Genomic DNA, 65783 nt, shown 5'->3' on the forward strand with positions numbered 1-65783 from the left:
AGCATAATTTTCCCTGAAAGTAGCTCCACACCTCCTTGCTAGAATCTGGAGAGCTCTGACATTTAAAGCATTTAAAGAGGCATTAATAACTTAAAAAGTGCTCATTAAAAAGCGTATTAAAAAACACTGTTTACATCCTATAACGTGAGCTTCAGCACCGAGCTTCAGCTCCAACACTCCTGGTCCCGGCTGCTACACTATTTTGAGTCTATATAGATAATGGTGGAAAAAACAATTTATCTGGGCAAATTATGCCCCGTGTCACCCTGTGTCAAACTGCTAAAACCTGGATTTCGGAACGCTGTGGGAGAACGAAGGTGTGCTATTCATAAGGTCAAAGGTAAGTACATTTTATAATGTTTTACTACGACAAAGGTCCATTTTACACCGGAGTTCTCCTTTAAAAATGGGGGCCATTTGGGAAGGCCATTTGTGTAACAGTAAATAACATGTACAAACCCATTAAAGAGCCCATGCCCACCTGAAACCCATGTGAGCCTCACATGAACACGACAGATAATCCCAATTAGATATTTTCCCCAAGGTGTTACCACACACAGAGGCTGACCAATGCAGAACACTAAGTTTATCCATTCATCTCACCCAGAAAATATGATAGGTTCAACTTCTAAAGAGGGGAATGTTTATATAAATATATATTTTCAGATGCAGGAAAAGGGCCATCTGCATCAGGAAGGATCCCACCCACCCAGCACACGCACTTTTTGTCCCGTTCCCCTCAGGGCTGAGGCTGCGGAGCATCAAGTGCAAAACAACCAGACTGAGAAACAGCTTCATTCCAGAAGCTGTAAGGTTCTTAAACTCCACCTAACAACACACTGCACTGACATACAAGGACAATTACTGTTTACAAACACTGTCACTTTAAACCGCACTGACACACTTTATCTTTTACTGCTCTTAATTCTATTATCATGATGCTTCATGTTGCTGCTACCTGTCTACGCTCCCTATTTATTTTTATTTTTTTGTGTATTTATCTTTATCTATTTTGTTCTATACTGTTTTTTTATTGTATTATTTTATTTTGTTATTTTATTTTATGTATGTATGACAATAAAGTCTCCATGAATCCTTGAATATAGAAAGAATTAGGAATACAACAATTTTCCCTTTATGTGCCTCAATGAAAAACAGGAGTACAATTTCCAAGGGCTGCAAAGCATACCTGTTAGAAGATGGACTATCGATAAGTGCATTGCTGCAATGCTGCACGACCTGACGTTGGTTGTACAAGAGCTCCAGCTGGTGGTGTGATTGAGGAACACAGCACACTTCAGCACCATTACTCACCAGAACTCACCAGAACTCTCCAACTGCTCATTATCACCATCAGCTCCTTACTGCTGCTCCTGTAAGTTATTGCTTCCCAAGGAAAAAGAGTTCCACAGGAGCAGCTGTTGTGCAGGTAAGCTGTATTTCTAGCGTTTATTTATTAAGACTGGTAGTTACATTTGTTAAAACAACAATACATATGTAGCTAGTTGCACATTTTCACAGTATAAAGTGTTGGTTATTTGTTAGTTAGGTTAATTGTGTGCTAACTCTTAGCTTAGCTAATGATAATGCTAACTAGCTAGCTAAGTGTTAGCAAACAATTAACAGCAGAGAAAAGCTTATTTAGAGGAGTAATGTGTGTAATTTACTTTTATTTAATTATTAGTATTGTTATTTTAAATATTTACACAATTTAGTTAAGTAATACGTTGGGCTTATTCCATTTCATTTAACTAGCTTATTGACTGGCAATGATTTTCTCACTAAAAGCAGTTTGCTTACTACAATAATTTATCAGTGTGTTTATTAAGTACGGACAAAATTCTCAATATACTCTGAAATATGTATACATATTTAACACAATGACAAATTTATTACAGTATGATTAAATAATGTCACATTGCACAGCTCTCTCTCTCTTAGTTTCTCTGATTTTGCTATTTATAGGTTGGAGTAAAATGAACATTGTTGTTTTAGTCTATAAACTACAGACAACATTTCTCCCAAATTATAAATATAAATATTGTCATTTTGAAAATTTATTTGCTAAAATAAAAAAGACCTCAAATAATGCAAAGAAAACAAGTTAATATTTATACAGTTTCATAAGTTCAGAAATCAATATTTGGTGGAATAACCCTGGTTTTTAATCAATTTATATGCATATTGGCATGTTCTCCTCCACCAGTCTTACACACTGCTTTTGGAAAATGTTATGCCCCTCCTGGTACAAAAATTAAAGCAGTTCAGCTTGGTTTGATGGCCTCTTGATTATATTATATATATATTCCTCTTGAAATAATAATATGCACGTCTAATTTTAATGGTTTAACAGGTGATATTAAAACATGTATTCACTATATCCACAGGAAAATGTTTTTTTTTTTTTTACTAGTAACCACTAAAATCAGCTCCTGTTATAGATGAAATATTTATGGGCATCTATTTTTACCCTATAGCACCTGAGTCTGAATGGGATTAAGACAGAGGCAGGGAATAAGTGTGAATAACAGAGGAAATTTATTTGAAATGTTGATATGTGTACATCCAATAATTCACCACCAGGGTTCAGTATTTGTCTAAGAATAGTTGTTTCAGACTGTGGTTCACAATTCTTGTTTTTCTTCCAAATCAGAAAACATTAATTTTCTGTTTTTCCTGGGATACACTAAAATGGGAATATCCATATACTTAATATGTGTAATATGCATATCTGCAGATTCTGATACACAGATATTACTAAACTATAGAAACTATGAATATAAATTAGGTATAGACTAGAGTTGCACGGTGTACCGAAGGTTCGATTCTTTTTCGATACTACGTCATCACAAACGATTCGGTTCTTTAGCGTTCGATGCTTTCGATACTGTATATAGCCCAGTCACTAGCTTCAAATGAGTCAAATTAGTAGGCGCGATTTGATTCAGTTCATAAGAAAACTGATTCACACCGCAGCAGTCGGTGTGGCAGGATTCAGATAAACTTAGTGTTCTGAACAAATGAATCGATTCACGCGCAAGCCAGCAGAGCAGCAGCGAGTGTAGAATGGCGACGGCTAAAATAACAGATGTCTCTCGTCCGCGACTTGTGGACAAAACGGGCGCGAGGAGTGAAGTGTGGGAAAATAGTCTGAGATGTAGGCATCTGTTTTTTATTTATATTTTTATTTTTAAATAAAATAACGAAAATAACGAAAACTGAAAGTGAAACTAAACTACTTTATTTATTAGCGCTGTTTTCACTCCCGCAGTTGTACAGCGGGGGCTGTTGTGCCGATTCTGTCCGCGAAGCGGGAGTCGGATTCAGTAGCGGATTCGGCACAAGCGCGGCGGCACCTCGTGGCGGTGTTAGTTGTAAGCGCTCGCGCTAGCCGCAAAATACGACAGAAAACACTGAGGGAGCTGCAGACTTATGTGTGGGACTAGAATATGAGCACGAGGAGATAAAAGAGAACCTTTACCTGTGAGTAGCTCACATCAGAACACGCAAATCTCTCTCTCTCTCACTCTCGCTGTGTCTCTTTCTCTCTTTCTCTCTCTCTCTCTCTCTCTCTCTCTCTCTCTCTCTCTCTCTGTGTCTCTCTCTGTCTCTTTCTCTCGCACGTGAACGCCTCCGCGTTTGACCTGCAGCACTGTGTTTAGCTGTTCTTAAAAATCATTTTAATTAAATAATAGTTCTATGCTTCTATGTTACAGTGTTATTTAACATAATTCTGATCATATTTCGCTCATTCATTTATCAGACAAGCACCCTGATCTCTACAAAGAGCTGAGAAGTCGACAGGTTAGTGGAGTTAGTCAAGATACACTCTGTCTGTAGCTTTACTAAGATTTACTAGCGAGTAGTAGTAAATCACATTAACACGGAGAGGAGTGTGCAGGAGTTTTGTTTTGGACCCGTGGTTTTCTCTATTTCTCCATTATCCCATTGGCTGTGAAACATGAACTCAAGATGTTCACGTTTTCGCGTTTCCATCGCAAATCTGTGGTCAGGCACGTAGCCTGCTTGATCGTTACACTGAACATGGGCTTATTAAAAATGGTAAACGGTTGATTAATAAAACGGAGCAGTGAGTGTTAAAATGAACATAACATTGTAATGTTCTTCTGTCTCTTTATTTTCCTTATTCAGAACTTAACTTCTGCCCGCCCGTCAGGTTCACATAGTCAGGCTACCATTACCTCTGGTTTTAGTTTTAGTTTTTAGGAAGTGGAAGTAGATAATTATGTTATAGTTAAGGTTATAATTAAAATGTTTCATTTTAGAATAAAAACATTTGCACCGATTGTTCAGTGTTCAATCCAGTTCAGTCAAAAATAAACATTTTATGTTCAGATATTTTTATTGTTTTTTTTTTTCTTCCAAGTATCGTTTTGGTATCGAGAATCGTGATACTACAGTTGGTATCGGTATCGAAGTCAAAATTTTGGTATCGTGACAACCCTAGTATAGACAGCCATCTAGGTCAGAACTACAGAAAAATGTAAAAAAGTCTTTTTTTTGTGCATCATATTTTTATTTAATTATCTGTAAAAGTCTAGGTCCACATATCTGTAAATTACTGACCAATGCCATTACATGGACTCACCTTCTAATTCGTTGTTTTTCTTATTCAATTTGTTTTCTATATTGTAGATTAATATTAAAGACATTGAAGACTCTTCTTTAATACAAGGCATTCTCACAGGGCACCCAGGAAAACTCAAGCTGCATGAAACTGCTCTTTTTCTAACTTCAGCTTTCTATCCCACCAATAAAAATGTACTTTTTCAGTACAGGTTTCGGTTAAGTGGGGCATTTAGACAACCTTTGTCGTCTAAACAATTGAGTCATCCACTCAAGCAAACCACAGCCATGGCTTAAAAATAGTACAATCAGCAAACTACGCTCCAAACTCCGAGCTTCTGAAAATGGCAAAAAACGAAACCATTCAGACCTAAAGAACTGCTCCTTGGACTGCAATTGTACATCATTATATGTACATCATTATTTGTAGATATAAAGTCACGTTGGGTAAAAGCTCTGCTAAATGCAATGTGATGTTATATAATGAAATGAAATGTAATGAAGACACTGAGATTAAAATACCAGGAGTGTGCAGATCTGTCCTCAAAGATACATTTTGTGCTTGGAAGACTCTAAAGTACAAAACATATTCTGGATGTTTAACACTTAATGCTTACTAAATAAGTTAGCGTGTGTTTCTATATAATTTTAATATAGTGTTTAATATTAGATTTACTGTGTACAAAATCATGAAAAGAAAGAAAACATCTGGAACACCTGGAATAGTTTTCTTAGTGTCTTGAAGGAGTTCCTGTAGGTGCTGAACAGTAGTTGCTGCTTTTCTTTAATGCAGTGAAGCTCCAGCTACTCCCAAATCACCTCATATTGTGGAGGACTAATACTTTTTTACTGTTTACTACATATTAACACTCCATGTGTGTGCCTTAATTGTTTGTATGTCTTTAATATTAATCTACAATGTAGAAAATAAGATATAAACAAAAACACTGTATTAGAGGGTGTGTCCAAACTTTTGCCTGGTACTGTATCTCAACAGAACACAGGCCATGATAGAGGCATTGTTCTCCCTGTTTTTGCATTCTCTCCATTGTTGCACCAGGAGTGGCATAAAGTTATCCAAAAGCAGTGTGTAAGATTGGTGGAGGAGAACATGCCAAGATGCATGAAAACTGTGATTAAAAACCAGGGTTATTACACCAAATATTGATTTCTGAACTCTTAAAACTTTATGAATAGGAACTTGTTTTCTTTGCATTATTTGAGGTCTGAAAGCTCTGCATCTTTTTTGTTTCTCATTTTCTGCAAATAAATGCTCTAAATGACAATATTTTTTATTTGGAATTTGGGAGAAATGTTGTCTGTAGTTTATAGAATAAAACAACAATGTTCATTTTAATCAAATGTATACCTATAAATAGCACAATCAAAGAAACTGATTAAGAAATTTAAGTGGTCTCTTAATTTTTTCCTGCGCTGTAAGTAAAGAATTTATCACTAGAGCTCATACGTGGAAGTATCCGCTGTAGCAGTTTAACTGTAGTTGCATAGAAGGATCTAGAGATGGCGCCATTGCTCTCTTGTGCTGTTTTTCTATGTGACTTTTAACATGGTATGTTACTCCTTTAATTAAGCCTTAGTGCTTTACCCCATCCTGACCAAATCCAATTAGTTAATTTAATAAATTGGGTGAGATATGCAAACACAGCGGCTGGGCAACTAATTACACATATAGATATACATATAGATACATAGATACATAGATACATACACATGTAAATAAATATTTACAACTCTTGTACATTCATTAATGCACATCCATATGCATACTGTATATATGGACAAAGTATTGGGACTAGGGGTGGGTGATATGGCCCTAAAATAATATCACAATATTACATGGCATTTTTGCGATAATGATACTGTTGGCGATATGAAAAAACACTGAATTAAAAGACTATTTGAAGAATATGCTACTGCAGCAAAATGAAAATTATTAGTTTCATACATATTGCACACCCCTAACTGAAATACTAAAAAAATACTAGAATTTTATCAGATTTGTAACAGAAGTCAATGATCCAGAATATCATGATACTAATAATGCACTCCAAATATCTCCATATATCCAGGATTCAAGTAAAAAAGATAATAATAAATGATACTGGACAGATATAATCTGTCTCTCATAGATATTTAATGGGAAATAAGAAGAGTGTGAATTTTTCTCTTGCTAAAAACAGCAAAAAAAGTAGTACCCTGATGTGATAATTAGGGGTGGGTGATATGTCACGATATTTCAGGGTATAATATCATTCACATATTAAAAAATGTTGGCTATATTATTGTGTCTCGAAGGAAAGCGCAGCAACTTGTTTCCGATACATCAGCTCACAGACGCTTTGTTCTGATTGACATCACCCTAGGAGTGATGAGGGGAAAGAGCGCCATCTACTGTACCCACCCAGAGAGAGCAAGACCAGTTGTGCTCTCTCAGGGCTCCAGCAGCTGATGGCAAGCTACATGACCAGGATTCGAACCAAACATGTCCTGATCATAGTGGAAGCGCTTTAGACCGGATGAATGGAACTTAAAGTAACCCATGTAAAAAGGATGAAAATGAAAATGTGTATTTATGACAATACACATTAAACATACATTTTCTGTATTTCCATCAAATTTATTTTCAAATTAAATGTTGTGTTCATAAAAAATATATATGTGTTTGCATTAAATACTTTTTTAAAATGCAATTTAGTGTAGTTTTATTTCCAGTAGCATTAAGGTGTACACAGTATGTGCATCAATACACAAAGTAGCACATTTAGAGTTTACCTCAAGTGTATTAAAAATGATGTTTAAAAAACACATACTTAAATCTACTTAAGTTTGCAGAAGCTATATGAAAAAAGCACTTAAAAGCACAAACTAATGCTTTTATGTTGTATTTAATTATAGCTTAATTACAACTGAAATATACTTACGTTTATACTTATGTATATAAGTTGTTCCCAAATAGTACATTTAGTATTTTTCCATGTTAAGAAATATGCATAAATGCACTTTTCTTTCACAAGGGAAAGACTTCTTACATTGACTTCAGTTGAAAGATGAGAAGTTTTTTTTTTGTTGTAAAATAGTAATTTGAAGATATGAAGTGCTGAAATGCATTGTTATGCATGCATCAGAGCAGTATTAAAAGTGTGCATGCATGCACATGGCTGTATGAGAGTGTGTATGTGTGTGTGTGTGCAGTGAAGGTGTAGTAATATTAGCACGGCTCTGGCGTGTCCTTGCTGGATTTGTAATAAGCGTGCTGCATGTATTATTCAGCGCCGGATTGGACAGGTTTCACTCTACTCTGCTGTCTCTCCTGCCGGCCGGCCCCTGGGGACCGGGAGCCTAAATTGCTATTTCTGCTTGATATATTCCCTCAGCTCGGCCCTTAGAACGGCCAGAGAGAGAGAGAGAATGGGGTGCTGGGTAAGGTCAGTGTGTAGCGGTCACTGTGCAGCAGAGTCAGAGGTGCACTGGTGTTTATGGATTTATGCATTTATTCTAATACTGTAATACAACAATGTCACCTCTCCTCCACTGCACTTATATTAAATAACAAAAGGCTGGTATGATGAAATTAACACTGTTTCACCTGGAGGATTTATTGATGGGTCCTAATTACGGATTACACTTTGATTTTCACAAAACACTTTTTTAAAAAATTACAAAAATACACTATACACTGCAAGAAAAAAAAAAGATTATTACATACAATATAATATGGCACACCCCTAAGTGAGATATAAAAAATACAAGATTTTGTCTCATTTTTATGATTTGTAACAGAAGTGAGTGATCTAGAATGTCATGATTATAATACACTCCAAATATCTCCATATATCCAGGATTAAAGTAAAATAAATGATACTGGACAGATATAATCTGCACGATATTTTAGGGTATAACATCTTTCCCAATATTGAAAAAGTTTGATGATATTATCGTGAACGATACGATATGGCACACCCCTTTTTCACACAATAATACACTGTGATTCTTCATCTTAAGTTCCTGTGTTCTCATATATGGACATTATATTTCTGCTTCTCTGCTCCATGATCTTCAATTGTATTAATTGTTTACCATTTGGCCTCATACAGAGACACTTTCCATACCATCTAGTGGCCATATGAAAACATTACACTTCCAATCACAATTGACTGAAAACAAGCTAGCTGGAATCCCAGTCAAAAGTTTTTACAGCCAGTCCAGACAGAAACATGGGTAATTTTTTTTTTATCAAAGTTTATGTTTGAAACCAGTTTATTTACTTACTGTAGGAAGGTACAAGTTATTTTTTGGACTAATTAGGTCATTTTGATCCCAAATGGCATAGATAGGTTTTAAATAATAAAATAAACTACTGTGCCCGTATGAGGAAGACAAAGACAAAGTTTAGTTTTTATTCTTGTTAGGAATAATCCCAAATAGCTAGGAGAAATAAAATATGCAGACCAAGCACTGATCTCAGGAGGTTAATGGAAATAAGTATAAATGCATGCATTCAGCCAATAAATGTAATTAAATTCAATCAAATTCAATTGAATTAAATTTTTTATGGTGCTTTTTACAACAAAAGTAGTCACAAAACAGCTTTACAGAGTAAAAACATGTACACACCTCTTATGATCATTATGATCAGTAGAATTAGAAAACAATAGAAATTGTTCTCTAAAAATAGTTAAAAATATATAATAAGTTAAAATAATTCATATTTTAATTCATCATTCATATTCTTATCTGCTGGTCAGGGTGGTGGGAAGCACAAGGTGGACAGGATTCCTGATCTTTGCAGGGTACGTTCAAATAATTTAAATTTATGTATGTATATATATATACATTTGAAATATCACAAAAATAGTATACATTTGCAAAAAAAGAATATCTCAGATTTTTTGACATAACGTCAGCAGTTGCAGGAGTTGTTCAAGTTCCACCAGAAGCTCATTGGATTTACTTTAATGAAGGACTGATTAAAAACTAGAAATTTGTTTTGGTCCATTAGTTGTACAAATTTAAAGAAAAATGGAGATACAAGACCATATATATGGCCCTTGTAGTAAAAGAAAAAAGAAAGAAAAAAAAGATAACTGATCCTTTTTAAGTAAACGGGTTTTAGCTGGATAGCCTTTAGTAGTTTCATTGGCCTCCCTCCAGATGCGGTTTCATAGCCTGAGCTGTGAGCTAATTACACCTTTGTTGCTAATGTTTCTGCTAATAAACCTTGTAACTGAGGTCAGTAGTTTAGCCGGGGCCTTTTTTCAGCATTTATTTGGCCTGTTAATGGCAGGCTATCAGATTCCTATCTCTCTTTCCTGTGGTTGGCCCTCTCGCTGGCCCGCTCAGCGCCGTAGCCTGGAGGAGAACAGGGCTGAGGTGAGCATCTGGAGGAAGCCCTGCTGAATGGGGCCCTTTATGCCTCAGCCTGCGCTTCAGCGAGCTCGAGCCGAGCGGGGGTGAGGGCCCAACTCCGTCCTTCTTCACTCCCTACTCTTCTCTTCCCTCCTCACACTCTTCCTGCACTGTCATCTCCTCCTGTACTCCTCTTCTCACCTTTCACTCATCTATTTCTCTGAAAGACTGAACCAGAGTCTGACCAGGTTCAGGTGTTTGTTATATTGTTTTATTTAGTTACATTTGGTCCGGTTAGTTTTGGTTTTACCTTCATCTTTTAAGTGAGCAGATTAAAGAACTACTTTTCTACACCTGGTGATCATCGCCTGTGGGTGGAGTCTCCCTATTTAAGGGTTTAGTCTTGAGGTCTAGTAATTTCTATTCATGCAAAACCAGCTTCCTATATGTTTAAATGTTGTTAAAAAGGGGGAAAGACTAGAATACTCTAAACTGAGGATCTAATTATTATTTGAACAACATATGTTACATCACTGATAAAATCTGACAAACATCTTATGAACAGTTTGTAGCATTTGGCTCAAAAATGTGCAAATAACACTTGTTATTTTTGTTATGGCTACTGCGCCTGTGCAGATCTCCATAGCAGGCACAAGCAGCAAGCTGACTTTTTTTTTTTTTTTTTAAACACTAAATACCATAACTTACGGGCAATAAGACGATTATTATTCACACACTTTGAACACTGTGGCTTTTATAACACACACAACAGCAACTTATGGACAGGTGAGGCCTGTATATGTACAAATTCTTTTTTCTAGTTGGTGCGGCTTACAATCAGGTGCGCTCAATAGCTCAGAAATTGCAGTAATAATTTATTAATTTCAAGAATACTGCTGAAACAAAATAAAATAAAATTTTACTTTATGTAAGTATAGAACAAAAAGTAGAAACAAAAAAAGTAACTTAAAGTAACTTAATAATAATAATGTAACAATTGAAATAATGTATTGTACGAATAAAATAATTACCACAATACTAAAGTGCAGAATATTTGGTGCATGCATATAAACTGCAAACATAAACCATTATACAAAATAAAGCTTAAAAATGCTTCACTAAAATGCTAATAATAGACTGTACTGTGTATGCTATGACATGGCACACTCCTAGATGAGATGTCCTCTGGCATCATGATCTATATGTAAAGATGTTCGCATTAATAAAAATGTAAATCAATTAATTAAATTAATTTGATTAACATTATAGCCCTAATTCAGAAGCATAAACTGCTAGCATAAACCATTATACAAAAAAAAATCTTAAAGTTTTGTTGTGAATAATTGGCTGTTGCTGTTATCACAATATTGAATTTTGGTTAAAATCAAGATAATATTGTATCAAAATATACTGTGTATGATATGACACGGCACACTCCTAGATGGGATGTCCTCTGGCATGTTCTATATAATTTTAGCACTAATAAAACAGTAATTCAGTTAATTTAATTAATTTGATTAACTTTCAAGACCTAATTCTGACCAAACAGAATCCAAGTCCACAGGTCTGTCTCACATAAGGCAGGTGAGAAAGCTCTCTCTCTTTCTCTCTCTCTCTCTCTCTCTCTGTCTCTCTTTCTTTCTCTTCCTTTTTACTCTCTATCTTGAGTTCTGTCCTTTTGTTCCTCTGGATAAAAAACACACACACACACACGAGTCGGGGATCGGGCAGCAGGTTGTATAAATGAAATGGAGAAGGGCCAGGGTCTGAATCGAGCGGGCAGATTTATAGACGACTATAGAGGCCCGGTGGTCCTCCAGCGTGTATAGGAGACTATATATATAAAACCGGCTGGGCTGTGCTGTTACAAGATCATAAACTACTAACAAAGCTCTCCAAAACAAAAAGCCATCTACTGCATGAGCATTGCATTGGGCAGGAGGCGGGGTACAGGGGGGACGCAGGGGGGTAGGGGGGTATATATGTCCTTATGTGGATATACATCAGCTGAACTATTGTCACAGGTTGGACGGATCTCTGAGATGAGTAGAGTCACAAGGTCCAACCCCATTGTGAAATGCTGGTGCATCTCAAGGTCACATCCTCAGGGATAAATGAAACAGAGATGGAGGGAGCGAGTGAGAGAGTGAGTGAAAGGACGAGAGTGATAGGCACTCTTGTGAAAGCAGCCCTGTCGTATTCATTCCTTATCGTTATTAGTGTTGCAGCTCTCACAACTTGTTTTCTCTCCTTATGTTCTCTATAAAACATGCAGCCAGGGCAGCTGTGTGCTGGCAAGAGCCTAACAATAAGAGATTTTGGGCTGAAACTGAATGAAATAAAACATTTATGAGTTTGTAGGTTATCTTTTTTTTAACAAAAGCACAAAAAGAAATGTTACTATCCTAGTCCTGTACAGCTCATAAGCTTTTTAGCTTGACAACAGTGTGTTTCTTACCATCCTTAAAGGCAATTGTTCAGGACGAATTCTGTAGTCTTTTAGCTTATAAAATATCACAATTTTAGGGGTTACAAATAAATATACAGCTCTGTAAAAAATAACAGACAATTTCTTTGATTTTTTCCTTTGAAAACCTCTGGAATATAATCAAGAAAAAGATAGATGATCACAAGTCATCAGACCAAGCTGAACTGCTTGAATTTTTGCACCAGGAGTGAGTAGCATAAAGTTATCCAAAAGCAGTGTGTAAGACTGGTGGAGAAGAACATGCCAAAATGCATGAAAACTGTGATTAAAAACCAGGATTATTCCACCAAATATTGATTTCTGAACTTTGAATATGAACTTGTTTTGTTTGCATTATTTGAGGTCTGAAAGCCCTGCATCTTTTTTGTTATTTCAGTCATTTCTGATTTTCTACAAATTAATGCTCTAAATGAAAATATTTTAATTTGAAATTTAGGAGAAATGTTGTCACTAGTTTACAGAATAAAACAACAATGTTACTTTTACTCAAACATGTACCTATACATAGCAAAATGAGAGAAACTGATTAAGAAACTGAAGTGGTTTCTTAATTTTTTTCAGAGCTGTATTGCTCTATACCCGGGGTATTTAATTAGAATTCAGTACGACCAGTTAGAGAAAATTTCATCAGTCCAAGGTCCGGATCTCCGTCATTTTTAACTTATGATTCAGATAATAAAATGCCTCTCTGATTTTGTGTACGTTCCTCCTCTGTATCTCTCTCGCGCTCGGCGTGTCTTTAGTTTCCCCCTGTTCTCGTTTTTCTGCCAGTTCTCGGGCTCCCTGTCTCCTTATAAAGGCATTTTTTCCCGGACGCGTCCCAATTCACTAGCTGGGGCAACGGTCTGCACATATCTGATTGGCAGAGGAGAGCGTTTGGTGATCTTACAGCACACTTGATTGGCCTGCGTGAGGTTACTGCGCCGCAAGGCAGATAAACCATAAAGTCAAGAAAAGTTCCACCGCTTTAAATGAATACTGTCAGAATTAAATCCTTCTCTGTAGTTTATGGGTTTGGGTCCGGATTGGACAAGGTCTGGGTCCGGACCCGGACCGTGGTCCACCTATTAGTGACCCCTGCTCTATACTGTAATAATGTTATCAATTTGAGGTTAATTTGGAATAGTCATAATTTTAAAAAAGTATCACAAGTTGTCGATATTTAGGTATGTTCTGTGCAAAAGTGTTAAAAGTATTAACATTCATTACTCAAGCTTTTTACTCAAGCTAAAGAGGAAAATTACTGGTTTCAAAACTACTTAAAGTATAAGAGTAAAAGTAATGTACAGAGAAAAAAAGAAAGGCCATTAAGGACAAAAGCTTAAATGTGCAGGTGTGATGGATCACAGTATAAAGCAATAGGTTGTCGGAATGATATATTTTTATACTTCTCTATATCCCATCACAATCAGATTCACTCTGGATGGAGAGATTTATCTGGATAGGGGTTTTATTTTTGAACAATGAGAAGCCGGAATGAAAATTAGCTGAAATGAAATAAAAGTAACAAGGCTATTTTTTTTAAATGTAAGGATTAGAAACAAATATATAAAAAATATAATTACTGAAGTAAAGTATAAATAACCAACATTTCTACTAATATAAGGTAATGAAGTATCTGTACTCTGTTATTTGACACCTCTGCATCTGTGTGAGTGTAATTTGGAGAGGTTACTTCCTGTGTGGAGCTCTCCTAAAAGGGGTTACTTCCTGTGTGTGGTTTGAGCCTGTAGAGAGTGAGGGGCGGACCCTCGCGCCCCCTCCCAAGCTGAAATCCTGTTAACCCGTGACCTATCACTTGACCCAGTGAAGTGTTGCGGTGGATAAGAATCAAGAGTGAAACAATAAAACACTAAGTGGAGAAATCGAAGGTGGGCGAGTCTCGGAGGGGGAAAGTAACTCTCCTTTTTTCCGGATTCTCCTTTAAAGCCTCTCGGCTCTGTAGAAAAGAGGATTTTTAAAAGCGTATAGCTGCGTTTCTTTAGGATCTGGGAGAAGGACACTGACGGTATACTGGAAAGACTGGGAGCTTCTGTTTCTCTGAGCTTCCTTTTCTTTCTCTTCTTCAGTGACTGACGTCTGATTGGGTGATGACAGAGTTTTGATGGCATTAGTGAAGGTCTGTTCCACCAAGGACAGCAGGCCTCTTTAGCTGTCAGTGCTGTGATGGCTTGCTAGACACTTTCTCCTTCACCCTCCTCTACCTCTGATCGTCACTCCTCTTATCACCTGCCTGATGTTTCTGAGTGCTGTAGCCGTGCAGCTGTGGTGTGTGTGTGGTTCTAGAGAGATGTACAGTTTTTGGTGTTGTGAAGGTGTATGTAAAGTGGATATCAGTAAAATCCACTGTTTCACTTAAAATGGATTTTATATATGTTTTATTTTATATTTAGTAACAATGTAGTCAGTTAAGTTCAACATTTTGTGGCTTATCATTTAATATTTTACTTTTTTGTGCCTACATTGTAAATGAATAATGAAGTCATCCAGACTAGAAAGAAACATATAAGGAATCATGCAGTAAACTTTTAGGTGCTCTCATCTGGGGAGCTGTTAGCTTGCAGTTTCTGAGGCTGGTAACTCTAATGAACTTATCCTGTGCAACAGAGGTAACTCTTGGTCTTTCTTTCCTGGGGCGGTCCTGATGAGGGCAAGTTTCATCATAATAATAAGTTGGAGACCTGTCACTGAACTGAGATTCTTCAAGTTGAGCATTCCATGGCTTTTACAAGGATGTCTAAAATTATAACACTTGCTAAAAAAGTCAACAAACAAAGGTTACAATTCAGATCATAGATCATATGCTGTATCTCTTTTAGTTTCTTTTAAATGCTTAAAAATACAGTCACGATCAAAAGTTTGGACATGTCTTAAATTCAGTGTCTTTTAATTATCTTAAATTGTCCCAAATCTTCTTTATTAAACTATGAAGAAAAACATTATGAAATTATTTAGTAAATAAAAATTTCATTAAAATTACATTTTCTGATTGATAGAGAATTACTTTTTGGATGAGTTTTGGATTTGGGAATGGTGCAGCCTAACCTTACTGACATATTTATTTTTGATACTGAATGCATTCAAATCCTCAAAGCAATGCTGTGTCTAAAATCTTGTAGAAAGTCCTCTGTAAACAGTAGAAACAGATACTCCAACAAAAATAGAATAGAATCTTTTTAATACCTACTTAAATTCAGAATTAAGAATTGATGAGCGTGTTTGGGTAGAGCATTGGCAAGAACTTGGCAAAACATTATGTACTAGTTCTATATTTTAATTAATTAGAATATCAATGAGAAGTTACTTCATTTCAGTAATTCAGTTTAAAATGTGAAACCCATATATTATATAGAAATATTACACACGGAATTTATTTTAAGCGTTTATTCCTTTTATTGTTTACCAAAATAATTGGTACTTTTGGCAGTGTGGGCAGTGTGCCAAGTCCTGCTGGAAAATGAAATCCGCATCTCCATAAATGTTGTCAATAGCAGAGGGAAGCATGAAGTGCTGTAAGATTTTGCGGGAAAACAAAACTGCACTGACTTTAGACTTGATAATAAAACACAGTGGATCAACACCAACAGATGACATGTCTCTCCAAACCATCACTGATCATCAGTAAATTTTACATTTCATTTGTAAATCAAGGGACCAGAGTCTGGAGGAAGAGTGGAGAGACACACAGTCCAAACTGCTTGAGGTCTAGTGTGAAGTTTCCACCAATCAGTGATGGTTTGGAGAGACATGCCATCTGCTGGTGTTGATCCACTGTGTTATAACAAGTCCAAAGTCAGTGCAGTTTACTTTGCATCCAATCAGAAAAGTAAAACTTCTGAAACCAATCTTTGCATCTAAAGTAATACACAAATACTGTGTTTTTAAACTTGATACACTATTGCAAAACAAAATATTGCGATACTTCGACATAACAATATTATCTGAAACCGCTATAGCAGGTGTCCCAATACTTTTTCCTCCGCGGCGTACGGAAACGAGCAGACGCGTCTGAGTGGCCAGCGCATATGCACCACATAGTGATTTGATTTCCAAGGCCAGGAATGGCAGATTAGGCATAAATCCCCCCAAGTAGATAATCCACTCATCTCTGGGTCTCATGCATTGAGGAGCTCTCATAATTGCGGTGGCGTGCCGGTGAGCGGGCCGGGGAGCTCGGCTTACGGGCCTGCGGAGAAAAGGCAGCTCTGCTGGAATAATGACAATCGGGCCAGAGTATTAAACGCACCAGTGACCTGGGCTTTTCCCCTGTGCGCCTCGTCCCATTGTGCCGCGCTGATTGATGTTGACTGGGGTCACCTAAGCCTGAGCGCAGAGGCACTGTGTGCTGCGCACGGGCCTAAACGTTTACATACATTCCTTTTACACACACATGCACGAGCACACGCATAAATACACCGGGCCACAGGGGCACGACCGCGGCCAGTGCGCACACATACGCTTAAGATACGCTTAACGCCACTCGACACTTACATGCTTGCATGTGCATTTTCACTACAAGTATTGGGTCAGTATCCATAAAGAACGCTGAGTCACGTCAGAGGGGAAAAGATCCTATCATTTTAATGGAAAGCTGCCTCACTATATGGTGAACATTTCAGTTTGGACCTTAAATACAATGTTTTTTCGTTATTTAAAAATGTTGTGCATTGCCAATTATTAGAAAAGTCATCAAAACTATGAAAAAAAAAAACATATGAAATTATTAAGTAAAAAAAAGTGTTAAACAAACACAGAATATGTTGCACATCTTGGCTGGATTTTCTCAGTCAGCTTTATGAGGTAAAGTCACCTGGAATTCAGGCTTTCAGTTAACAGTTGTGCTGAACTCATCAAGAGTTAATTACTTGAATTTCTTGTCTCTTAATGTGTTTGAGAGCATCAGTTGTAAAGTTGTGAAAAGGTAGAGTTACAGGTATACAGTAAATAGCTCTATTTGAGTAATGTTCGAATCCATATTAATGCACAAACTACTCAATTAAGTAAAAAAACAAATCTTTAAAAAAATTAAGGGCAGTCAGTTTGAAAAAGTATCCTCAAGTGCAGTTACAGAGAACATCATAACGTTTATGATGAAACTGGCTCTCATCAGGACCGCCCCATGTATGAATTTCACCAGATGGGATTTTAAGAGCAGTAAAGCTGCTGAAGTACAGCATTATACAGAAGTTTCGGTTTAGTTCTCCAGCACCAGGGCTGGAGCAGTATTAGCATTAGCTGCTAAGCGTGCTAAGGGCTAGCTCTGTTGCCGTTCAGAGGTGAGTATTATTGGCCTGTAGCCTGTTGCTAACCCCGGCTAGAGCAGCATTAGTATTAGCCGCTAAGCGCCCTGAGCGCTAGCTCTTTTGATATAGTAGCTGTATGTGCACTAGTGGTGGAGGATATGGCTCCAAAGGGGTATTTGTATATGTATAACTGCAGCAAAATAAATGTTGATGTAAATAATATAAAATAATGTAATTAAACAAAAATAAACATGAAATAATAAAAAATATACCACAGTACTAAAGTGCAGAATATTTAGTGCATGCATATAACCACAAAAATAAACAATTAGAAACAGGTATACAAACAATACCATTATTTAATGTTCATAGCAAAAAAACATACTAAGTATGCTACTTTTGAGACAGAATACTATTATTACTATCACAGATATTACTATCACAATATGCATTTTTGGTAACACTTTCTATAAATTTCATCTTTATAAGATTCATATAAATATAAACATTAAACGCATAACATTATAATGCATTCGTAAGGCATTATAAACATGATTATGCACATGTATATCGCAGAATGCATTATGACTAAAAAAGCTTCCAACTTATAAAAACCCCCTCAATAATACTTTTTGTATTTTAATCATTTTGAAACTCTTATGAATTATACTTGTCTTGTATATAATATTAGTTATAATCACCGATAATGTATTATAACAGGTCTTTGTGTGCTCCAAGTAAAGTGACAGACTTTCATTGTGGGACTGGATTATTAATGATAGCACAGCTTATAATGTATTATACACATTATGATGCACAAGTCATGCTTACTAAACATGGCTATAATAGATTAAGCATTTTATATATATTTAGTGCCATGTTTATAATGCCTTATGAATGCATTATAATATGTTATGAATGTGGTTATAGAGTCTAATAGAGATGCCATACATAGAAAGTATATATTTTTTGTATTGTTTAAAAAATTATGACAAGAATATTGTGCAGGATACAACCTGACTTTAATGTACAACAACCATTAATATTTAATATAAATGCATGGACTCAAGGTTTACGACTATTGTAACCCATTGTTGTCCCTTCCTCTGTGTGTGTATGTGTGTGTATATGTGTGTGTGTGTGTGTGTTTAGTGTGTGTGCACTCATGCATATGCATATGCATGGTGCAGACTGACCACACACTGTATCGTGTATCAGTGTGGACAGTAATGAGTCTGTTGACTTGGCGACGCTGTGAATAGTAAAATATGACTCAGCTACTTCCAATCCAGATCTAAATCTACAATATAACAGAATATATTCTATCTTGTAAGATATTAAACACTCTGTAACAGGCTCTTGCAGATCCTCCTGACGATGAGGAACACACACACAAGCTCCTTCACATGATTAGAGATGCATGTGGGCTGGCAATGGCTCCTGTCTATTGATCCATTGATCTGAAATCTATAGAGGTGAAGTTGTCCAATAAACCATCTTGAATTTCAGACCCTCTTCACTCCAAGCCAAGTGTGGCTTAGAGAGGGGGGGGGGGGGGGTAATTGCAAATCTCTAATGGACATCCTTTACCTGACCTCAGGCATGCGGATCTGGGAAAGTCCAGAGTAGATGGAATAGCAGTGTTAAAGAATACATTATAAATATTTAAGAAACATTAACAGACAGCCGACATACAACATCTAGGCCAAAGGTTGCTGTAATGACACTGTAATGTTGCCATCAGCTGCCGGAGCCCTGAGAGAGCACAATTGGCCTTGCTACACGGCAATACTGCATCAGCAGCAATTTGAAAAGAGGCGATTGGCTGACTTCACATGTATCGCAGGAGGCATGTGCTAGTCTTCACCCTCCTGGTGTTGGGGCATCACTAGTGATAGTGGGAGTTCTAATGAGTGGGTTGAGTAATTGTCCTTGTAAATTGGGGAGAAAGTGGGATAAAAAAAAAATACAAATGAAAAAAAATATCTATATATGTTTCTCTATCAGGGGGTTGTTCTTTACATTATAGCTAAAGTTTATGATGAATGGACCAATAGAAATGCTCCAAAATTTACGTTACTATAGGCAAAGTATTAGAAGTTTCCATTCCGACTCGTGCTGCTTCACCCTCAGCAGCCGGAGTCAGAGAGAGCACAATTAGACACCCTCTCTCTGGGTCAGAAGATGGTGCTTTCTTTCCTCATGACTGTCATTCTAGGCAGCTGTTGGCTGATGTTTCAGAGCTGGGAATTTGGCTCTTTCCTGTAAGTGGAGGGGGAATGGGTTGGGTTTTTTAGGGCTAAAATAAAAAAAATGCTTTTCCCTCTCCTTTAAAGTTTTTATCTTACACACTGCGCAAAGGGCGTAGTGATGCTTATTGCTATCTTACACCCCGCAAGCAGTCTATTTTCATACCTTCCTCCTGTGTTGCTACAGCTCTGGAACAAAAATAAGAGACCATTTACAAATGATAACTTTCTTTGATTTTACCAAATTTAAAATCCAAAAGCAATGTGTAAGACTGGTGGAGGAGAACATGCCAAGATGCATGAAAACTGTGATAAAAAAAAAAAACAGGGATATTCCACCAAATATTGATTTCTGAAATCTTAGAACTTTATGACTATGAATGTTTTCTTCGCATTATTTGAGGTCTTTTTTGCAATTTCAGTCATTTCTCATTTTATGCAAATTAATACTGTAAATGACACTATTTTTATTAGGAATTTGGGGAAAAAAAAGTATAAAAAAAAAAAAATCATTTTACTTAAACGTATACCTATAAATAGCACAATCAGAGAAACTGATTCAGAAACTGAAGGTTTAGAAAACTAAGATTTGCAAATGTTGAATAAAAAATACTGTAATACTTGATCAGTTTGCTTCTGGATTTTGTGGGGTACAATTTAATCACGAAGCCCAGAAAAATGTAATCTTTATCTATATCGTATTGTTTAAATGTCTCAGAGTATTGTAGTTGTAGTAAGTAGTTTTTTGCCTTAGTTCTTCGCACACCTTTACATGACACAGTACCTCATTTCTGTGAATCATGTACCCCGTTTCCCAGGCTAAAGCAGGACGATGGCTGTGAGCATCGCTCTGTGGCTGCTTAAAGCACTCAGAGGGTGTGGGTGACCCCGGCTTTGTCTCCTTCATTAGTCTTTGTCTGCCTGGAGCTCTCCAGCAGTGTCCAGAAACAGCTCCACTGAGACCTGCAGTGGACCAGCTGAACAAATGAGCCTCAGCTCCTGCGTGGAGGAGCACAGATACCGGGGGGCTCTTACTATCCGTCAGGTTTTTAACGAAGACAATCCTGAAACTTTAACTCATATCCAAACTCTTTCTAACGTTGAGTAGATAACTTAAGATACGGCCATGTTGTATGTGAGTTCTGCGTTCTGTAGTAAACGTGCATGCTTTATTGATTCGATTGATTATCTGGTTTATATTAAGGAATTTGTTTTATTGAAACCCAACTTTGTAGTAGGCAGAATCTAGTTTTGAGCAGCTGTAGCATGTTGCACCAAATCAGAGACAAATCAGTGATGGATTACACAGAGACAGGAGAGTAATTAAGATAATGATAATGAATGTCGTTGTCGGAAATGCAGCATGTTTATTTAATTATGAGCAATTCCTCCACCTGATGTAACCTAGGCTTAGGTTTCGTTTTTGAGTTAGGTAGGGTGACTATATATATATATGTATATATATATATATATATAAACTGGGTACTTAGGATGTTGTGTCTGTGGGGATCAGGCTTAAGTTGTAGGACCACAGCATTGGTAATCATCGATTTTTCATATTAATGAAAACAAAATAACAGTGAATAAAAAAAAAAAGTCCATTTAGCTCAAAATGATCTGTACCTTTACATTTAAATTTAACATTTATAGGGTGCTTTCACACCTGCCTTGTTTGGTCCAAACTTTAAGTCTTTTTAGGTTAGTCCTAACCAAAGTAACAGGTGTGAAAGGGGACTGTGAACCGCGATCCAGACCAAAAGAGGTGTTCTCGGTCCGGATCTTCTGAAATTTGGTCTGGTTTATCTGCAGTGTGAGAAACTTTTCTATATGGTGCAGACTTTCAGACCAGTTACAGGAAGATTTTCACACCTGTAGTTATTTTCTCTGGTCTGGATCAGTTGATGAGTTAATTTACTTGGAGCATTTTAGCCCTCTGTTTGGTTTGTTTTCACACAGGCACAAACCTAATGTCTCCTCTGATTGGTCAGAGCTGTAAATATAGTGAGGATATTTTGTGTTCCAGCGAGTATATCTGTTCAGTGTGAAGCGGCTTTAAAAGAAAAGTGCTTTTAAACACAGAGTAACGGATGCAAGCAGTGAACGCAGCACATACTGTACGTCGTTTAATGTAAACAGCATGGTGCAGCAGAGACAGCATTTGTTCATAGCAGTATATTATCTGGCTAATATTTCAGATTAATCTGTGTCTTTTCAGCGGTTTAGCTCAATTAAAAAGGAATATATTTGACAGCTGGGTCAGATAGAGACCAGATCACATTCTTACCACAAGCGAACCGCTCCAGAAAATAAATCTGCTGGTTGGGCGGGGTGTTAAAAAAAATAAAAAATAACGCGTTACCGATTCCAAATTAATTGCACGCATTAACACTTTAACGTTGACAGCCCTAGTATTAATGTTATGTCTGATGTCTGGTGTAATATTTTTAATTATGTTGAATGCAGCTGTAAAATATACCAAAATTAGCATTATTCATTAATTTTCTCATTCACTCGCTTAGGTTTTTTCCTTTTTTTCCTGTCATAACAACTGACAAACCCTCTTTTCTGCCATGTCAGCAAGCGTACAGCTCCAGGCTGTGGCTTATCGTGCTAATTGATGCTGTGGCCATGTTTGGTGTGGTATTAGTGGCCAAAGTTTGGTCACATCATGACCACAGACCGCAGAGTAGTTCCCCATGAGATTCAGATGTGTGGTTTAGCCTGGGATGCCTACAGCTCTGTACCGTCCAGCAGCTACAGGCCATGTGTTCCACAAGTGTGTGTGAAAAAATAAACAGCATCTGAAATAAATGGCTTTACCTGGGTCTGGAATCATAAACTGAGTTCAGTGGGCTGTGAAAGAATGTTGCTGGAGATGTTAAGCTGTTAAGAACAGCCTGAGGGGGGGGAAAGCCAGCAGTAGAAGAAAGCAGAAACAGTGCAGGATTGATTCAAATGAATCAACGTGCGACAGGCTCCCGCGCACACTCATTAACTTGGCTCGGCTATTGTTCGTAGTGCGTCGCCAGTAGCACACTGGCCCTTTGACTGACAGCTCGACAGGCTGCTTTTGGAGTGCTACCACATGGCGAGTGAGGGAGTAAAGGAGTGAGAGAGGGGACAGGGTGTAGACAAGGGCTGAAGAGGGCCAATCCTGATCCAGCAGTTAATGTAGAAATCTGCGCTACACTGGCGTTTCTGCTGAGCTGGCAGTGTGATTGCATTGTGCTGTAGTGGTAGTTGCAGTGTGTGTAAAATTTGTAAGAGTGAAGATTTCACAATGAAGCAAATGAAGGTGGGAACAACTGTCCTGCTTCTCTCAGTCTAGTGATACAATACTCTTAAAAGCTTTTAGCTTGGCACAATGTTTTGAGTGCTTTGCCCAAAAAGAGGCCTATGAGAGCCTTTTTTTATACGGCACTGGCCACAAGACCCAGTGTCTAATCAGATCACACCTGTAACCTTTAACATACAGCTCTGGAAAAAATTAAGAGACCGCTTCAATTTCTGAATCAGTTTCTCTGATTTTGCTATTTATAGGTTTATGTTTGAATAAAATGAGCATTGTTGTTTTATTCTAAAAACTACAGACAACATTTCTCCTAAATTCCAAATAAATATATTGTAATTTAGAGCGTTTATCTGTAGGAAATGGGAAATGACTGAAATACAAAAAAAAATTGAGCTTTTAGACCTCCAATAATGCAAAGAAAACAAGTTCATATTCATAAAGCTTTAAGAGTTCAGAAAGAGTTCACAAATATTTAATATTTAGTAGAATAACCCTGTTTTTTTATTCACAGTTTTCATGCATCTTGGCATGTTCTCCTCCACCAGTTTTACACACTGTTGATGGAATGTGATCATCCATCTTCCTTTTGATTATATTCCAGAGGTTTTCAATTCAGTAAAATCAAAGAAACTCATAATGTTTAAATGGTCTCTTATTTTTCTCTAGAGCTGTATCTACCTAAGACTTAATTGCATGCCTTTCTTTGCAAAAGGCTAAAAATGAGGACCTTGGTGTGTTACAATCCTTAACAGTATACATCAAATGCACCAAGAAGGAGATACGACTGGGCACTGAGACATCCATTAGCCTACAGATGCTACAACTATGTTTGTAGATCCTGCACACACTTAGGCTGCTGAAGCTGGAATCTCACTTTTCCCATAAATGCTAGACTGGCGATACATCTGGTGAACAGACAGACAGAGAAAGGGTTGCAATCTGGCGGAGACATTCCTGGAATGTCTGTTGTGTGTGGGTGAGCATTATCCTGCTGAAACATTCCACTTGGATACCACTGTCAAAAGAGGCAACGCATGTATCCTATACATATCTTTGAATCAGCCAAGCACTCGAAACCCGAGGAAAACAACATTACTCAGCCGTTTAATCATGCATTTAAATGGCTTTTTAAAAGGTAAATAAGAGATTTTTTTTCTGGGATTAAAAGCGTGATTTCAGCTGTAACTGGAAATATCTGCGCTGCAAAACTGTGCTGGACTGAGGTGCACAGCTTTCAAAACATGCTCACATTTATAAGCACGTGCCCAACCATGTGGATGGAGGCCATGTGGTTACCTTGAGTTTACTCCTGCCCCCCCCCCCCCCCCCACCCCCCCGGCACTTCTCGAGAAGCAGCAGCTTGTCACTCACACAGACACAGAGACAGCGCTGTGTATCTACTTCTTCTTGTGTCAAGAATCAAAAAACATCCCAACATGACGTGTTCGATTTTAAGTGACATCGCACGTCTTGCGATGTGATTGTTATGCATGCACACATCGCGATGGCAATGCTTAAATGATATATCGTGCAGCCCTAACCAGAAGCATGTTGGGAAATATTCTCAAAAAGAATCTAGTTGCCGTCTTGCAAATAGTGACCCTGCAAGATCCACAGGCTTTGCAAAATCTTGAATAAAAAGTCTGTGGATGTCAGACTTTAGCCTGTTAAAATTATTTTTAGAGTCTTTTCGAAGTCGTGTAGTGATTGCTAATCATAAGACATTACTATATAACTATACTATATAATAGTTTTGCAGCAATCCATGTTCTTTATTTTTGTTGTAAATGAGTGCAATTGTGTTTTAATGTTTTTTGGGTTTGTGGCTTGATGTCTTTATTACAGCCTGCTCACTTGAAGCACACAAATATGTATGTATCTGTGTGTTTCTGTGAGTGTGTGTTTCTCTGTGTGTGTGTGTGTGTTTCTGTGTGTGTGTGTTTGTATTCGCACGCATGCGGCTCATTCACGCTCCCTGTGTGCGGCTGTGTGTTTGAGTGACAGGGCCGTGGGAGACGTATTGAGTAGTTTTGCTAACTTTTGGCACCCTACAATCCTCCCACTTCAGAAGGAGCCCCTATTCACACACTCTGAGACCCCTCCCCACCCCCCACACACACACACACACACACACATTCATGGCTCCACTCGGACTCTGGGACTCTGGGAGTGTGGCGGCAGCGTGCAAGCGTCTCACTCACACACACACACACACACACACATACACACACACACACAATCTCAAACACATGCATGCATAAACACACACATGCAGGGTGTGTCGCTTGGAATGCCAGCAGGGCCAGGAGGCAGAGAGGAGGCCGCCGCTGCTGCTGCCGCCGCTGGACAATGGGCAGGACATCTGTCATGCGTGGCTGCACTCCCCTCCGCTCACAATGGGGCGAGGCGAGCGGCTAGTGGTGCCTTTCTTTTCGGCCTCTCCTTTCCGGGGAGAGCTCGGTGCTTCACAAAGGCCCTTTTGTCCCCTCCCCGCTTTTCGCCAACGTTTAACCCTTCAAACCTGCTCCTTTTCTGCCTGCCTTTTTTCCCTCCTTCTGCGCAGGAAAACAAAACAAAACAAAACACCAAAAAAAAAAAACCCGAGAACCTCCTTCCAGACCCTGATTCTCATTACCACATTTGGCACACACATGCTGCTGCGTACGGACATACGTGCATGTGTGTGTGTGTGTGTGTGTGTGTAAAAGAGAGAGAAAGTTGAACAATAATGAGGGAAGTCATACACAGTAGTACATGATTACTCAGCAGTCTCCTTTTCTTATCTGACACGATTTGTTGCTGTACTGGAGTCTGGATGAGGGAATGACCTGACCTGTTTAAAGAGCTGCTGATCTTCAGAACTTTCCATAAAAGCAAACTAAAGACTTTCCAAAAAGAGATTTCTTGGAAAAGTGTCAGTAAATGCTAGAAAAAACACTTTCCTTATCAAGAATGTACAGTAATTTAACCCTTGTGTTGTCTTGCGGGTCAAAAGTGACCTGCTACCATGTTTAGCTGTAGAAAAAATACCTTAAACTATCTTTTTCCAACTTAAACAATAAACAATTTTTATTATTTTTCCTAAAGGCACCCCATCAATAGAAAACATGATACTTTGTTTTTGTATATGTTTTCATGTGGGCTGTACATCGCTAGGGTACAACGATTGTCTTATGCGTCAATTATAAAAACATTTAAACACCAGATAAAAGTATAAAGGCCACAAACATACTCTCTCTAATACACACAACATCAAACATCATAAGGATGACTCCAGGGACAACAGTGTATTCAGCTCCCCATGTCCAGCACATTGCATCCCATCCACCTTTCTCCTGTTCATCACATTAGCCATCGAAAAAATCATCCTGAAGAAACAAATTTGGAGGATTAAAAATTCAGTTAGGCTGCTTTATTTTGGGGCTTTGGTAGGGTGGCTCATTTTTGACCCGTAGGACAAGAGGAGTAAGCAGAATGTTAAGATTGCGCAAGGGTTAATAGACTGGCTCTAAACCGTGACAAATACATGGAGGACACACAGTGTTTAAATAGCAAAAAATATATATTTAATGAAATATTTTGAAAAAAAGTACATATCCAGACATTTTCTAAACAAATAGTGTATCAACAAAAAACAACTAAAGCATAATAACAAACAGAACTAAAGCAAGCAGGTCCAGAAACTTAGCTGTCTGTAGCAAAAAAACAGAACAAAAGAAAAAGCCTACCAGCACACCTATACAGGTATATATATATATTGATAAGGTCTGTAGCCCCACCCCCTAATATTCAATCAGGGGGCGGGTACATCACATAAGTTTGTCTTCTGGCTTTTGAACGGTAAACTGTAGCAAATCTAATGTAGCTAACAATTTATGGATGTTTCTATGGACTTCTGTTCTTTGTACTTCTTCTGTTAGCAAAGAGGCAACTTTTAGAACTACAGAACTTAAGAGCATAGACTACATGTAAGACCTGAATGCAGTCAAATCCTCACAGCAATACTCCAGAATCTAGAGCCTTCCATGGACCATAGAGACTTATAGTTACTCCAACAAAAGCAGGATAAACTCTTTGTAATTCCCTTGATATCAGAAGAAACAATGAATGAGCAGATGCTCTAATACTTTTGTCCATAGAGCAAATAAAGCTAGGAAAATGCTATGGTTTCCTATGTGTTTTTCATGGTGTTTTTAAGTGGTTGCTAAGAGATCTCAATTGGTTGCTATGGTGTTGCTAGTTGGATGCTTGACCTGTACTGCCTTTGGCAGAGTCATTGCTATGATATTTTTTGGCAGTACCCATTAAATTGTGAGGTGGTTGTTAGGGTGGTGCTATAGTGTCTCTAGATGGTTTCTGTGGAGTCTCAGGTGGTTGCTCAGGTGTTGCCAAGTATATTTGCAATCCATTTACTTCTTTGGAAATATATAATTCTGCAAAAGTCTTGATGTGTGACCAATCAAAAGGCTATATAGTGGCATAGGATCAGTCAAAACAAATAAACAGTGGAATAGTGTCAGTATCTTCAAAACTGTGGAATAAGTTACAAAGGAACATCAATAATAACAATATATGTCCATAATAATCATAACAAAATATTTTATTTGATTTTAGGCATTCTAATCAAGGCCTGTGATATCTATTTTTGTTGGAATGATATATGTCCCTAGAAATAATTGGGGTAGCCAATATAATTGTCATTTTGAGACCATTTTATGCCACTGATAAAGTATAATGATAGTATAATTGCACAATAATGCAGTTTCAGACTTGGAAGTTTAATATATTTTTTAAAATACCCTAAATAAGTAAAACAGAGATAAAATTGTTTTAAACATTTAACATTTAAACTCTCATTTTTAAAACATTATGAGTGATATTGAGGTCTGCAAAAATTATTGAGGATATGCCCTTATATTGTGCGATAACTTGATACTGTAATTATCGTGACAGCCTTATTCCTATAACTAGTTAAAGCTGATGTTTATGTAAATTTAGGAATTTGGGAGATTAAGGGCCCTCTCTGGTGAGAATGGGTAATTGCACAGAGCATGTGGAAGAATCATTTTAAACTGGGCGGGTGTGATGCTGTCTTCTTTCAGAGCAGATGAATCCGATTCCAGGTTATGTTTAGTCAGAGAGAGAGAGAGAGAGAGCTCAGTCAGAAACTTCACTTTAATTACACACTCTGTTTTTACTAGGAGTGAATGAGTTACTGAGCTCCGAGTTTCCCCTTCTGAAGTCTCCATTGCTCCACCAGCCGCTCGCGTTCAGTAAAACTGAGCCGGATCCTCTTTTAGAGGCTGTACGTACATAAAGACGCGTGACGCGGCCAGAAAAAATCCCACAGCTTTTAGAATAAATATATTAGAATTAGCAGGATTAACACTGGTACCATAAAACCATAATTGTATCCCTTTTCCACTCAGAAATGCTTCTATTTTCAGTTCGGAAACAAAATAATACAGACTGACACTTTAAATAATGCAGAAATTCCTGCATCCAGTCTTCCTCTTATATCTTACAGCCACACATGCTGTTTCCTCTCTCTCTCTCTTCTTCTCAATTTCATTCCCCAGGAAGTGTGCGCACGGCGACGCTCCGGCACCCGCTGTCCATCAGCGAGACGCTAATCATTTCCTCCTGCTTGATACCCATCAGCGTATTGAGCAGCGCATGCATATGAACGGCAGCGCGGCGGCCTGCCCGGCCCGTCCACAGCGCCATTGATTACTCCATCCAGCGGTGTTTGTAGGGAGATGCCTGTAATTACGGAGCCGCTGCTGCCGCCCTATTCTCAGCATGCTGCTGCTGCTCATGTAAATTGTAAATTGATTTCGCAGCCTGCCTCCCTTTCTTAAGGAATTAGGGGGTTCAAGCTGGTCCATCATTGATTGGAGTCAGATTGCAATTTATTATTGCTGTCAGCAACAAGACTTCTCAAGGAGAAAACTTCAAGCGCGGTGGAGAAGTCAGGGGGGCTCGGGGTTGCAGATCTTTACGATATAGAGGCGCCTCGGCTGCTGTTTTGCAGCGTGCAGTACTTGTTTTGAAGCGAGATAAACCGACTCACGACCAACCGGTTTCACATCCAGTGCTTTACACTGTTTGTTCAGATAATGCTGCACAGTGCAAAGGTGCACCACCCTCCTGACTCAGCTGAAATTCAATTCAAAGCCATTTTATAGTGTAAGCTTCCTTACCTTATGCTGTATCTTCTCTGTATGAACCAGTACATACACAATACGTACTTACCAGGTCTTACTGGTGAAGGTGTGGTTATCTCCAAACGTTCATGAAGGACACAGAGCTGAACACTGGTTACTTAAATGTGGGTGCAAATAAAGAAATGAGGACAACCAGGAACAAGAGAGTAACAATTGGATAACTTTTTAATGTTTCTCAATGTAATGATATTATAAGCCTTCCATAACTCTCTATTCTAGAGGAAAATTTTCTTCCTACTCCAGCCTGGCAGTTTAGAGCTGTTGCAGCATTGGATATACGGACCTGCTAGAAGGCAAATTTTAAAAGCATAAAGCCATTTCTGATTTTCATATTCATACAAGAAATGTCATTGATGGAATAGTTTCCTTGAAAAAGTAATCTGATTACTGATTACCCCTTTAAAAAGTAACTTAATTACTTTATGGGTTACTTGATTTTAAAATTAACTAAGTTATAGCCGCTGCGCTCCTCCAATGAACGTCGCCTTGCTTTGCCAAACACTCACACAAAGCAATCCAGACTGTTCTCATACAGAGTTCCCCAATGGTGGAACAAACTACCTTCCACTACCAGATCAGGAGAATCTCTCGCTATCTTTAAGAAACTCCTGAAGACAGAGCTCTTCAAAGAGCACTTACTCTCCTAACACCTCTAACACACTAACTACTTCTAACCCCATTTCCTTCTTCCCCTCCTTCACTTCTCTGTCCCTTTATTTCCCTTCGACCTCCTTTAAGCCCTATCTAAAAATGGGTTATCTAAATTCCTATTACTTTTGTACTTCATTATTGTAAGTCACAAAAGCGTCTGCCAAATGTAATGTAATGTAATGTAATGTAATGTAACTATTAAGTTTTTTTTAATTACTGTCGCCACAACATAATAGTCTTGCCAAAACTCACTTTACTGGGAGCTTCGCTCCACCTTTGGGACTTGTTCTGTTAGTGCACCATTGTGACTCCAAACGTTTCTTTAGATTTGATGTTAGGTACGTGCTAGGTAGCACTTTGTCGCCAGCACACAGTAAACAACCAACCCTGATATTGATCATCTTTATCTGATGAAACTCAGAATAGTGTCTGTATTTTCCGCAATTACAATACTCTTGGACACTGAATTAATAATAAAATAATTTCAAGAATACACTACTGCAACACAATAAAAATTAAATTTATTGTTACATACAATATTATATGGCACAACCCAAACTGAGATATTTAAAAAAATACAAGAATTTTTATCGGATTTGTAATATCATGATACTAATAATAATGCACTCCAAATATCTCCATATATCCAGAATTAAAGTAAAATAAATGATACTGGGCATATATAATCTTTCTCTAGTAGATATTTAATGTGAAATGAGAACAGTGTGATTTTTTTCCTTTTGCTAAGAACAGCAAAAAAGTTGTACCCTGATGTGATAATTAGGTGTGGGTGATATTGCACGATATTTCAGGGTATAATATCGTTCACAATATTTAAAAATGTTTGCGATATTATTGTGTACGATACGATATGGCACACCCCTAGTAGATGTACAGTTTTTATGAGACATCCAAAACAACATGGTACATGGTAATTGTTTATTAGAAATCCTAAGAAAGGTATTAAATGCATTGAAATGAATAAAATAAACAATTAACATCAATTAAAAATATATATATTAAAGTTCAAGCCTAAACAATGGCCAGCTTCAAGTGTGAGAGTCACAGCTAGATAGCATAATGCACTGACTGGCAACCCTAACTGCCGTGTCCTGACAGTTAATTGTTGCCAGCTGTTGTGGTTGGGGAACAAAGGCACTTTTGAAAAGGTGATCTGTTGATTGGGGCTCCAGTCTGCCTTCGTTTAATGGGATGTGGATCATAGGAAAGGTGTCATCTGTGTAGAGCGCAGCCTGCTCCAGCGCACACTGTAACAACACTCACCCATCTGTGTGTGTGTGTGTGTGTGTGTGTGTGTGTGTGTGTGTGTTTCAGAATGCAGAAATGGAGGGAAGCAGTAGACAGACGACTGGTCAGTGAGGAACAGGCCGATTGGATGGATCCACAACTCTGTGTGGTTCATTTACATTCACAGCAGATTTCAGCAGTAGCTGGTTAAAGCAATAGAAAAAGCAATAAAAACTTGGTGGCACGTGTAAAGCTTTAATGTCTCACCAATGTAGGAATTTTTCTATGGTTTCACCATAAAACTGACAATTAAATAACAAACACATCTGCAGAAGGACACAGCACAGACAAAAGATCAATAAATAACAATACAATAAATAACAAACATATACAGACTACCATATTTGTTTACTTTGCACTATAAGGCACACTTTAAATCCTTTATAATTCAGTGCACCTTGTGTATGAATTCTACCAGTCAGGTTGTAAGGAGCAGTAAAGTCACTCCACTGAAGTACAGCATTATACAGGAATTTTAATTTAGTTCTCCATCACCAAGAATGGAGCAGTATTAGCGCTAGCTAATGTAACTCTTTTGCCGTTCAGAGGTGAGTATTATTGGCATGTAGTCTGCTGCTAACCCCTGCTAGCACTGCTGGAACAGTATTAGCATTAGCCACTAACTGCACTAAACGCTAGCTCTTTTTTTTTCGTATCACCCTGTAGTGTGCATGTTTAATATAGCTAATATCTCTGTGGCTTACGGAAACACACAGGGTTCCTCAGTGTAGCGCTGTCGGTCAATATTAGCGGCTAACTGCTGCTAGCTTTAGTGGAAATCTGCAAATCTAAGCTTACTGTAAATAAACGGAAGCGCTTTGCTCACCCAAATAAACGGTTTTCAGGAGAGAAATCTGTGTAGATTTGGAAAAAATAAAGAGACCACTTCAGTTTCTGAATCAGTTTCTCTGATTTTGCTATTTATAGGTTTATGTTTGAATAAAATAATCATTGTTTTTTTTTTATTCTTTAAACTACGGACAACATTTCTCCCGAATTCCAAATAAAAATATTGTCATTTAGAGCATTTATTTGCAGAAAATGAGAAATGGCTGAAATAACAAAAAAGATGCAGAGCTTTCAGACCTCAAATAATGCAAAGAAAACAAGTTCATATTCATAAAGTTTTAAGAGTTCAGAAATCAATATTTGGTGGAATAACCCTGTTTTTTAATCACAGTTGTCATGCATCTTGGCATGTTCTCCTCCACCAGTCTTACACACTGCTTTTGGATAACTTTATGCCTTTACTCCTGGTGCAGAAATTCAAGCAGTTCAGTTTGGTGGTTTGATGGTTTGTGATCATCCATCTCCCTCTTGATTATATTCCAGAGGTTTTCAATTTGGTAAAATGCTCTCTTGCTTTTTTCCAGAGCTGTAGTTGATGCAAACTTTATACACCAAACTGGTTTAGCACTGATGTGATTATTAGATAAGGGGAAATGATGTGCTTATTTTTTTTTTATAAATCTGTTGCTTCCTGAGATGCAGAGATCTGCTGGTAGATTTGGTTCTTTAGTAAACCTATTTTGACGGGAAATGAAGGTGATTTATGGATCAGCAGTCTTTCTAGGTGGAGAAGCTCATAGTCACTGCATGACTTAACAGCTTTAAACAGACTCAGGCCGTCAGCGACTCGGCCTGCAGACGCGGCGGTGTTGATGGAGGAGCCGAGCAGAGCCGAGCGGAACAGCAGAAAACAGAGCGCAGAGTGAGGAAGCACAGCCAGGCACGCAGTGATACAGAAGCACAGGCATGCACAGATCACACACTCTGTTTCTCCACTGCATAAATATTTAAGACAGACTGTCAGTGAAGCCTCACTCTGTCTTCTCCATATCTGCTCGTCCTCAGGGGTGGGTGTGAGGCAGAGAGAGGGGGATCATGGACGGAGAACCTCAGACAGTTGAACAGAATGTGTGTGATTTCTCCACCGAGCCTCCAGGCCTGGGCATGGACTGCAGATCCTCCTGACTCGACTCGGGCCTGGATCAGCTGCTGAAGGTGAACTTTTCTCATGTCCCATAATATACAGAGTTCACAGTACACAGTTTAGATCAGGGGGCTCAATCCTGATCCTGAAGATCTACCACCACCCTGCAGAGTTTACCTCCCCATATCTCACCCTCCTGATCCAGGTAATTAACCCTTTCAGACCTTTCAGATCAGGTACTTTCTACTTTTTTAATGTTCTGTTGCACATAACACTCATTGAGATCTACTGTCCATTAGAATAGACTATGCAGTAGCCAATGAAAATGTTCAAAAGCCAATAAAACAGTAGCTTAGCCCCACCCACGGCACTGAAAAATAAAATTAATTCTGCCCAAAGTAATAAGAGCTATTAAAAGGTCTTAAATAAATAAAAAATTTAAACACAGGCATCCAATACAATGAACATAAAGTAAAATTCACTTGATTTCATTGTTTTAAAAAATTGTTAGATTTTTTGAGCATTTTTTGTGTACATTACAGGCAGAAAATAGCATTCTTATATTTTTACATCACTGCAACATAATCCAGGTCTGAAAGCATAAAGGTCTTTAGTTGTGTTCCCAGCTAACAGAAAAGACGTTATATAAACGTTTAGCAATGTTTTGGAAAGGCTGCAGCAAGATTGGACTCTAACGTTACAGAAATAATGTTTTAGGAATGTTTTAAAAAGCACATACAGTTGTGGTCAAAAGTTTACATACACTTGTAAAAAAACATAATGTTATGGCTGTCTTGAGTTTTCAATAAGTTCTACAACTCTTATTTTTCTGTGATAGAGTGATCGGAACACATACATGTTTGTCACAAAAAACAGTCATAAAATTTGGTTCTTTCATAAATTTATTATGGGTCTGCTGAAAATGTCACCAAATCTGCTGGGTCAAAAATATACATACAGCAACATTAGTATTTGGTTACATGTCCCTTGGCCATTTTCACGGCAACTAGGCGCTTTTGGTAGCCATCCACAAGCTCCTGGCAAGCTTCAGGTCGAATGTTTGACCACTCTTCTTGACAGAATTGGTGCAGTTCAGCTAAATGTGATGGTTTTCTTGCATGAACCCGTTTCTTTAGCACTGTCCACATGTTCTCAATGGGGTTTAAGTCAGGACTTTGGGAAGGCCATTCTAAAACCTTAATTCTAGCCTGGTTTAGCCATTCCTTTACCACTTTTGATGTGTGTTTTGGGTCATTGTCTTGTTGGAACACCCAACTGCGCCCAAGACCCAACCTTCGGGCTGATGGTTTTAAGTTTTCCTGCAGAATTTGGAGGTAATCCTCCTTCTTCATTATCCCATTTACTTTCTGCAAAGAACCAGTTCCACTGGCAGCAAAACATCCCCAGAGCATAATACTACCACCACCATGCTTGACAGTAGGCATGGTGTTCCTGGGATTAAAGGCCTCACCTTTTCTCCTCCAAACATATTGCTGGGTGTTGTGGCCAAACAGCTCAATTTTTGTTTCGTCTGACCAGAGAACTTTCCTCCAGAAGGTTTTATCTTTGTCCATGTGATCAGCAGCAAACTTCAGCCGAGTCTTAAGGTGCCTTTTCTGGAGCAAGGGCTTCTTTCTTGCACGGCAGCCTCTCAGTCCATGGCGATGTAAAACACGCTTGACTGTGGAGACTGACACCTGTGTTCCATCAGCTTCCAAATCCTTGCAGACCTGCTTCTTGGTGATTCTTGGTTGACTCTTGACCATCCTGACCAATCTCCTCTCGGCAGCATGTGATAGCTTGCGTTTTCTTCCTGATCGTGGCAGTGACACAACTGTTCCATGCACTTTATACTTGCGTATAATTGTCTGCACAGTTGCTCTTGGGACCTGTAGCTGCTTTGAAATGGCTCCAAGTGACTTCCCTGACTTGTTCAAGTCAATAATTCGCTTTTTCAGATCCACACTGAGTTCCTTTGACTTTCCCATTGTAGCTTTTGTAGCTGAGTCTAATCACTGGGTCAAATGAGCCCTATTTAAATGGGCTCATGAGAAGTCAACAGCTGTAGTCAATCAGAATCACTTACAAGAAGTGAAGAGGCCATGACATGAAGCTAATTTGATTGACACAACTCGCTACATCACCAAAATTGACAAATTTTGTTGCTGTATGTATATTTTTGACCCAGCAGATTTGGTGACATTTTCAGCAGACCCATAATAAATTTATGAAAGAACCAAATTTTATGACTGTTTTTTGTGACAAACATGTATGTGTTCCGATCACTCTATCACAGAAAAATAAGAGTTGTAGAACTTATTGAAAACTCAAGACAGCCATAACATTATGTTTTTTTACAAGTGTATGTAAACTTTTGACCACAACTGTATGACATACGGTTGACAGGGTTTGCATTAGAACGTTATTAGAACATTTTTCACATAGCGTTCCCAGCTAGACACAAATACTAACATTATGGATCGAAAAATGAGGCATTCCCAAAACTTAAAAATAAATAAAACATTGACACATTAAAACATTGAGGTGACATTGCAGCAAAATTACCAGAATGTTAAAAAATGTTAAATAAAAAAAAAAGTTCTTGGAAAAAGTGGAAAACTTGATAGACTGAACGTTGTAAAAACATGAATTGTACTATTCAGAAAAGACACCGGTGATTAAGTCTATTAATGTTAGTTTATGACTTGTGAAGATAATTATTTTCCAGATGGAAAAATGGAAAAATTGGATAATCCAAAGACCTGTTTTTTATTCTTCCTGATATCCTGATTGTGAGAGGCAAAATAAGAAAAACAATTCTTCTTTACTATACTAAATGGAAATAATGAAAAATGTAATTTTCTTTTGAGTTGAGCCTCAAAAAAAAAAGCTCAGAAAATAAACTGATAACGTGCTAAACTCGTCTGAAATAGGAAATAGAGATTCTTATTTGCTTTGTTAATAAGATTGACTCTGTTGTCCCACCCTCCACTGGAATAGAGATTCTGATTGGTTGTCTTGTGCAGTTTGACTCACTTCACTGTTGTGTGGCTAGAAGTTGTGACAAGAATGCAGGAAGGTGACTGCAGGTTTTTAAAAAAACATCTAAACATCTAAGTCTACAGGAACATCTGTTTAAAGTAACATCTAAGTCTACAAAAACCCGAGATTAAACTGATCACATTAAAGAAATGACTGCATGTCACTGTATACAGATACAGCACTGTTGGATCGTACAGTAACTCTTATATTTAGAAGAAAAATAGCTTTCTTGTGTTTCTTGTTGTGCTATCTGGTGTCAAGCAGAAGAGAATGGGCTCCTCTGAAGGCTTTTTCTCCTGCTCTGAGGGAGTTGTTTCTTTGTAACTCTCATCTTTGGCTTGATTAAAAGAGGCCTAGACCCATTTTCTGCTTTGTGGAATTTGGGTTTGTAATGAATTTGGATTACTCTTTACTTGGATGGCTATGATTGATGCCTTGTAGATGCTTCCTTAGTAAAATGCAACTAATTACACAATACTACTGTTCAGCTTAGGCTTGTGCACTAAAATTCCTCCTTTAATGATACAATGTCACCTGTTCTCATCACCTTTTTAAAATCACATCATTATTTAGACCTAAAATGGCCCTATCCCGTATTTTGGGAATGTGTTGCAAGCTGGAAATGCAGGAATGGATTTAAATGATTAAATTAAATGAAATTGACCAATATTCTCTGTTCATAATGTCTGTGATTAAAATAAGTTAAATTAAATGTGAGAAATTGCATTTTCCATTCTGATTTTGGGTTGTATATAATATGCATTCAAAAAAATCAAACATATAAAATGCTACATAAATTATTTGGTCCCAAATAATCAAGACTAATTCATATCATTATTAAGTAGTTTGTAGACAGAGATTCCTACCAGAGAAAGGAAATATGATTCATTGATTTGAAATTAGATTATTTTTCTTGCTAATATTTTATATTTTGCAGTATATGCTTCGGATTTAAAGCTAGATGCCATTTTTGGTGGTTCATTTTTTGGATCATATATTTACACATGAAATTTGTTGAAAGTTGACCAGACAAAATATGAAGTATTTTAGTGTTTGGGTTCATACTGTCTGCCATAAAAAGTCACACATTGCAAAAACATTATATACTATTGGCAAAAAATAGACAAAATTGAGACATAAATGCCTAAATTAAGCAAAAAAAGCTGCTAATGGGGTGAGCAAATTGTTTTAGTAAGATTTCGTAAAATAAGCTATAATCAGAAAGTTAAAAATGACTTAAATCAAACTAAATGTGTATACAAGAATCTGAATAACTTGATTGGTGACTTTTTTGTGCTTATTTTGAGTTCAAATTACTTATTCATATAAGGTGAACATTCTTATTAAGACTGAATAAGATCATTATTCCTAAAATAAGAAAAAACATTACACTTTACACAGAAAAAAAATGTATTGCCTTGAAATTTGATGATTTCATTTTTGCTAAAATTTAGTTTTGGCAGTGCAGTGTTTTTTTTTTATGGATTATTCGGTACTGTCCTAACACTTTTTCTGATATGGGGATGTAATAAATTACAGCGTAACCCAGTAAGAAGTGGGGCGTTTCTGTCAGAGGTCGGAGTCTGGAGGCTGAGGTTGAAGTTGGCAGAGACAGGACCTGGAGTGAAGTGCAGGTTTGCAGAGGGGAATTAAAGTGCTATTAGAAAGTAGTCGTGTTCCGTTCCGTTCTGCTGCTGCAGAGACGAGGGAAAAGTGCGGCGGGCCGGCGGTGTGCATGTGACCTGGTTCCGAGCCCGGCGCACCAGAGCTGTATTGTGTAACTCCTCCAGCTTAGATAGCGGAGGACTCCGAATCAGGTTGAGAGACTTGAAACTGAAACTGAAACCAGAGAAAGAAAGAGAACACGGCTGGTCAGTCCAGGTGTCCACACACAGTATAGTGTGTGTGTGTCTGAATAGGAAATGGAGCTCTGGGAAAATAGCCAGTGAAACAGTAGACCTGCAGTTTACTTTCCTCAGCGCTCTCACGAAGAGCCCCAGGGACGAGGAGCGCCCCGAGGGTTCCGCCGCCCGGGGCCGCGTCGGTACGCCGCAGGATCAACACTGCAGGCCTTTAATAGATACAGGCCTCTAAACAGCAGGGCTGAAGATGATGTGAAGGCCTGCGCTCTCTCGCTCAGCAGCGCCGTCCTTGAGAGCTCTCCAGCTCTGAGATGTGGTTAAATCAAGTGGCACCATCTGTGACAACTCCAAAACCAATTATGTGCCATAACGTCCGCATGGCCGCAGATCCATAATAAAAACTGCCCACAACTCCCGGAATTAACCCTGAGCGCCGGCCCCCCGCCCATAATCCTGTCCTTCCCCTCGCTGCGGGTCCTGCGGAGTGTGCTAGGCCTGCGCTGCGGCCCCTGGTTCAAGGTCGGGCCCTCGCGTGCGCGAGAGAGAGCGGCCGGTGGCGGTGAGGATCTGTAGCCCCGGAGTCAGGAGAGCGAACCTCGTAAACTCTGACACTCAGCCCAGCGCCGGCCATCAGCCGCATCGTAACACACAGAGCAGCAGCGGCGGCCAGGCCGTAAACACATCACAGCCCTTCACACCGGCCTGAAGGTCAGAACAATCACAAGTATCCATCCATCTATATATATATATATATATATATATATATATATATATATATGTTACCTTTATCATCTATCTATCTATCTATCTATCTATCTATCTATCTACCTATCTATCTATCTATCTATCTATCTATCTTTCTATCTACCTATCTATCTATCTACCTATCTATCTATCTATCTATCTATCAATCCCTTCTTAACCTTCTTGTTTCCTTTTTTAATTCTCTCGTCCTCTTTTCCATTAGTATCTCATTAAGTCAAGTTTGGGGACACCCCTTCTAATCAAGGCATTCAGAGTCATTAAGTAGAATAGGACTCTGAAGCAGATAAATTAACATATGAACCTATTTTCAGCATGTCTAATGCCAGGCATGATCATCACAATCTTTCCATCTCTTTCGAGAACTCACTGGTCACTCCATCGGCAGAAGCACGAAGCCTTGGCGTAGTATTGGGTGACCAGTTATCATTCTCGAGCCATATTGCAAATTTAACTCGATCATGCAGAATTCTCCTGTACAACATCCGAAAAATTTGACCGTTTCTGTCTCAGGAAGCCACTCAGGGTCTTGTGCATCTCAAGACTTGACTACTGCAACTCTACTGGCTGGTCTTCCACTGCGAGCCACCAAACCAATACAATTAATTCAGAATGTGGCAGCACGACTCGTCTTTAATCTTCCGAAGTTCAGTCATGTAACTCCTTTGCTGCGTTCCCTCCACTGGCTTCCTGTTGCCGCCCACATCAAATCAAAACCGCATCAAAACCCTAACACTGGCCTACAAAGCCAAAAATGGAACCAGCTCCTTCATACTTGATGGCACTGATGGTTAAAGCCAGATCTGCACCAAGAGCTCTTAGAGCTTCCAGTACGGCTCAGCTCGAACCTCCATCCCTCAAAACCCACAGAAAACAAACATCCAGACTCTTCTCTGTGCTGGAGGACCAAGGTGGTGGAATGAACTTCCACTGGATGTCAGAACAGCAGAGTCACTCGCGGTCTTCAAACGTCGACTGAAGACACATCTTTTCAAAGAGTTTCTGAACTAAAAAAAAAAAAAAACACTCCTAGGGTTCTAAACATGATCAAGCTTTGTGTATCTCTTGATCCTAGTCTACAAACTAGCTATGGATATTTGAAGTAACATCGACGAAGCACTGTTGTAATTCGCTCAGGATAAAGGTGATAAAGGTGCTAAATATCTTAAATGTAAATGTAAGGCATGGGGTAATGGGTATATGGGTATAAACCCCCCTAGTATTGAACTGTGGAGCTGTGGAACTGTGTTCTCTGGAATGATGGTGTTCCATTCAGTACCTTAAGCTCTTGTTGCAGAATACAATCAAACAATCACAGCAATGCTCCAAAATCTAGAAAGTAGAAAGCCATTCTTAATACCTTTCTCCCTCTCCATATCTCTATATAGAACACAGAAGACCCTGCTGCTGCCATGCCATTAACGTGGTGCAGAACTATGTTTAAGATCCTTTCAGGTTTTATAGCTGGATTTTGTTTATCATCATCAAATGTACAATATTTATTGATAGTGTTTCGTAACAGGGCTGTTCACCACCTCTGACCTCGAGGCAGCTGTGAATTCTGCCCTCAAAGTTTTACTGCGTTCTGTGCTTTAAAGGTGAGACTAAGGACACAGTGTGGAGGAGATGGATGAGGAGAAACATCCCTCTTTTTGAGTATATTTCACCATCACTCACTTCCAGAGACAGACTGCGTGTTTACCGTTGCGCAGATGGTGAAGAAAGTCTGTCACATGTCCATGATTTCAGTGCCTTTCAGAGGACTGGCATGCTCAAGGCTTTCTTGTCTGGTTCTTCACAATGAGAAGGCTGGAGAAGATGCGCTCTACTGTCATCAAAATGCCTTTGAAGCTTTGAGTCTTTTCATGATATATTTTCATGAGAAAATATTTGAAAAGAACACTGCTATTCTTGAGAAGAACTTTGATCATGCTGTTCCTGATCTTTATGTTTTCTTCTGTTTGTGGCACAATGGCCTTCATGTATTGAACAAATATAAGCTGCAAACACTGACAACGATGCTGTAACACCAGTATTCTAGCAAATATCTCTGTAGTCCACTGGCTGTAACCCTTCATCAGACCATGCCTCAGCTTGAATAAGGAATATTAAATGGAAAAGGACTTTCTCTTATTTTCTCCTGCAGTCTCTCTCCGCGTTTCTCTCTGTACCGGGCCATTAAGCTATCAGGGCCGAGGCCTGTGAGCAAGGAAACACTGTCCAGAGCTGATGGATTCCTGAGAGCTGGGGGAGGACGGAGGGAGGGCAGCGGGATGGGGTGATGAGGGACAGACACGGGGTGAAACACACTATCAAAGCCAGAGGAATGCAGTGTGGAGCTCCGTCTGTTTTTTATACACTTAATTACAACCAGAGAGAGAGAGAGAGAGAGAGAGACTCACTGAAACATGACCTCAACACATATCCTTTGAAGGGATGCTGCTCAGTTGTAGATGCAACTCATGTCAATGTAGAATAAGTGAGTATGTTCCCAGTTTTAAAAATAATCATATGATAAAAACTGATAATATATATATATATATATATATATATATATATATATATATATATATATATATATATATATATATATATATATACAGCTCTGGAAAAACTAAGAGACCACTTCCATTTCTGAATCAGTTTCTCTGATTTGGCTATTAATAGATATATGTTTGAGTAAAATAAACATTGTTGTTTTATTCTATAAACTACAGACAACATTTGGCCTATATTCCAAAAAATATATTGTAATTTAGAGCATTTATTTGCAGAAAATAAGAAATGGCTGAAATAATGCAAAGAAAACAAGTTCATATTCATACAGTTTTAAGAGTTCAGAAATCAATATTTGGTGGAATAACCCTGATTTTTAATCACAGTTTTCATGCATCTTGGCATGTTCTCCTCCACCAGTCTTACACACTGCTTTTGGATAACTTTATGCTGCTTTACTCCTGGTGCAAAAATTCAAGCAGTTCAGCTTGATGGCTTGTGATCATCCATCTTCCTCTTGATTATATTCCAGAGGTTTTCCATTTGATAAAATCAAAGAAACTCATTTTAAGCAGTGTCTCATATATTACACACAGAGGGATCTGTTTTAAGCGTTTATTTATTTCATTGTTAATGATTATGGCTTACAGCCAATGAAAACCCAAAATTCAGAGTCTCAGTGTGGGCAGTGTGCCAAGTCTTGCCATCAGGAAATTTTGCCTTTCAAACTGCTTGAGGTCTAGTGTGAAGTTTCCACCAATCAGTGATGGTTTGGAGAGACATGTCATCTGCTGGTGTTGATCCACTGTGTTTTATTATCAAGTCTAAAGTCAGTGCAGTATTGTTTCCCCACAAAATCTTACAGCACTTCATGCTTCCCTCTGCTGACAACTTTTATGGAGATGCGGATTTCATTTTTCAGCAGGACTTGGCACACTGCCCACACTGCCAAAAGTAATTGGTCTTATATAATATTAAAAAATTTTCTTATGATTTTTTTTTTATTTTATGATTGTTTACTGTTTCTAGTCCTATTATTCTATCGGCTGTACCTCTCTATAGGGACTAGACAAGCTGTGTGTGTGTTTGAATTAGATTATCTGTGTCAGCAATGGGTGCAACTTAAAGTAGTTGAATGCATTCATTAGAATAGCACTGTCCACAAACATTCAGACATTACACAGTATAATGTATGGTGTATTAATGTTGGCCTGATTGTAAAAGGTTTCTGACTCTGGATTGCTGCTCTTCAGTTCTCTTCAGGCTTAGTTGGCCTTCATGCATCTTTTATTTGCAGTTCCTGGACAAAGCCATGCTCTGCCACTTGATGTTAATTCATTCTGCACCTAAACACAGTCCAAACCATCAGCCGGCGTGCTTTACCTTTGTGCGGCTGTAATACAGCATGAAGGAATGTAGAATGGCTCAGGGTTTTCCTCTCATCCGCTTCCCCCCGATTCCAATTCATAGCTGTTCTACTCTCATTATTTGTGTTCAGCTTTTCTGCCGTGTACAGAGCGGGGAAATTTATTTCCACTGCGTTTGCTTTTACCAGCTTTTTTTTCACCCTGTGACACGCTCACACGCTTGCACTGACTCACACACACACACACACACCAGGCCTCCAACCATGACTTTTAGCCACTGCCGGTTGTCGGCGTGATCATTAGCTGACCGGAAATTTTGGCTTTGTTCCTCTGGTGGTGCGAGAGGCAGAAACATTCAATAATTATTGATCAGCGCACGTACAACTTTTACTACAGCCCCTATTTAATCACAAAAGCTGATTTATTGTTGCCTCTCTGACAATCCCATTAAATTGCTGTCTAGCTAATCAAGTCCATTCACTCTCCTGGAGGACTAATCTTTTACAGGGCTAGCAGAACAAATCCCTGTGGTAACAGGATTGCTGTGGAGCCAGGAGGCCCGTTCTCCAGCCTCGGCCCATAAATGAGAAACAACGTTTTACAAGAGTTTTTGATTCTTGGGCAAATCCATGAGGTGATTTGTCTTTGTGACAAACACAGCCGTTGTGGCTTCGCAATGGTTTCAGTAAACATTGTGTAACGTCATTAACGGAAGGCCTGTTTCCCTGTATGTACAGATTGAATGGGGACACACTGTCTGGCCCTGTGTGTATACACTCTGAGCCAAAACAAAGACTGTGCTGCCTGAAAGAAACATGTTTATAAAGGAGATGTTTGAGTGTAAAAAAAAACATTTAAAAAATATCCTTCACTTAATTTAAAGATGATGTATAAATGTATTCTACTTTGTCAACGATACTTAATTACACATTTGTCAAATTTACCAATTTAAATACACAAATGTTCCACATGCAACAGAAAAAGCTCTTGAGAGTGTTACAGAGCGTTACTCCAGAGCTGATCAGTAAATATATACAGCTCTGGAAAAATTAACAGACCAATTAAAATATCCCTGCCCCTTAAAGTTAAACAATCTTGGGTCAGTTTCCCGGACAGGGAGTAAGCCTAGTTCTAGACTATGTTTTCTTTTCAGCGGAATGACCATTGTCATGGTTTTAATTGGTCAGTGGAGCACCTGTATTTACCACTGCCAAGATATAAACATGCTAGAAATGTATCTAAACACCTCACTTTCAGACCACCATGCCAATCAGCGTATTTATTCCTAAACTCTGGAGCTATTTTAACAGCACAGGGTCGCAAGGGGTGAAAATAGACTGTTAACGGGGTGTAACATCGCAGCGTGCCTTGCACAGGATGTACAATAGGGCCCATAATGTTCTAAATCTTGTTGTGACTAATTAAAAACTATCAAACTATATATTTGATAGATATATATTTGAGTGCTGTCCGATACCAAGGTTTGTTTTCAATGTAAAGCTTCTTCTCTACACTCGTACCTCTCTTTATTGACATGTTTTTTTTATTGAAACCAAATTAATGGTAATTCTAAAGCATTTTTAGGATTTAACCATCCTTGTTTGGGGTGTGGTTCATGTTTTATGGTTTATCCTTGGGCCTTGCCTTGTTAAGTTGCAGGAGCTGTGAGTGTATGTGTCAGTCCTGCACATGTGCTGTTTACATTCTGATAAGATGTTGTCCAGAATGATGGAGATGGGGTAGGTGTGGCAGATGAACACATTCACACGTATCTGCACCGCATACCGTATTCCTGCAGTAGAGTCACGCAGCTATCTTAGCTATTTGCTCGGAGGCTCTGCAGGAAAACATGTGAACAGCGTCAGCTTAAACACACTGTGTTTTTCCATCGGCGAACCTGTCCCAGCAATATGCACCAGCACAAACCGGGCACCAGCATTTTCATAATGGCCGTCTGTTTGAGGTAAAATAAATTGATCCCAGTGCAGCCGCTGAGGGCCCTAAACCCGGCCATAATGAAATTGTACTATTAAAGCCCTCGCTTTTCTCCTCTCTGGGCATATTTGAGGGGAAGTCTGGGTTTATGAGTTTTTCATTGTGTGGGGCTTCATCCACTAAATGAAGTGGGAGCCCAGTAGAGATGATGAGGAAACGGTCGGGGGGCTTGTGGGCTTTTTTTTTACGACTGTGTGACTAATATCACCATTTTTACACATTTTACACAGTTTTACACATTGGACCCTTGATGAAACATAAAATACTGTATGTGCAAACTACAAACGAGATTAATATATCTATATATCTAGGTATCTAGGTAAACAAAATGGGTGTAGTGATGTCATAATATTTCTCTAAAGGATTATTGTGTACACACTTTTAAAACCCAAATTCTTAGAAAATAACAGGATGACATTTTATAAAACAAAGGAACACAATGTACTGATCCCTAATATGGAAAAAGAAGAAGATTATGCTTCTCTCTTTTATTTTTTTGGAAATGTGTTAATATATAAGAGAAATAATTTTCAATCAATATTTCTTAATTTGAAATCAGAATATTAAATAGTTATAGTTATTTAATGTTAAACGATTATTTTCTTTTTTCATTAGCAGATACCTTTGTTTTGAATTATTAGTTTTGGGTAATATTACCCAGATTTAATGCAGCATAGGCACATGGCAAAATTCAGTTGTGTGAACAAAAAAAACACAATCAGGCCCAATAGTGAGTGTGATGTGTAGAGGAAAATCTGAAGTGTACTATGCTAGGCTATTATTGGTTTGCTACACTTTAATTATGATGCTTATCATGACCCCCCTAGAAAGTCACTGTATTTACCATAGTGTGATACTTAGATACAATCTCAATAAGCGCTTTTCCACCAAAAGTACTCCGGTTCTTGAACCAGTTCCATTCAAGATTATAAGAATTGTAGTGCTTTTCAGCAAACCAGCCCGTGTTCCATCAGTTTTAGTGGAACCGTAAAAACATCACATCATACATGAACAGAGGGCGCTGCACAGATGTCGTCATGGTTCGTGCTGAAAAACATAGTATTCTTCAGTTTCCGCTGCGAACAAATGCTCCTGGTTCTGGAACCTACTTTTGTTGGTGGAATCGCGACAAACTGGTTCAAAATTAGGTTTGTGAACCAGAATTTTCACTGTTGTAACACTTGTTCAAATAAGAAGGTGTGCTTAGATTCGGTAATGTATCAAAGTAAAAGAGAAATATCATGAAAAACGTATAGAAAAGCTAAGTAGCACATACATTGATGAGTAGCTCAAATCGCCATACCAAAAGCAGAGCTATAAAATTAGGCCAGTTCCCCAAATATGAAAAAAAAAAATTCAAGAACATTGAAAGTTTGAAAGTATCCTCAAGTGCTTTAAGATGAAACTGGCTCTCATCAGGATTGCCCTGGAAAAGGAAGAACAAGAGTTACCACTGTTGCACAGGATGAGTTCATCAGCATTAACAGCCTCAGAAATTGCTAAGTTAATCATTTTTGGAAGTAGTGTTATTAAAATGATAGGAAAAACATAATGGTTCTTATTAAACCATTATAACTTGTGAGTGAAAATACACTATCTGATTTGACTTTACTGTAATGAGATAGCGTCGGTCTGTAAATGCCACAGGTTTATAGATACTGTATATCTTCTGCAGCTTTAATGCTTCTTTGTTCTTATGAGAAACAATCCCTTCTGTAACACTATGACTGTAATCGTCTGCTGCTTATTGGCTCTGTTGATTGTATGCTTTGTTTAGCTCACTGGTCTCATAATTTGCCAGTAGACCCGTAGTGCTCTACGGTGTGGAGATTGTCATTAAAGTTATATGTAGTATTGGAATTCTCCAATTGCCGCTGGCGCTGTGTATATTGCGATATTATTACGGGTTTAGTGTGGAGCGTTTTTCACTCAGATTTTCGGGGAGCTGGGGGTCTGTACTGTTGCCTAGTGATCGATGCTTGTTATAGGAAGAGCTATTGATTTCCTGCTCATTGGCATCAGATAGACAGGTGATTGTTCCTCTGCTGTGCTTTAGATAGAAACATCGCCTCAGCAGTCTGTACTCATACGGCCTGATACTGCAGAAACACGGCAGGCCTTTTTAGTTTCCTTCCAATTCTCTTGTAAAACATTGCAAATCCTTTAAGACGATCAATAGAGGGGTCAATACTTTTGTCTGTGTGAATATGTCCGTGCTCATTTTGGTTGTACCAGCAACACAGCGCTCACAAAATATAAGACTAAATAGAGCAGCAGTTAGGGCCGTATTGAGTTTTAAATGACATCTGATAATTGCTTTTTAAAAAATAAGCTTAATTCTTAATGTATTTTAGGGTGTGTGGAGCTTTTCAGGCAGCACCACAGAATAAAAAACAGAATAAAAGTGCACAGCTCACAGTGGGCCCTATTTTAGCGTTCTGTAGCGCTCCGATCAATTGCGGATTGCTCTGCTGCATTTAGAGAGTGTTGGTGTGTGTTTGGCATCATGAGGGCACAAAACATTACGCCATGCATGGCTCAAAACATGCAACAGACATGCTCTCTTAATTATCTTAATTAATCATGGGTGTGTTTTGAGCGTAGCATAAAATAAACCAATCAGTGTGCCAGTAGTCATTCCCTTTAAGAGGCAGGGGAGCTTTGACCTTGGCACGTTCATATCTTAACAGCGCAGTGCTTTTGTGCGTCTCAGCAGAGGATACCGACCTGTGCGTTCACACTGTAAAGGTAAACCAGCAGCTCATTTAAGGGAATAGCAATGTTATTTTATTCTTTATTCTGTATATTTTGAATTAAAAGTCAGGTTTGTGCCTGACAGGAATAGAATATATGTCAATTATGTGTCTGTTTTTGCTATTGTCATGCTAGCTAGCTACGTAAATGCCTTCTTGCTGCTAAAGCTGGATACAGCTGCCATATAAATCAAATCATGCCTGCTTATTTGATTAGTATGGCAGCTTAATCTAGCTATAGCAGTGTGAAGGCATTTACGCAGCTAGCTAGCATGACAATGGCAAAAACATATAAATAAAACTACTGTACTTCTGTAAATTATTATATTAAATAAATTGGTCAATGTAATCATTACAAATAACTCAACTTCAAATATATTGTAGTTCTTTTCTATTACATATAAAAGATAAAACAGATTGTTTTAGCCGTAAGAATCTTCTGTGTTTGATATATGTATATTTCTCATAAAATTACCGGAGGACCACAGAGTTCAGTGAAAAACAGTAGATAATTCTGTCTGTAATTTTCGCAGAGGACGGCACAGAAAAACACATACATGGTCGTTCTGGACAGGAATCAAATTTACATTTACATTTACGGCATTTAGCTGACGCTCTTATCCAGAGCGACAAGGTTATTCCTATTACAGTGTTGGGTCAATGTAGTGTTAGGAGTCTTGCCCAAGGATTCTTATTGGTATAGCACAGCATCCAGTCACCCAGACCTGGAATTGAACCCCAGTCTCCCACGTGGTAGCTCATTCGCAGGTGGTGGTGTTATCCACTGCACCACACCAACCACTAAAATCACAGAGGACCCCCCATAAAAAAGAAAATTACCCCATGACCCCCTGAGAAACTAATCCCGCCCGGATAGGGCTTTATTCAGGCTTAATTAGTGTTGCCACAATGTCAATATTTACAGTATCATAAAAAAGTAGTCCCTCTTCACAGATTTCTTTAATTTGTGCTTTTTTCATCATACTTATATTTTTCAGATTAACAAACACATTTTAATATATTTTAGAAAAAGATAACCTGAGTAAAAGAGCAGTGTATGTTACAGCTATCCTCCCACACACAGTACATCCTCTGTTTACTGGTTTACTGAAGGTACTGGTGGATACAGACATGCTTCTCTGGAGTTGTATTGATTTTACTCCATCTCTTCACTACAAGGTGAACAAGTATCTTAGTGTCTTGTTATATAGTCTATAATAATAGTTTCATTGCACTGTATCACGAAAAAGGCCTATAGAAGTTTCAGCTTTCAGGAAAGAGTGTGTCATATTCCCAGATGTGGCAGATGTTGTATGAGAGCATCAGTGCTGTATATGAGCGGTGAAAGAAGAATAAAAAAAAGACTCCATAGACTCTTTCAATCACATGAATTGGTTTGCAATGAAAAGCTTGGCAATCTGGGAATGGGCCAGCGCTCGTGCGGTGCCAGTAAAGCCGTGTCCATTCCATTACAAGTGGGGACAAATGTTTGTCATTATCCTTATTGATAACTGTACAGTCGATACTGTGATTTATTCAAGTGGGACGAGCTAAGCTTTAGTCACAAGTTTAACCGTGGCTTGATCAATATAGCGCACAATAACGAACAGCAGTGAACATGGAGTGAAAGCAGCAGCAGCAGCAGCAGCAGCGGCGGCGGATCAGGCTTTCACCACATTAATAGTCTGCTCACTGAATCTTAATGCAGCTGCATGGAGCTAAAGAAGTGCTACAGCTGTTGAGCTTTTTCTTTGATGAAAGTGTTTTTCAGAGCATGCATTCTGTATACAATACTGTGCCAAGTATTGCACCAATCTCCATTAATTTTTGTATTTATCTTCTAGCCAAAGCTGTAGTTTAACGGCAAGTCATTCATTTTTCAGCATCAGGAACAAAAGTATACAAAAACCGTAGGCAATATGGAGCAACCATATGTTTCCCAGACAAGGATTAAGGCTAGTCTTAGACTACACCAAATTTTAATTGTATATTTTTTATTGCAAGGAAAATATAGTCTGTTCTAGGCCTAATCACAGTCTATTTGTAATGAATGTATCCAGCTGCTTTAAGTTGCACCCATTGCTGATATTGCTGATCTATCACCTGTTTTAAATGTACAAAAGATGTTTTTATATGTCAAAGCCTTTTGGGACATATTTGGGCAGACGTAACAAAGTACACTCAATTACTTAATTACTGGAGTAATTATTATTCAGAAAACTTCTTACTTTCTACTTCTTATATTTCCACACAATTATCTGAACGTCCTATTCTTGCCATTTTAAAATTAGCCTTGTTCCTCCTATTTCATTTCAGCTTGTTTTCATTACGGCTTCTCCTACAGCTCTGGAATAAAACATAAAATGAGTTTATTTGATTTAACCAAATTGAATATATAATCAAGGGCAAGATGGATGATCACAAGCCGTCAAACCAAGCTGAACTGCTTGAATTTTTGCACCAGGAGTAAAGGCATAAAGTTATCCAAAAGCAGTGCGTAAGACTGGTGGAGGAGAACATGATGCCAAGATGCATGAAAACTGTGATTAAAAACCAGGGTTATTCCACCAAATATTGATTTCTGAACTCCTAAAACTTTTTGAATATGAACTTGTTTTCTTTGCATTATTTGAGGTCTGAAAGTTCTGCATCTTTTTTGTTACTTTAGACATTTCTCATTTTCTGCAAATAAATGCTCTAAATGACAATATTTTTATTTTGAATTTGGGAGAAATGTTGTCTGTAGTTTATGGAATAAATGTTTTTTTTTTTTTTTTTTACTTAAACATATACCTATAAATAGCAAAATCATAGAAACTTATTCAGAAACTGAAGGGGTCTCTTTTTTATTTCCAGAGCTATATATTTACATTGTACTAAAATACATTAATTTTCAATAGGTATATATGCAGCTGAAACAGGGAACAGCCTAGTGCATCCCACATTTATCCAAGTTAACATTTTAATATCATTATGGCTTTTAGAAAAAAATGTGTTTTGGGGATGGGAGGGGGTGCACTATAGGACTCTGTGGTTCGGCCTAAGCTTTTGTTCTTAATGGTGTTTTTTCCCCATTTTGCATTACTTTTACTTTCATACTTTAATTAGTTTTGAAAGCAGTACTTTTACACTTTTAATTAAAGAGTAAAAAGCTTGAGTTGATAATTTTTTAACTTCTACAGAAGTATTTTAAACCCAAGTGTCTAAACTTCTACCTGCGTAATGTGTTTTGTTTGCATTATTATAGCAGGTGCTGAGTAGATTATTATAATATTATTAGTATAATATTATTCATGAATTGGTTTTGTAGCAGATTTGTATTGATTAAGGCTCAAATGCCGTAATGACACACCAGCTATAAAGGAGTAGCTCCCCCCAAACTGCCAATTTTCCTAATGACTGAAAGTAGCCAACAGTTAGCATTATTCAGATAACCCCTCCTAATTAATGGCTATTAGCCTCCATTCAGTGTCAGCCAGCCCCCTCCCTTCAGAGTAGCGTCCTGAGAAATCAGAAGAAGAGCAGTGATGATCTCCTGATGTCACAGTCCCACAAAGCACAGATCAATTGCACAACTCGTGACAGCTAGTTTCAGGAGGGCCACTGCCTGACAGGACCTGTGCTGCCGGTTCCAAAAATAGAACCTCCAGGCACGCTGCTTTTTGGGTCATCCACAATGGCCTCGGTGTGTAATTGGCTCTAAGTGAACTCATTTTCTCACAGCGCTCTTTGTGTTGTTACAGGAGTTGACAGGAGGTTTAATAGCAGCTTAAACTAATGGAAAGTGAAGTGAAATGCATTTCTATTGAGCTGAGCTTCACTCTGCTATCATTACGATCGCTGTGGATCACTGTCAGCTGACTATAAAACTGAACCAAGTGATGAAGTGGTGGATTACATTATTATTATTATTATTTGAGTTCTACTATCTCAATTTTTTATTTCTTCCTCTCAGTTTGCTTAAAAATTCATTTTAAGTTGTGGCCTTGCTGTTCTCAGATGCATGACTTTGGAGGGCATTGTCTGTTGAAGGAATTCAAACTTACATCTCAAAGGTTATGTTGTGTTGTGTTGATTTGAGTTCTTTTATGCTGTGTTGAGTTGAGTTATTTTGGGTTGTGTCATGCTGTGTTGTTTTGTTTTGTGTTGTGTTCTATTACAGTTTTTATTGATTGCTTTGACCTGTTTGAAGAAACTGGGAACCTCTCAGTCTTCATCATCACCATCTCAGCAGAGCAGAAGACACCTCTTGTAAATGTGTTAACCCATTCTCATTGGATTAACACAGTTTTCACACCCTTTTGCAAAACAGTTAACGCAGATGTCATTCAAGAAGTCCAAACTTCAGGAGTTTAACTTTGGTTACAGAACAGAAACCATAAGCTCCAAACTCTTAGACACTCCCTGATCATTATTACATCACTGAAAGCACCTGGTTGACACTTCTTCACAGAATATTTAAATTTGCAATCAGTCTGCAGGCCTGTGTTGTTCTTTGCAAGCATGGATCGAGGAGGTCTAATGCAGATGAGAGGAAGAGTGAGAGTAAGAGGTAGAGGGGTCAGAGGAAGAGGAGTCCGTGTGCGAGGTAGAGGTATAGCTGGAAGGGCTCAAGTTACCGATGAAATTCGGGCAACTGTGATTGATCATGTTGTAAACCATGGCCTTTCATTGAGAGAAGCTGGACAGAGAGTCCAACCTGTTCTCAACAGAAACACTGTTGCATCCATTGTTAGAGTTTTTCAACAGGAGAACAGGTAATGTTGCTATACAGTATATACAGAAATACAGTATCTGCAGTGATATACATTACTTCGTGTAATTTTGTCCACATTTCATGTATTCTTTATAGAATCGAAAGACTACCAGTCGGTGGTGGTAGAGGGAGAATTTTTAATGCTGAACAGGAGGCAGCCGTTGTCAACATGGTTCTGGCAAATAATGCCATTAGGCTGCGTGAAATCAAGGCAGCAGTGATTGCTGATCAGGGAGTATTTAGGAACATCCATACTGTGAGTGAGGCCACAATTGACCGCGTCCTCCGAAGGAATCATATGGCCATGAAACAGCTCTATAGAGTTCCTTTTCAGAGGAACTCTGAAGCTGTGAAGGAGGCCAGATGCCAATATGTGGAGGTAAGGAAACACAACAGTACTATCCTCGTAATCCTTGTTATATCATGCAGTTACTGTAGAGTGAACTGGAGTCACTTTGACATAATTGTAATTTTGCCTTTGTATTATTTAGCGAATAATGGAGCTTGAAGCTGAGGGGGCACATCATATCTTCATTTATGTCGACGAAGCCGGCTTCAATCTTTGTAAAGTAAGGAGACGAGGAAGGAACCTCATTGGGAATAGGGCCACTATTACTGTTCCAGGGCAGAGGGGTGCCAATATAACTATGTGTGCTGCCATCTCCAATGATGGCGTCCTGTGCCATATTCCTACCATTGGCCCATACAACACTGAGCGTCTCATAGCATTCCTGAATGCCCTTTATGACATCCTGATCCCACCTCAGGAGCGAGGCCTGTTGAGGCCTGGCATGCCACGGTTCGTGATTATCTGGGACAATGTGGCGTTCCACCACTCTCGTATTGTGAATGAGTGGTTTGCAGTGCACTGTCGGATGATGGTACAATTTCTTCCTCCATACTCTCCGTTTTTAAATCCCATAGAGGAATTCTTTAGTGCATGGAGATGGAAGGTATATAATCACCGACCCTATGAACAGATGCCCTTGCTCAATGCAATGACTGCTGCTGCCCAAGATATAGATGCAGAGGCATGTCAAGGATGGATCAGGCATGCTAGACGATTTTTCCCTCGGTGCATTGCACGAGAGAATATTGAATGCGATGTGGATGAGGCCTTGTGGCCCAGGCTTCAAGAAAGAGGAGACTAGAAGAGACAGAAGAGTATCACTTGTGGCTATCGCTTATACTCTTATAGTATAGACCTACTATAGTTTTTCGTTGTTTACTGTAAAATTCTGTGTTTTTTCATAATTTCTTACACAGTAATGGATTTTATTTTTATTTCCATGTATTTTCAGTTGGAATATTTCATTTGTCAGCCACAGTCTAAAGAAATTAAGCATTTAATTAATAAAATTTGCATCAAAGCATATCTGATTCTGGATGCATTTTTTTTGCTAGAGGGTAAATTTGACTACATACAGTCACATATAGACTACAATGACAAGCAATGGTCACTGATTCACACATGAGTGCTGTATTTTGTATTTTGTTGCCCAATGTGTAATGATTGATTGCAGGTGTTCATACACTTGTGTCAAATGTGAGTTGTTTGAAGGCTAAATTTGCTTTTGTTGCATATTTTAAAGGTTTTGACACTGGTTTGGCCTTTTGCAAACAAAATGTGTAATTTTGAACACTGTGTCACTGTTTAGGTCTCAGTGTTAACTGTTTCGAAAAATGTGAATTTGAGTCGACGGCAGCGTCAAAACAACCAATAAAAACTGTAAGTTGTGCTGTGCTGTGCTGTATCGTGTTGTGTTGTGTTGTGCTCTGTAGTGCTGTGTTGGGCTGTAGTGTGTTGTGATTTGTGCTGTGCTGTGTTGTGTCATGTTGTTTTGTGCTGTGCTGTGGTGTCACATGTTGTGCTGTGTTGTCTTATGTTGTGGTGTGTTGTGCTGTGCTGTGCTGTTTTGTGTTGTGCTGTGCTGTGCTGTTCTGTTTTGTGCTGTGTTGTGTCATGTTGTTTTGTGCTGTGCTGTGGTGTCTAATGTTGTGCTATGTTTTTTCTTGTTGTGTTGTGCTGTGCTGTGCTGTGCTGTGATGTTCTGGTTTGTGCTGTGGTGTGGTGTGCTGAGCTGTGTTGTGCTCACTTGTCTTGTTTTGTGCTGTGTCTTGCTGTTCTGTGTTGTTTTGTGCTGTTTTGTGTTGTGTTGTGTTATGCTGTGATATCGTGTTGTGTTGTGCTGTGTTGTGTTATGCTGTGCTGAGTTAAGTCATGTTGTGTTGTGCTGTGTTGAGTTGAGTCATGTTGTGTTGTGCTGTATTGTGTTGAATTTAGTTGTTTTGTGCTGTGTTGTGTTATGCTGTGCTGTGTTATGTTGTGTTGTGCTGTGCTGTGCTGTGTCATGTTGTGTTGTGTTGTGCTGTGTTGAGAGCAGACTGCGAGTAGCTGGGCCTCAGTGCAAATGCAATTACAGATCCTCACAGTTTCACAGCAGACACGGCGAGGCTGACAGCGGTTAAAGAATGAGCCGTGTGCTGATTGAATTATCCTGCGGCTGCAGCACCAGGTCCTGCATATGTGGTGTGAGGACTAATATGGAGATTGGCTGAAGCTCTGAGCTACACCAAAACCCCACCCCCAGCTTCTGCTGCTCCTACAGCCACAGATAGATTGACAGACAGGGCAGCAGGACAGATATGGTAACAAAAGGACTCTGTGAAAGATTGATTCTTCAGCAACTTTTATGTCCCAAAAATTTGTGTTACAAATGCTTTATAAATAAATTATATATATATATATATATATATATATATATATATATATATATATATATATATATATATATATATATATATATACATATAATTAAGGTCTTAAATTGCTGAACGTTGCAAAACATTTTAAAGTAAATTTTACGCATAATTTTTTTCAGTGCAAACTAAAAATTTACAAAAATGGAGATACTTGTTTTTCATTGGACAGAAAAGATATAAGCATTATAAAACCTATTTTATGATCAAATCTGAAGCCGGTGCCGTATATTATAGACATGCACGTATGTACATGAGTTACAGCTGAGCCAGCAGCCTAATAACAACACAGTTACTATATAAGTACTAAGTAAATTACAGTTTATAGATCGTACAGTGTCGGACATTCAAGGGCAATCCACTGAACTGTTGTCCTTCCATTGTTATTGTAATAATTGCTTCTCCACACTGCAGAAAATAGGAGAAAATGGGTCTTCCTTAGTTGACCCTTTCACTCACGGCTTCACGATTCTCTTTCTTGGCCTTTTGTATTTCGCACATTATGCAAAGTCACTTTCATAGATTGATTAATATTTCTATAATGGCTCTGTGCTTTTGCAATGGGGAGCATATGAGCTATTGAGTTGGTCATGTAATGGAGATCTAAATGAGCTATTAATTCAGGCAGCTGAAGGACGAAGGGACACGGGAACAGCTAATGTCACTTTGCCTCGGTGCACGACTAGGACGCTCTGCAAAAAGGGGAATGTGAGCACTTATCAATACAGGGATGCTGGGGTGATGCAACACGGAGAAAGAAGATGAGATTAGACTCTTTAAATTCAGTAAAGCTTTGGCCTGGATTCATTTTTCATTTTGTGAAAGTGCAAAAGGATCTTGATGTATCTATTTTCTGCACTAGAATGAAAAAAGACCATTGCAATGATCTTGAAATACCACTGCAACAAATGATTAACGATTTGCAAATAAACGAATGCTTACATGCTTTGGGTCATCATGCATGTGCAGCATGTTTACAATCTATGCGCAATTTCTTTATGATGTTTCGGTCAATGGACTGTAAAGACATTGCGAAAGCTTTAATTTTTGTCTCTTAAGGTAGTCTAGGGTGGGTTTTGCTTTTTATTTTGGACATTTATTCTGTATTTTAGCTTCAGAAATGTTGTCCATAGTTTATAGAATAAAACAACAATGTTCATTTTGCTCAAACATGTACCTATAAATAGCAAAATCAGAGAAACTGATTCAGAAAGTGGTCTCTTAATTTTTTCTTTAAGTCTTTTATTCTTCTCGTTTTCAGTGTATCCGTTGGTAAAGATCACACGCAGGGCAGTCCATTGCAGAGCCATTCTCTGGGAGATAAATGGGAGAACACTAGATATCGTAAATCAGAGAACAGTGAGGAACGCCTGCAGTACAATTAACCATCACATATAATGACTGACCCTCTGCGGCCATGTAGCCAAGTGTGTGTGTGTGTGTGTGTGTGTGTGTGTGTGCATAAGTGTTGAGGAGGGAGGGGGTCTGTTGTATGTAATTGAAAATCATTCAGACAGCTGTACAGTTTAACCTTGGAATACTGACGTCTTGCGCTCTAATTGAAGGCTCTGCATGTGTCGGCAGCTGAAAAAGAGAACCAGCATTTAAGATTCAGAGAAAGAGAGAGAACGTTTGTATGTGCTTTGTTGTTTTTGTTGCATTGTCTTCGCTTTGTACTAGTTTAATAGATGTATACAGTTCTTTGTAGAAAGTGCATAGAACTTCATAAAACACTTGAAACACTTCTGTAAGTCCATAAAAAGGTGAAAGCTTTTTAAGCCAATGTTTATCAACACAACTGATGCCAAAAATGGTACCCATAACACAGTGGACCAACACCAGCAGATGACAGGCATGTCTCTCCAAACCATCACTGATTGTAGAAACTTCACACTAGACCTCAAGCAGCTTGAACTGTGTGTCTCTCCACTCTTCCTCCAGACTCTGCTCCCTTGATTTACAAATGAAATGTAAAAGTTACTGATGATCAGTGATGGTTTGGAGAGACATGTCATCTGCTGGTGTTGATCCACTGTGTTTTATTATCTATAGTCTAAAGTCACTGCAGTTTTGTTTTCCCACAAAATCTTACAGCACTTCATGCTTCCCTCTGCTGACAACTTTTATAGAGATGCAGATTTCATTTTCCAGCAGGACTTGGCACACTGCCCAGACTGGCAAAAGTACCAATTGGTCATTCGCTATAAACCATTATCATTAATGATAAAAGAAATAAAAACTTAAAATAGATCACTCTGTGTTTAATACATCTATATAACATATGAGTTTCACATTTAGAAATGAATTAATAAGATAAAGTTACTTTATCCAATGATATTCTAATTTTTTGAGATGCACATATATACGTTTTGTTAGTTTTATTAGAATTGCCATTCAAAATCTGTTAAAAAAACAGGTAATTCCTGTTTGTAGCAATTTATACATAATTTCGCATGATAATAAACAGTCTACAATTATCACATCAGTAAGAATATCTGAAAAAAATGTTTTGGGGAAAACTTGTTTAAAGCACTTTTAGTAGGTACTGGCCACTGGAGACCAAAGATAAAACCTTGTTAAAGTATTTAAGATACATAACCTTCTCCTATGTTTTTGCTTCCAACACATGTCTCAGTGGTTTTAATGTTTTGGCTGATATGATATACACATTTGATACACATTTGATTTAAATGTGTCTTTTTTAGGGGATCTTTATTGAATGTTAAAAGTAAATTAGCAGGAAATATAATTTCCTAAGTTATTGCAGAAGAAATTATTCTACTCTTAAAAAAAAAACTGTGTACACCAGGGACCCTGTCTATTTTTTTTTTTAGCTGGAGAGCAGATCATGCAGAGCTCCACCACCACAAAAGCGTCTCAGCTAGAGCAGTCTGTGTTGTCAGTGTATTTGTGGATCAGATTAATGTGTGATGGATGACTGATTTTGAACTCAATTAAAGGCAAATTATTGAGGTTGATGGACAGCGGGAAACTGAAAGGCTGATTGAATTAGTGGAGGTACAGAAGGGAGAATGCCCTTTAGATCCATCCCTCACTCCAGGACCACCTGGGGATCCCCCGTGCCTCTGAGCTATTTCTTATCTCAGCTCACTTCAACAGCTTCATTTCTGCTCAGCTGGTAGGACTGAACCATATGATGGCATATGTCCATATCTCCATACGCTCTAAAAAACAGAGGTACGATATGAGTACTTTTTGTACTCAAAGGTACACTCTTTATAATTATACCCTCAAAGGTACAATATTGGTCTTTACAGGGTCAGATTTGTTCCCTCTGAAGTACAAAGTCATTTCTAACAGCAATAAGTACAAATTTGTACCATTTATTCAGCCAAAATGTACATCCAGTATTCTGTATCACTGTACTAATAAAAAATATATATTTTAATTTCACATTTTTGTTGGACAATGTTGGATCATTAAGCTCTTGACACATATTTAGTTTATGATAATGTTTATAATCTTTATAATCTTTTTTGGCACAAAATATCCATGGGTACAAAAAAGGACTTTCACTGAAAGGTACTTTTTTGTACTTCAATATAAGGTACAGCCCCAGCGACAAGCTTTGTACTTTGTACAAATCTGTAATTATATTTCTTAGAGTGTAAATTAAATAGCGGGTATCAGCAGTACTTTTAGAGCAACTGCATACCAACACTGAGAGAGCTTTTATATATGGTCATTAGTATGTGCATTGTATCCTAAGATTAAGGATCCTATCGTACACCCTGCACAAAGTGTGTCTCAGTGCTCTTTGCTATCTTATACCCAGTTAACAGTCTATTTTCACACCTTGCTCCCATGCCGTTAAACATTTGCCAGATTTGAAATTTAAAATAGCGTCTGAGTTTAGGAATAAAACTACACTGATGGGTGTGGTGGTCTGGAAGTGAGGTGTGTTAAGGTAAATTTCTGCTGTGTTTCTATCACAGGTGCGCCACTGACCGATTTAAACCATGATAACAGTCAATATTCACCTGTCCATATCTATCTTCTTAGCTACACAAGACGTGCAAAGCATTGCGATGTGAAGATACCAACGTGCCAAAGTCAGAGTGCACCTGGTTCTTAAAAGAAATGGCAGGTGAAACCCTGATTGGTTTATTTCACGTTACACCCAAAACACATCCACCAAAAATTAATAATTAAGAAAATTAATACATGCCTTTTGAGCTGCGCAAAGCATATTTGCTGACATACTGATATGCTCCAAATCAAGCTACGAGATGCACAATTGATGCCTTGCCTATAGATCACAAAAAGAGGGCCCTTAGTCTCTTAGTTTTTATTCTATATGTTTTTTTGGGACAGTGTGGGGGTGTTTGCTCCTCCACTGGTTTGGTATGTTTGGTCAAGCTTAAATACTGAGCCCAGAAGTGATCCCGAGTACCAATCTCTAGTTAACTGGTGGTCCAGGATTTGCTTCAGGTGTAGAATCTATCTGCTCCTGTTGCCAAGTGTGGGGTAATAAGGTGTTATAAGGTGCAATAAGGTTTGTGTCTTTGGTACATTCTATAAATTTTGTTTGGTTAGTTTTGGTTTCACACTGCAGTTTAGTAAGCGGACTAAAGAACTTTACCACATTCTATCATTAGTTACGTGGACGGAGTCTCTCTATACTTCATATTAATTGGTTTATAGAAAGTTACTTATGAGTTTGGCTTGTTGCTTTACTTTCAGATGTACACTTGTTGATGGTTCATGCCCATTTTTTCTACCTGCTACTTTGGTTCAGACCAAACTGAAAAGTCAAAAAGTCTGGAACAAACAAGGCAGGTGTGAAAGCACCCTAATTTTACCTTTTTCTTCCCATTCCTTCAGTACATACCCAATTAAATTAAACCACACTTTCATAGCACTGAAGCAGGATTACCGTGATTAACTCAGATTTGTTGTGTGTGTGTGTATACACAGAAAAGTGATGCATAGCAAGAATCAGTCCTGGATACAGACTTATTTATTCAAACATAAAAACTGAAGGTATATTTTTGTTCACTAAGGTATAATCATTGTAAATGTATCTTCAGAGGTACTACACAATCCTTTAGTTCTCTTTAAAATATGGGAAAATATGGGGGAAAAACCCTGCCAAGAAATATACAGTAGTACAGATATGTCCCTCAACTATACAATTAAAGTACTAAAGACATACACTTGAGGAAACCTACCCAGTAACTACCCAGTGTTGTACCACATTTTATGAGATGGTAGCTTTTCTGTTAGCTCCAACCAGTCTAGCTACTCTACACTGAAATCCCTTATCGTGAGGCATTCATTAAATATTACTTTTAAGATGTTTTAAAATGTTGGAATTCCGACAATGTGAATTGTGCATTGTAAAATGTATTTAGTTATTAATAATAAAGAAATCTGTATTTTTGCACCATTTGCACCATTGCACCATCTATACAAAGCTGAAGTGTGTTGATATCACTTTTGCCATGCAATACAAGAAGTATATAGCCTTATTTGAAGAGTTGTATTGTTTTGGACAGATTATTTTGTTCCTAATTCAGATGCCCAATTCGGGTGCATAGAGTTGGTTTGCTGTAGTAAACAGCAAATCAAGTGACTGGAAATGCCTCGGAATGAGAAATGTAGAGCCGTCAACAGATGTGTCTGTTTCAATCAAAGGCACCTGTTTTCCATCAAGATACAGACATCTTTGATATGTGTGTGATGTGTGTGTGTGTGTGTGTGTATATGTATGTATGTGTGTATAATGTGTGTGCACGCTCAGATTTGGTAATATTTGTTGCATATATGTCAGCAGCTGCCGGCCCCTGCGCCTCTGAACTAGAATTGGTGCAATAATGAGACGGAGACACGGGGAGAATATATGTGCATAAATATTGGCATTTGAGGAAACCTCATTCATATAACATGGCTGGCTGAATTGGAATCATGCCTTGCAGGGATGGAAGCTATTACAGGTTTAATGTGGGATTTGGCGCGAGCGCGGCACTGAAGTGGACGGAGCCGCTGAATTGGAAGCATTTATCTTTTTTTCTATTGGTCAGCAAGGGAGGAGGGAGAAAGGAGGAAAAAGGTTGCTGATTAGGAAGAAAACCTTTATTGAACAAATCTATTTCAGTCAGCCGTCAAACACCTGCTGCGGTTTCTCTGAGAGAGAGAGAGAGAGAGAGAGAGAGGGAAAGCGGGAGGGCAAGAGAGAGACAGAGAGAGAGAGAGAGCGAGAGCATGCCTCCTGTTTACTGGACTCGCTGCTATTCTCGCCGCTGCTTTTATTCTGGGTACACTGACTACAACCTGTCCAGCTGTAATAATCCCATTAGAGCAGTGTGGTAATTACAGGGCTCTGCTGTGTATAGGAACACTCTATTACTGAATTAATGTTGACTGAGCAGAAGTCAAGGCCTCCTCCCCGAGTCGTGATGTTTTTCTCATGACGTGAATAGAGAAAGCAAACCCTGAAACCGGATGCCTGTTTGTGTGTTGTCAATGGAAACAGTGACTGAGGTGGCGCAGATGACCAGAGCTTTTGTTGCCATTCTGTTGTTGTTTTTAGATGTTTTCTAGAACGTGCTGCGGCTCTCTCTCGGTGCACAGCCCCGCTCTGCTGCTGTGGCAAGTTTCAACCAATCACACAGCCAAGCAGATCACACTGTGTTGTGTTATGTTCAGGATGTCCTCAAATTGAGACCACATAACTCTCTCAAATATCTCTCAGAAAAAAACACCTATTATTAATGTATTAAATCAACAGTCATCTTTGATATGTGTGTGTGTATAATGTGTGTGTACTCAGATTTGGATATTTTTTCTACCAATCACACTGCCAAGCAGATCACACTGTTGTGTTGTGTTCAGGTTGTCCTCAAATTTAGACGAAATAGCTCTCTCAAATAACTCTCAGAAAAAAAACACCTATTATTAATGTATTAAAGCAACAGTCTGTAACATTATATTTTATTTCATACTGTATAAAGCAGTAGCTGTGTTCCTGAGTAGGGAGGAGACAACATTTAATAAAACAAAGACTAATTCTAATAAAATTGTATCAGTGTCCATCATGACCATCATCCAATTTAGCATCCAATATTAATTCTAAAAACAGTGACAGAGTGGTCTGCTATTTATTTTTGTTTTGTTTTGTTTTTTAAGAAAGTCATAAATGACCAAAATGAACAAAACCTGAAAACAAAAAACATAAATGAAAGATAAAACATTGAATGAGAGGTTTGAGAGGTGTGTCCAAACTTTCACCTAGTTCTATACTGTTTGAGTGGTACTGGCTTGCAATAAACTAAAATTTGCAGCGTTGTCTGTATGTAAAAACACTATTTGATAATGTATTTTAAATTAGTTGTAATTTTATATTAATATATTATATAATAATTCATTGTTTACTTATTACTTATTTAGTTTAAAATGAACAAAAAACTGCACTCAAAAAAAAAACTCCAACAACAATTGATTTACCTTAAATATATATTAAATTACTACAATTACACAGTATTGCAGTACTGCCATTGGTCTTATATAACATAATATTCCATTTTTTTAGAGACACAGATTTTTCTTTTTTAATGGCTGTAAGCCATAATCATCAACAATGAAAGAAATAAATGTGGAAAATAGATCACTCTGTTTGTAATAGAGCTATATAGTATATGAGTTTCACCCTTTTTAGCTGAATATAAAGTAAAAAAGTAACTTTTTAATGATATTCTATATATATATATATATATATATATTAAACTGACTAGTATATCTGGATAAGGCCAAACTACATAAAAAGACATTTTATTAAAATGTGTTATTTACCAACGCAAAATAACAATTTAACTAAAAAAAAGGCAGCACTGTAGACATGGAAAAACCCACTACATCAAAGCAAACTGGAGAGATGTACTAAAATTGTGCTATATGTGTTATAATGTATTGTTACACAGTGTTTGTATAAAGTTGAAACAATTATGCTGCGAATATAAATAGCATTTTATATTTATATTGACCCACCTATGTTAACCTTCAGTGTAAATTGGGGGTAAAATGTTAATTGATTTAATTTTATTTTTTTTATATAAATTTTTGTCTGTAGTGTTGGAAGTCTTGCCAAAGACTGTTGGACTTTGTGTCCAAGATATCAGTGGCAGTAAATTGAAATAATAAAAAAAAAACACACAGAAAATAGCAGCAGCAACAACAACAGGAATAATAGTGAAAGAATTGTTTTCTGATAACAGCAGCAGTTTAGTGATAAACAGGGCCGTTGCTGATGTCTGTTCAGCAGAAACCCTCAGGCAGGATCAGCTCGGTTCCTCAGGTTCCTGTGCTCTGTGGGTGGGTTTCATACTGGTGTCTCTGTTTCTCTCCTCAGACGCCGTTCTGACTCCACCGGTCTCCCCTCAGTATTACGGCTCCAGGCCCTGTCCTGCAGCCGAGCGCTGAGCCGGGTCTCCGCACTCTCCACAGAGTGCCTACTGAGGGCTTACAATAGCAGTACTATTTTCCTGTTTAGGTTTAAAGACTGCAGGACAATATGTATTGTATGTGTGTGAAATCTAATATTTCCAAAACAGCATCTTTAAAGAAGAAGGAGGGAAAAGGTTCAATAGAAGTGATTTTACAGAGCATTTCTATTGATCATTTTATTATTAAATATTCTGCCAGATCAGCTCGAGTGACAATGACAATGTAAATAGTACATATATACTGCAGGAGCACTGTAATATCCTCCTGAGACCTGGACTTTTGCTTTGCGTGCATTTTTTATTTCTTCTATTTGAGATTAGTAGGACTTAGTATTAGTAATAGTATAAAAACTAAACTGTGTTTTTGTGAAAAAAAAAATTCTTGTACAAAAACATCTTCCTCATATTGGGACAGCAGTTTATTTTAACATATAAAATTGATCCTTGACATTTATGATCAGTAGGACCCAATTTGCCCAAAAACTAAATTTTAGCTAGTAAATAAACTAGCTTTAAACATAACATACAATGCAAATTTTCACCAAGCCTATGTTTCTGTCTGGACTGGCTGTAGAAACATTTGACTGGGATTCCCATCATCTTGTTTTTTTATCAATTGAGTGTAATGTCATGTGACCATAAGATGAAACGAATAGTGTCTCCATATGAGGTCAATGGGTCAATACTTAAAATAAAAAAATAAAAGTATCATGGTGCACAGAAGCAGAAATGTAATGTCCCCATACGAGGACGCAGGGTCTCAAGAGGATATCTGTTTGGAGACACCTTCTCATTCAGTGTTTTTCTTTATTTCTTTATTTCTATTTTTAATTTATTTTCTACATTGTAGATTCATATTAAAGACATTAAAACAGTTAAGGGACACATGTGGAATTACATGGAAAACAGTAAAAAACGTGTTTGTTCTCCACCTGATCCAATCTGCTGATCTATACCTGATCAACTGACTGATCAAACTCCTTCAAGACGCTGAGAAAACTATTCCAGATGACTCTCCCTCATAAAGACACTGAGATTAAAATACCAAGAGTGCGCAGATCTGTCCTCAATGAGAAATGTGATACTTAGAAGAATCTAAAATATAAAACATATTCTGGTTTGTGTAATACTTATTGTTTACAGGATAATACCACGTGTGTCCTTGTATAGCATATATTTAATGTAGTCTTCAATATTAAATTAATTATATGTAAAATGTAAAACAAAAATCATACAAACTTTTAACTGGTACTGTTTATTGGTTTTACTATGCATATATAAATAAGACTGGCTTGCATAAACTAAAATTTGCATTGGTTACTCTATGTACAAGCACTATTAGTATATGATAATGTCATTTAAATTGGTTGTTTATATTAATTTTTGCATCACCAGGCACTTTCTTGCTCAGACAGATAATAAAAATGTGTTCTGGGATTGATATGGGAGGGGAGGGTTTTTACCATGTTTTCACTGCTGCCTTCCTCATCCTTTTAAGTGGATAAATAATCAATTTATATATATATATATATATATATATATATATATATATATAATCGCTAAAAATAAAGTAAATTGTTAATGATGTTCTAAGTTTTTGAGATGCACTAGTATATGGCTTTGTGAGAATGATAGCAGCACATTGATGGCATTTATTATAATATTTGCTCCCTGCCCACAGGAACACTATTACTTTCAGTTTAAAAACTATGTAATCTAAAGGACTGCTGCTTTAAGAAAGTAACAGTTGATATCACAAATTTATACTAGATTTCTTTTCAAGGAAAAAAAATTATTAGATAGATTAATTAGATTAATAGATTAATTAATTTACCTTAACATGTCTAATAGTGTCTCCATATTTAAGTTATCCTCCCAGTGATAGAAAAATATCATGGTAATATTTGAAACAGATCAACGTTAAGCTGAAAAAATATGATTTCTGTATAGTCATGTAAATGTGAACAATAATCAAATTGTAAGTAATTTTTTTAAGTTATAAAATGCCAGAAGGCCCAGTATTCTGATAATGACCCGTATTATATAATGGGTTGGGGGTGAACATGGTGGGCAGCACTGGAATGTCTCACACACTGCTTTTGGATAGCTTCATGCCACTCCTGGTGCAAAAGTTCAAGCAGTTCAGTTTGGTTTGATGGCTTGTGATCGTCCATCTTCCTCTT

General features: G+C 38.0%; 1 protein-coding gene and 1 long non-coding RNA gene across 2 annotated transcripts; both read left to right on the forward strand.

Annotated features, from left to right (window-relative positions):
- The first annotated feature begins 1330 nt into the window (after positions 1–1330).
- Positions 1331–31739, forward strand: LOC125780672 (uncharacterized). Its single transcript, XR_007423946.1, has 2 exons — positions 1331–1429; positions 31440–31739. It is a non-coding gene; the product is annotated as an uncharacterized LOC125780672 (long non-coding RNA).
- Positions 31740–51911: 20172 nt separating this feature from the next.
- LOC125780673 (uncharacterized) lies at positions 51912–53885 on the forward strand. The gene is made up of 2 exons (XM_049463235.1): positions 51912–52757; positions 52870–53885. The coding sequence occupies exons 1-2, from the start codon at positions 52383–52385 to the stop codon at positions 53527–53529; spliced, it is 1035 nt and encodes a 344-aa protein (XP_049319192.1). The 5' UTR covers positions 51912–52382; the 3' UTR covers positions 53530–53885.
- Positions 53886–65783: the final 11898 nt, after the last annotated feature.

This window comes from Astyanax mexicanus, chromosome 13 (genome assembly GCF_023375975.1).
Source record: "Astyanax mexicanus isolate ESR-SI-001 chromosome 13, AstMex3_surface, whole genome shotgun sequence".
Lineage (NCBI taxonomy): Eukaryota > Metazoa > Chordata > Actinopteri > Characiformes > Acestrorhamphidae > Astyanax > Astyanax mexicanus.

Bases quoted from the DNA above. Each gene is read 5' to 3' on its own strand.
- LOC125780673 (XM_049463235.1), top strand. From the start codon at position 52,383: ATGTTGCTATACAGTATATACAGAAATACAGTATCTGCAGTGATATAC. The intron at 52,758-52,869 runs GTAAGGAAACAC...TGTATTATTTAG, and splicing joins CCAGATGCCAATATGTGGAG to CGAATAATGGAGCTTGAAGC.